Source organism: Aedes aegypti, chromosome 1 (genome assembly GCF_002204515.2).
Source record: "Aedes aegypti strain LVP_AGWG chromosome 1, AaegL5.0 Primary Assembly, whole genome shotgun sequence".
NCBI classification, from domain to species: domain Eukaryota; kingdom Metazoa; phylum Arthropoda; class Insecta; order Diptera; family Culicidae; genus Aedes; species Aedes aegypti.
The window spans coordinates 155772663-155840518 of record NC_035107.1 but is presented as its reverse complement, the minus strand read 5'-3'; the positions used below and the strand labels follow the sequence as shown (position 1 = coordinate 155840518).

At 36.3% G+C, this 67856-nt stretch overlaps 1 protein-coding gene across 2 annotated transcripts; it reads left to right on the top strand.

Annotated features, from left to right (window-relative positions):
- Positions 1 to 10339: 10339 nt before the first annotated feature.
- LOC110678633 lies at positions 10340 to 51452 on the top strand. 2 transcript variants are annotated; one of them, XM_021851762.1, is made up of 3 exons: positions 10340 to 11001; positions 35078 to 35301; positions 50191 to 51452. In XM_021851762.1, exons 1-3 carry the CDS (start codon positions 10770 to 10772, stop codon positions 50746 to 50748), a joined length of 1014 nt encoding a protein of 337 aa, XP_021707454.1. In that variant the 5' UTR covers positions 10340 to 10769; the 3' UTR covers positions 50749 to 51452. The 2 variants fall into 2 exon arrangements, 1 of the variants encoding a protein (XP_021707454.1); XR_002501797.1 differs by lacking the exon at positions 10340 to 11001 and adding an exon at positions 18325 to 18652.
- Positions 51453 to 67856: the final 16404 nt, after the last annotated feature.

Below are 67856 nucleotides of genomic sequence, written 5' to 3'. Positions count from 1 at the left end.
AGCACTAAAGCAGGAATCAAACTAAATACATGACAACACTAACATACTACCACGAAGCCAACAGTTATAGATATTGATCTGAATTGCAAATCTTTGGCTATAATAATTATAATAATTGAGCTCCTCTGGTTATATGCGCGAAAACATAGCCATGATTTGTGCGTGTTGTCTTTCACGCCAGTTGCAACAATGTTGCATGTTAGTACAAATGCAGTAAAGTTAAAGAGCACTGTTGAAGTTATTTTCGATTATTAAAAAAAACAATAACAATCGATTTAATGAATTATGTAGTCCGTGATAAGGAGTTGATGACCATTTCAAAAACTTCTAAGATAAGAAAGAAATAGAGGCAGCAGGGACAAAGTTTCAGGCAGTGATGCATTTCAAACTGAACGCGAGCCAAAAGTGAACTGGACGTGTTCTAATTTTGAACGAGAACACAGCAAACAGTGAACTTGCGTGCAAGATTCGAACGCTGCTCACGAACGGCCCGTTCACTTTAAAATGCACAGCGAAGCACAAAACCTTAAAACACTACTTTAAACAACATTGAATTCATATCACGCACAATGTTATGGAACCTTAAGGTGAAACATCTTGGAATACAAAGATGGCCGTCACAATGGCCGCCTTGTGCCCCTACTCACGTTTTCAAGGGCACTAAACTGGAGAAATAGTTGACAAACATTTCTGATCTTCCTATTTTAAGCTTTCTGCTAGTGCACAAAGCCAAAATAAAGAGTTCACTGATGTTGGATGCTTCCTTCGCGAGATTTGTGCCTTTGAAGTTTTAGTGCAATCTCAGAAATTGATTCCTAACTGTTTCACCTTAAGTGTGCCTTGATATCTGTTGCAAGTCGTTCTACTTTTAAACATGTTTTAAATCTGCCCATTGAAGGAATTTTCCTTTCGCGTTCATTTTTCGGCTCCCTTGGGTTCAAAATTTTGAACTGATCAATGTTCAAGCCTACTTGATCCCTCGTTCAAAAATTTGAACTGGAACGCAAACAGAACGCGTTCAAATGCAACACTGGTTTCAGGGCCCAATGAACCCTCACAATGACCTCTGTGAGTTGTGGAGTTGCTCAATGTGTGATGCGGCACTGATGAACTTCCATAAAAACTACACAAATCCGGATGCAACTCTGCCAAAACGACCAGTAGGTATCGGTACCGCTTAAGGTACCAAAGCACCCTGGCCCAAAGTAATAGAAACGCAAACCAGCACATCAGGATCAAGGGAGGTACTGGCGGCTGTTTATTGCTACCCCAACGTGTAGCTGGTTCTAAAATGTAAACAACCATACAAAATAACGACCAAACAATGGTGAAGGCGTAATCAATTTTCTCGAAAACATCTATTTTGGGAATTTGGCAGAATTTTCTGATTAAATTGCCAACAATGCACTGCAGTAGCACGTAGCAAATAACTGCTTGCAAACAATTTATTTTACGCGCATTGATTACCTATAATTTTGCGAATAACAATTTTTACTTTTCCGCGTTAAGCCTTAAAACTGGTTCTGGACTTAGGTTGGCGGCTTTACAATTTCCACTCCCAGTTGACAGCCGCCCTCCACCCTTGATCAGGATTGGTGCCAGTAAGATCCTGATTATGTTGTACTGGTTGCGACACAAACGGAAATACATATACGAGTAGGAGTGCACATTCGACATTCGATCACAATTCACATTGGTCCCAAAGCCATATCTAGGAAATGTTAGCGCCTAAACCGTCAATTTTAGATGTATGGTGTGTTCGGGAAAATTTCTCCAAGTTTCCGTCATTTTTAATAAGTGATGTGAAATTAGGGTGGTTTAGGTATGGTTTACGAGATCAGTATATAAACTTTTTTGCTGACGCATTTACAATGTTTTGCAAAGTTTTAGAGCAACCGATTTTGAGTAACTTTGCCGAAGAAGCATAATTTCTATCTCTTATAGTTTGCGAGTTATGATTAAAAAAAATAAGTTAGGGTGGACCTGAAAAATCTGTTTTTTATTTGGTAGGCGTGATAGCCATCATCATCAAGCACAACCGGCACCAAATATTTTTTCGAAAATAGTTCTCAATTTTGAGAAATAAATCGTTAGACGCATTTCGCCATACAAGGAGGACATGGAACACTTTAACTGCTTCAGTATATAATTTTCCTTCTTTCAATTCCTTAGAGTCCGCTTTCTGTGATCGATTTGATATTCATACAGTCAACTCTCCACTTCTCGATGGTCTATATCTCGATATCTCTCCTTATGTCGATGATTTCTTCGCTCCCTTCGTTCTGCAAACATTTTCTCTCTCCATATCTCGATATCCTCCTTATCTCGATATCTCCATATCTCGATGTGTTCCTGTTGATTTTTTGTTCCCAATTTTCTTTCCATATGTCGATATGACGATTATCGTTGGCTTTTTCTTATTCTTCTTCTTCTACTTGCCATTACCGTCCACACTGGGACAGAGCCTGCTACTCAGCTTAGTGTTCTTATGAGCAGTTCCACAGTTATTAACTGAGAGCTTTCTTTGCCAAAGTTGCCATTTTCGCATTTATATATCGTGTGGCAGGCACGATTATACTCGACGCCCAGGGAAGTCAAGCAAATTTCCATAACAGAAAGATCCTGGACCGACCGGGAATCGAACCCAGACACCTTCAGCATGGCTTTGCTCTGTAGCCGCGGACTCTAACCGCTCGGCTAAGGAAGGCTCCTCGTTGGCTACTAGATCATTTTTTTGGGATTCAAAACAAATTTAGAACGTGAAATGACGTCTGATTGTTTATTATTTTCTTGGCAACGGAGTGGTTTTCAATCTATTATTCATTAAAAATTTGTTCTTTGTCTCGATCTCTCCCTATCTCGATAGTCCCTTCGATATCAGAGGAGAGGTGACTGTATATGTATCAAGATATGTATATATAATTCTAATTATTTTACTTACAGTTATTTCAATTGTTCTAGCAAATAACTCTTTTTTGCTTTCTTTGACATATACATTTGGGTTTGTGGTGAATATATCCTGAAGCGTTGACTTTTTTTATGAATTCTTTGTATCAAACACTTTTAGAACTATTAAGATTATCTTTCTAATGGCGACAAAAGATAAAGGATCCATTTCTGCCTTTCAGAGATATTGGCATTTGAAAACAATCATTTTTTCAAAGCAAAATGCTGATAACTCTGCGACCATAAGTGATAGAATAGTAGTTTCTTCAGCAAAAAGTTGCACGTTTACTTGCGTATTTCTAGGAATCGTGTAAGTTCTTAGCAACAGCACACTAAAATCAATTCCGTCATTATGCGCCTTACCCAGCTTAAACCCACGTTAATAAGTAGTTATAAGTTAACGTGGACAACCCACAACTGTCAGATTTCCCAAAAGTGTCAGATTCCCAAAAATGTCAAAATCATGTTGGCCAAAGTTTATATATATGTGGTTGACAAGCTTGCAGGACCCTTGTCGATCACACATTACATTTTAAACAAGATCACCCATGAAAAGGTCCGTAGAAACAATAAGGTTGTCAGTAGGTAAAATCTGAGAAAGAGGAGACAGCTGGCTTAGATTGTGAGCTCCCAAAAGTCAACGGAACCTGTCACCAACTGTCACTGGAAAACCGGCATATTCGAAGGACAAAGCGTGATAAACCGTCAAAATTCAAGTAAACGTCATCAAAATTTCTAGGTGATTTTCGATGATTTCACGTTTTAAAAAGTTGAATACCTAAATATAGTTGCGTGTTGCCAAACTAATTTGATTTTTTGTATCTTCATATCCTTTTTTATTGTGAACAAGATAAAGTGAATGTGATTTTGACCAAAATAAGTTCATCTGACCGTTGTGCACAACCCAAGAATTACATAAAAAAGCCAAAGAAGGCAAGAAAACATGTCAACTGTCATTAAGCTGTCTCCTCTCTCTCAGGATAAAATCTGGCGAACAATTTCTTCGAAGAGAAGAAATTTTCGCCATTACTCATCAGCAAGAAAATTTTCTTTTCTTCAAAAAAAAAAAAAATACGCGCCGGAATTCGCCTATAGGAAAGATGACTGGCCCATGATCAAATGTTTTTGAATACCTATAATAATCCTAGTATGGGGCAACGGAGGAAAAACCGTCAAAATTGTTTTACGCTACTAATAAACGCACCCTTACTAGAATTGCACGATCCGAAGCAAACGGTGGGTTGAATCCAAATAGGATGAATCTGAAAGTGCAAGATAAACGATGGAGTAGTGTTCCAGGATGGATTGTTCGTAGCTGTGATTTTATCAATGAGAATAAAGATAACAGCAACTGCAGCACCTTTACTCATCATTAGGTAAATCGTTTGTGCTAAAAGAAAACATCAGCCCTTGCATTATCATCGAATGAATGTAGGAGCATTAGCGTAACTTACGTTTTATTTTATCAATGAACTGTGAGTCGTCATACAATTCCAATAGCGGCATCAATGAAACGAACCGCGTGAATGAGGAAAAGAGAGTATGTGTCACGATTATGTTCATACACTTGTCGTTGAAACCGTGAGTTCGCTCGCATGGGTTGAGGCAAGTGCATACACAGTGTGTTTGATGAAAAATATTATTTTGAAAATTACTTCTACACTTCCGCAAAAAGACTAAGTAAAAATACGGTTTGACGTTTATTTTCCATTTCAAAGCAACAAATTGTATTATAACAGAAAAAAATACAGTCAACTCTCCATAAATAGATATTGAAGTGACCATCGAGTTAGGGAGGTATCGAGTTACATAACACAAAACCAGTGCTAATGCGATTCAAGAGACCATCGAGGTAGCTATGAAAACCAACTTTTACTATGGTTCTCTAAATCGATATCGAGATACGGAATATCGAGTAAGGGAGAGTAGACTGTACGTTATATCAGTGAGAAAGTATATACTACCCCCGTTTCTTGCGCATTTATATTACATCACGGCTTTTGTTCTTATTCATTTAATTTATATTTATCATATTATGCTAGAGAGAAAATAAAACTCATTACAAATAAGTTGAAAAAAAAAATAAAATAAAACAATCAATAGCCATTATTGGTCAACTTTGTCGAAGACTGCTGTCCTTTATCTGTTCTTCAATGTTTTGAGACACAAACATGCAAATCGTGAAGCGGAGTATTTTTGATAATGCGGGTACTGTAAGCCGGGACAAATTGATCACTACTTTTCGTCGATGTACAATGCTTACACACTTAAAAACGACGACGTTGTTCGGTATATTATTTTACGGTCTTTGATCAGTAAATCATAAGAAGTACTGAGATTCCAGCTTTTCTTAATAAAAGTACTGGCTCTTCGGTAACATCTTTTTTATTTTAAAATTACAGATTACCGAGAAAGTGTGAAAATCCAATAAATTTTACCGAGTTTTCGTTAAACTGCAACGAAAACAATTACATAACCACGTTTGCTATCTGTCAACAGAAAATGTACTTTTAGTAAGAAGCTCCTGCAACAGAATGTTTGCAGCGATGAAGTTTAATCACTTTTCGGGAAAACGGGTCATTCGGAGAAATGGCTTTCGGGGGAACGGGTCATTCTGGGAACTGGTATTCGAGGAAATGACATTCGAAGAAACGACATTCGGGGAAAAGTAGCACAATCTTTTATTATACGTAGCTTTCTTTCCTTGTCATTACTAAAAATAATTTTTCGAATAGTTCGACATTTCGATTGTCGACGTATTTTCCTAAATATCTATTCACCACGAGACAAAATGCAAAAATAATTATTAGGTAAAGTCGTATTTTTCCTCTTTATCCATAGATCGCATCACCTACTAAAGATGACTCCTAGATCTTTCTCTCACCTCACTTATAAACACCCTTCCCGTGGTAGTTGTGGAGGTCTCTAAAAGCAACAATCATTACACCCTAACATTCCTTCCTCATCCCTACTGACTGTTAAGACTTGGCCGGCGCCTTCGAGAATAAGCGAAAAGTCCCATCCCTTATTCATTTTGGTCAAGCGCAATTTTTACCAGTTCCGATCAATCACGGAGTAGCAACCATTGAGCTCTCGCCGAGCGGTGTCACGAACATGCACAAATTTGCTGGTGGAAAATATTGCCGTTTGATTTTGCTGGGAACATCTTATTTTGCTGATCTTTGTTTTATTTTCCACCAGCACTCTTTAAGTAGTGTTGGTGACATGAAACATGTATGTACACGAGCAACCATTGACATGTAACGTCCTTTGCACTTTATGTGATTCATTCGGTTTGGTTTAAAATATTCATATTCCATAAATGATCGATTAACATTGAAATCAATATCCAAACATAAACACACTTATTAATGTATTTGAATCATCTGAGCAGAATCTCAATAGAGAATATTAAAAGTAGATGGAGTAGGGGGGCTGGGGGCAAGAAGGACACCTTAAGATATATAGGTTCAAATCATGGTTGATTAGCACAATTTTTGAAGATTATTCCAGTGTAGGGGCAAGCTCACCTCTTGTTCTAAATGATGTTATCGATAGATTTCAAAAATATAAGAAACACATGATGATTTGAGATTTTTAAAAAACGAGGCACGGGGCAAGAGTGCCACTCGTATGGGGCAAGAAGACCACCAGAGCAAAATGCCACAAATTTTGTATATTATTATTTCCCCGCCTAAACGATAAATTCTAGAATAAGTAAAGATAAAAACTGAGTGATAAAAGTTGACTTATAGTTGAAAAGTAATTTTACGAAATTAATTTAGTTCTCATCTTATTTGACTGTAACAATAATAGTAAAAATTTTCAGAAACCATTTTGAGTGTCCAAAATGGTTTATTTTGATTTTATTTAGTGGGAAACATTGATTTAATGCAATATTAAACAAGAAAAATAAAAGTTCATTTGATTTTATATGAGAAAATTGCGGTGTCCCTCTTGCCCCATAAGACATACTGTTTTTATATATGTAAAACTTAATGTCAAAAGAACTTTTTCAAAAAAATTTCCTCACAGCTATATTAAACAATAGAAAATCATCAATAATGTGCGGAAAAATCAATATGTTTTGTATTTATTGGGAGTCAAACCTTGTTTTCCAGTCTTACATTCTTATAATATTTCGCATTTTTCGCGTTGGTGAGTTAAAGACATTTTTCTATTTTTTTGTACTGAACATTTCTAACTGTAATATTTACACAACCCTCAATTAGTACTCAATTTATTCTCATCCTGAGTTTAAGATCAAAAAATTGATTAGAACTACGTGAAATTAGAGGTGGCACTATTGCCCCGGGTGTCGCTCTTGCCCCATGCCCCCCTACCTTGTAGCTTTTAATTCCGCCCCTAAATGCTTATCTTTCACAGATACGCGTATTTCGACTACCACTTGCAGTCTTCTTCAGTGTCAGTTACTCGTATCCACTCATCCGTAGTGGATCCGTAGCGGAATTAAAAGGTACAAGGTATTCCATCTGATTTTAATATTCTCCATAAAACACAGTTTGGCCATTCAGTAATCTGAGGTCACATTGATCTTTTTTTTTTGATAATTAAAAAAAAATATCTGAATGTACAAATATTACAAGTTTCACAACCTAACTTTATCTGTACTTTGTTTTTTTTTTAAAGTTCTAAGAATGTTTGAAACAATGTTTTATTTCACTTTTTTTTGTTCAGTTAATGTGAAATAACGTTGATGTCCCATGTTAAAAATGATCGGTTATATTGAAAAATTCATGACATACTAAAATCATTACCTTTGAAGCCGATTATTGAGGCCAAATGCTTACACATCTTCTACTTTTTAAGTTAACTCAGTGAGTGGAATGGTCTCACGAAAAAACTTGAGAACGAGTCAATGGATTTACCTGATTCTTTCAGTTAGGTTCTTGTGTAAGTACGTGTTATTGCGTACAAAACTTCGACTTCACGGGAAAATAAAGAAAAACAGGGGTAGGAAACTGACACTTTTTTAGTAGAATTTTGTTTCACATTATCAGGCAGCCTACTTCGGGGTAAAACAAGGATGGTCGGGTCAACTAGTTTTTAATAAAAGTGCATTTTCCTTGCATATCATTTGCAGAACTCATGCGAGAGACATGAATCTTGGATAGTGTCATGCATAATCATAAAAATCGTTTGAAACCATGTTTGAAAGTTGAAAAATTTACATTTCATTAGTTTACGCATTCACTCTTGTTGCTTCCGCGTTACAGGCGGGTGAACAAATCTGCCACCGTTTCAAATGTTCTCCCGATGATATCCATGTGGAACGCGAGGCAGACTAATTAGTCCGGACAATTGTCCGGATCTCGTGAAAATCGTGAGTCGAATGTTAGGTCCGACTCTCCGCATGACACCTTCAAGCGCAATGTTGAACAGCCAGCACGAAAGTCCACCCACCTAGTCGTACGAACCGGAGTGTTCGCCATAGATCTTCACGTAGTTTTGCACACCGTCCATCGTTGCTTTAATCAATCTTGTTAGCTTCCCGGGAAAGCTGTTACATTTGATTTTTGTTAACAAATGAATATAAGAAAGAGAAGCGCCATTAAATCTGTATCTTTAAAAACTTTTGAGGATTTATTGTCAGTACTGAAAACAAACAAAAAATGGTTAAATATAATTTGTTTAAGTTTTTTTCAATCATTTCATTTTATCTCTGTTATTTAATATACAATTATAATGAACCATTTTCCAAAATAGGCTTATGATTATTTATTCATATTTTGCAATGAACTGAACTGAATTCCAAGCGGGAAAAGATTGAATTTACCGTCTTTTTTCTCAGTTTTTTTTATAATGATGATCCCTTACGATGTCGCTATAACAAGTTTCGACTGTACATGCAAAATTATCGGTCCAATGCGATCTTTAAACTGTAATCGACACCAAACTGGCATCTTTGTACTTCTTTGAAAAATATAAAATAAAAATATTAACGACATGAAGCAGAAATATTCAAATTTGGTCACAATTTTTGTCGGGTCAAACCGTTTTATACGGTTAAAATGGGACGTAGTTGATCCCTTTAAACGATTTTGTTCACTCATATCTGGTGGAATGTAAATATTATTATATTTTTAATGTACAGTCTATAGTTAGATATTTATTATGTGTACGAAATGTTGACAAATATGTTACTATAGTGTTCAAGCATTTTCTGTTTGTAATCTACTTCACTGGACGATAAAAGATGGGTCCTATATCTGTGGATCCTGCAACGCGAATCGCGGTCTGCTCAGAGAAGATAAAACTCAACAGGAAATACCCAAAACTGCTGGTGTTTCTTTTCATTATGACAGAAACATAAGGGTCAAGCTAGATTCCGATACCACACGGTAGTTGGGCCTTTCGTGCAATGAGTGGTTCAACAATATATAAGGCGAAAAAGTCGATGCGATGGTTTCAACACCATAAATTTTAGGTTCTAGACTGGGCGCATACTAGCCCAGACCTCAACCCTACTGAATATGTTTGGAAGGCTATCAAACATTGGCTACAGAATCATCATAGAACTCGAGGACACGCATCATGGATATCTAGACAAAATATATAAAAAAACAATGCAAAAACTAGTGAGTTCGACGCCAAACCACATTAACAGAATATTGAAGGCTTGTGATGTCAGTATGTATTTCCAGGTATTAAGGCATAACAACAAAAATCCGTAAGGAGTTCCTATAATTTTGGCTAGATGGATGCAGAAAAAAAAACTAGAATTAAATTGACATACTTTCATTAAGTTTGATGTCATGCAAGAAGCTATTTATTTTTGTTTAATAATCATTAATCGTCGAAATGAAAACTAACGGATTTTGTTTTACTTAAATGAAAGAAAATAATCTACCTTTATCCGATACCATCGTTTATGCCTATATAATTTAGGCCAGTACTTTATTTCTGGTAGTATCGTAAAACCTAATAGAAAACAAAAAAAAATTAACGGTTAGAACAGTATTTTGCACCAAATATTTTTTTTAACGGATTAAAGTGGTTTCTTAAACGAATAACGCCGATATTATTTTCAAACACATTTGTAGTATATTTGATTGATCATGATTTTTTTGATCATATTATCCCATCGGCGACACTGTGGCAACACATATAAAACGTTCTGCTGGACATTACTTGATCAATCATGAATCAACACCGGCATGGCCTACTGTACAGATCTGCAGAGTAAATTCATCCTTCTTTACTCGCGCTTCTCTCTTATACACATGTTAGTAGCTTTAACTTTTCCACCGCATGGCTGTTTCATAGTGGGGAGTGTTGTGTTGGTATCCAGTGGATGGGACATAAAAGAACATGGTGCAAATATTCTAACAATCATTAACTGTTAAGGAAGAACAAGATACACACATCAATAAAAAAGTTAATCGTTTGGAGCATTACGTTGTATGAAAAATCGAACCAACGTATGGTGGATAGTACGAGAATGAAAATTCGTTGAACTGAAGATACACTGGTGTAGACTACCTATCGTAAGAAGTTATACACCAATAACATATTAGTGGTTGATGGTGCGAATTGGTTTAGTCTTAATCCGCTTGTCACCGAGTGCAGGTCAGCGTGTGAAAGTCCTCTAATGGCGTCTCATATCACGAGGATATTAATCATCGGTTGGAAACTAGCTATGTGAAACATAGTGGTCAATGTTAAGCTAGTAGTGAATGAATGTGTAATTTTTTTGGTTCAACTGCTGTGATATTTATCTGCAACAAAGTGCAACAATCTTATTAGTGCGAGTTCGTTTGCTTTTGTTAAATATATTATTGTGATTTGTTATTTTTAAAATAATGCATCGACACATGCAAACGTCTACTTATTGTCTGATCGGAAAACTTACGAGTGAAACAGTATACAGATTAATGGAAACTGACCAAAATAGTAACAAATTTATCAGAAAGTGCGATAGTATAGCAATTGAACAAATCGTGAGGCCGATGCAATCTCTTCAAAAGCACGCTGCAATGAATCACTTCAAGAAAAACCAAAACACGTTACGGCGAGTGACACGGATGTCTCGTGGTAAGCTCTGAAAAAAATATTAGTTACGACAAGATATTTGGTTACAGTGAAAACTGCTATGAGTTATCAAATATTACACATCGAACATATAATGTATATATTATTACTTAGAGAGATGACCATAGACTAACTTTTTAACAAAAAAAAATCAAAACGCTGCAAAATGAATTATTGTTCTTAACCTAAATTAATTACCATTATTATCATAAGAAGCATGTTTGAGCGTCGCATTGAGCTAGATGATTTTAATTCGTTTAATTCGTTGTTTATGATTGTAGGTTTTGAATTTTCTTTGATAGTTTCGAACCTGATTTTTCCTGCATTATGTTTTAAAGCAGGCCTGTCCAACCGTTTTGGCTCTTTTCGACATAAATGGTTGATGCGTTCGCAAGTATAGACCAATATGAACAAAATTAGTCTCAAATGAAAGCTTTGTAGTATATCTGTCTAGTCCATGCTGAAAAATTTAAATTTATATCAAACTCTTCGCTAGCGATGCAAGCAAAGGTAAAAATCAGTCCGGCCCGCGGGCCGGATCATTTCTTGGACTTGATTGCATCGGTAGCAAAAAGCTCGATATAAATTTTAAATTACCAGCATGGATTAGATAAATATACTACCAAGCTTTCATTTGAGACTAATTTTGTTCATATCGGTCTATTTTTGCGAACGCACTAACCATTTATGTTGAAAAAGAGCCAGAAAGGTTGGGCAGGCCTGTTTTAAAGTTTTTGATTTAATATTTTCAAAACAAGTATTAGTACATTTAAAAAAAAAGTAATGCGGTTATTTTGAAAATTTACCGTTCTGCGGTAGCCGCCGAGTTCTACCGCTGCTGTCAAAGTTCTACCGCAAGCTTGAAAATCATTGTATCCTTGAACGGAACCATCTAATCAAAGTATGCTAGTAGAGTCCAAAGCTTTGAAAAACTACAAAAAAAAAAAACAATAGTCATTGCCACGGTTTCCAAGGTATCAGCGCAGTCGATTGATGATGCCTCGTGAAAATCAGTAAAGTGACTACTGTGGTAGCTTTCTGTTTAACCGTAGAACGGAAATTTATTTCTAAAATTGCAATATTAGTACCTTAGTTACGGATTGCAGTTTTAAAGATTGTATTTATGTTTAGCGTTTCTTTAGAATGCACCTATTTTTTATGTTATCGAAAGTCTACAACCGAACTACAGTTTGACGTCATTGCAATTGGAACTGTATTTGATATTGTTAATAAAGAACATGCTCTATATTACATAACTTATAGAAAATATCACCAACAAAAGTGTACTATGTGGAAACACGCGTGATAAGCACTATTATAAGTCTATAAGCATTTGTAGAAAATTATATATCTGAATAGATATTGATTGACTCTTATGTTTCGACATTGAATTCAACACAAATCAGTCGTTTTCTGGAATATAGATAAGTAGGTGTTTCGAACAAAACTTAATGAACTATGTTAAGTCGGGAGGGCATTGCAAACCACTAAGCGTTTAACGTTATATGATATTCTCTTACTTAATAACAAAAATGGCCCCTTTGATTGCGGGTCCCCCACTAATCTGCAGTATCAAATATATCCCGTTTAACGGTACATATGGATGTCTCATGTGAAATTGTTAATCAAGACAGTTGGTAGAGGAGTGATTTGTTTCTGTCACAAGATCAACATTTCCAAACTCTCTTGGAAGTAAACAAAATGGTTGACTTTTCAAAACCACGTAACCCTGCAACGTCTTCGCTTTCACTACTAATAATTTCAGGGTCTGGTTAGGCTGCAAATACACATTGAACTGCACCGTACAACCATTCTGTCGTTTCCAGAATACACTAGATTGTGTTCTGGCTTCGAACCGAAAACACACATGCTGAAGATCCAACGGGTTTAGTACCAGAGAATACCAGTATCTTCGGTTCACAACGCTTAGTTTGGTCTGTTAGAGTGCTCGAACATGACCTACAAACTCATCTCATGATTGTGTACCATTATTGGTCAGCCCATCTTTGGTTAACACCTATCGTGGAACTACTTACACTTCATCAGTGCCCCTATATTATCTGATCTGTCCATGGATCAAGATATACATGGAATACCTTATCATCTACGTTCATATGATTGCAAGTACGGCATGTCAATGAGGACAGACAGTTTTCTACTGACGGATCTGTGGCTTTGTTGGCTACAACGTGTTCTATACTTACGGTTTAGGCTAAGGTCTGAGTGGCCTGATGTACTTGGGAGACGTCTCCATTCGGCTCGGCCCTGGCTGCGCGTCAATTTATATGGTCCATCCGCCATTCCATGTTTCTGTCTACACATCGCCTTGGATAGTTTGCAACACGTTCTGCTGGAAAACGTTTCTTCTCCGTACTCATAGAAAAGTAATTGTATTATCAGCGTTTTCCCTCGATCGAAGATTCTTCTGCTGGTGTTGTTGTTGGCGTTCAATAGTGAGACTTTGTGCACGAATGATTCAATCACTTTAATTTCATCACCATCGGTCTGAACTCTGGGTGAAGTATGCCTTGCCTATATTAGGAAGCCAAATCTCGACTTATTGTAACCGAGACTAGCACATCCGAATAGTCGGCAAGCAAATTGATGAGATCTCAGGAAATAAAAGGCGAAAATCAGTAAATCTTGCTGCTTGATTAACCTAGATTCACACAATTGAGCTTGTGAAAAAAATACTAAGTGTGTATCTTGAAAGATTTCGCATATTAACGTGCTTGTTGAACAATTGAATTGATTGGAGTTGGTCTTTCTGGTTCCATATAATGGTACTTGTAGCAATCCTATGACGAAATAGCGGCGATTTGTCTTCGAGGCGATGTGTGCCATAGACGAAAAACGCGTTGATTTGGGGAAGCATTCAAAAGATCACCAAGTTTTTGAGGGGCCGTCCATTAATTACGTAAGGGGTATGGGGGAGGGAGGTCAGAGATTTTTTACGAACCATAAAATTTATTTTTAGTTTTCATACAAAAAATCCTACCATGAGGATGGGGGGTGGTAACCTCGAAAATTGTTTTACATAATTAATGGACAGGCCCTAATCTCTTGAACAGTTTTGGACCTATAATGATTGGAACGTTCATCGGATTTCGGTCATGCAAAAACATGATCCAGATGTTTAGAAACAGAAGTTCAGCGAAACGTATAATCTCTTCTTCGAATCGACCAGAAACCAGAAGAGAGTATCGAGAAACTTGCTTCATTGACATTGTACACTAAGGAGGGGACCCACAAAAATCGATCATGTTATTTGTTTTACAATCCTGAACTGCAAAAAAGGGTGTTGGTAGGAAAAGGTGGCAGAATCTCCGAAAACATAATATTAGCAACGCTCTGGGAAACAGTTTCAGTTCTTCGCCTATCATTCAATGTCAGTATTCAGTATTTCAAAGTCTCATTTTTACACTGCTTGAGGGAAGTTTGTACAGCGTACAATTAATGTGATTTCTTTCGATTTCTGGTAGTTTATTAAGTCTTCTTTATGAGAATGGTTCCGCATTTCATGTAAGTTTCTCATTGCCTGTCAGGCATGAAATCAACTCTCTATAAAACATACAGTTTTAAAATAGTAGTTTACGCAACAAGGTGCAGAATGAAGATTTTTACAGCACGAGTCGTACGTTTATAATTACGACGAGTGCTGTAAAAATCGAGTTCTGCACCGAGTTGCGTACAACATTTTTTGCAATTTCATGAAAGGTTACTTGAGGAATAATGTTTCAATTATTTTTCGTTAATCTGCAGATGGCCGTCCGTAGCCATGTTCAAAAAAATCTGATCATAGTAGGTTGTTCTGAGCAATTGTCACAATTTTTCAAACCATCGTTCAGATCGCATTATTCCAAACAATGAGCGATTCCGAGTCGGCAGCGGAAGTGGCCCTGTCTGGTCCCTACCGGAGAACTCTGATATGAAATTTCTGAAGCTATCACCGTCACCAGCAGATTACACCGAACACTGCTCTCGTTGATCGTCTGCGTCTCTACTGCCAGATTCTGGGGTAGACATTTCTGTTCTGAAGAGACACCCTCCATGTACCTCGGCTGCAAGATCGTCTGTTCTGAGTCCAGTGTAAATATCGGAGGGAAAAGTGATGGAATTTCCACCTGAGCAGAAGAGGTAGGAGCGGAAAATATTCCACATCTCATCCAGTACTAGTCATGATAATTACACAAATCCTGAACAAAACTTAATAGACCTCTCCGTTTATCTACATAAGAACGATAGTTATATAAATCACATGTGCTGCATTACGTTACTGAAAAGCGTTGTGTAATGAACCATTACGCAACTCAAATGCGTTGCGTAATGAGTCATTACCAAACGCTTATCAGTTAGGTAATAGACTCATACGACAATGCGGGAAAGAAGGCCATTCCATGACGGGTCGGCGTGATGAAAAACAGCCTATTACGATGAGAAATTGCAAAAAGTAAGTTTTTGCAATTTCCCATCGTAATAGGCTGTTTTTCATCACGCCAATCTGTCATGGAACGGCCTACTTTCCTGCACTGAAGTATGCAGTGCGGGAATAGCCATTACGCAACTGAAACCAGTGCTGTAATGATTCATTACGCAACGCTTTCTCATTACGCAACTGTTTTGAGTTGCGTAATGTATTATAACAAAACAATTTTTCAGAAATTGTAAAATAATGGTGAATGCTGTCCGATATAATTTCTGATGCCCTCAAGTGGCCTTATACGAAATTGCAAAAAAAAGTTGTACGTAACTCGTTGCAGAACTCGATTTTTACAGCACACGTCATAATTATTTGCCGAGTAGGATAAATTTACGACTTGTGCTGTAAAAATCATCATTCTGCAACTTGTTCCGTAAACTACTATTTCAGCATGAATTTGTAGATGTGTTAAAAAACGTGGATAATATTCAAGTTTATATTTCCCTATAGTCAAAATGAATAATCTCTGCAGTTCTTATTATGCGCAGAGATAACAAAACGTTTTTTTAAACATATTTTCAACAGATAAACGTCAATAAATTGTTGTCATTGATTTGAAAGTAGGGATTATACCTTAGCTTGCCACGTTCCACTGGGGACGTAATGCTGTATTAACAAGAAAATTAAAAAAAATCTGAATTAAACCCGTATAGGCCCAAGTGAACGCAAAAATATAAAAAACTATCACCGCTCAGCGAATACTTAAAAAAACGTTTATTTTTTTGTCAGTTTATTCGTACATATATCTAGTTTCTAAAAGTGGCCAGCGAAACTCGGGAATGTTCCTGTGATCGAAGCTATTTCGGTGAGTCACTGGGTCAGGTCGGGTTAAAAATGGCCAATAATCTTTATTTATTTAAAATGAAAATCCTTTTCGTTTGCATAAATAAAAACTGTCAAGAACAGTTAAAAATCCAACTAATAATTCATCATGTATTATTTAAGTATTACATAACCTGATGTAATTATCAGTTTGGTGTCTTGAGAATTTGCTTGAAATATTATTTGAGGTATTTTCCCTCAAATTCATTCATACCTCATTCCAATACTTACAGGAAATTATTTGGTATGGGATGCCTTAGTTTGATATTAAAATATTTCCTTCTGTTGGAGCAGGAAAGGCATATTTAAATTAAGTTGTAGAGACTCAGTGTTATCAAAACTATAAATTAAAGGTAAAATGTTAAGCATTTATGTATAAATGAAGATCTTTGGACCATTTGGCTTAATGCCCGGAAGAACCGGCTATAGATTTGTTGAATTCTAAACGATTTTAATTATCGAAAACTAGATACCAAACATAATATTTCTCAAAAATGCGTTCTCATAAGCTTGGCGCAGATGTTTAGTACAAATTGGCCACGTTATAGTAAATTTGAGGTGTCCTGGAAAACTCAAAAATGGCCATTCGTAGAATAAATCAAATGCAGGAAACATGATTATGTAATTGAATCCATCCTCAAAAAGGTCCACACTGGTGCGTCATAAAATTCTTTGATACAGTGGCCACATTATAGCCGATCCCGGAAACTACTTGTCACATGAAATTTGCCTACTTACATGGGCACAAAACCACAGCGCCCTTTTCACCCGACCTGACCCAGTGACGCACCGGACTAACTCCGACAACAGGAACAATCCCGAGTTCCTCTTGACTAGTTTTAGAAACTAGATATGTTTACGAATATACTGACAAAATATATTGAAATTAGATAATTATTCGTTGAGCGGTGAGAGTTTTAGTTTCTTTTCTTTCACTCGGGCCTTTACGGGTTAAAGGCTCACGATGCTTTTACTAAAATACTTTAATTATACATAATTTATTGTTTGCGCAGAATTTGGAAAATTTGCGCAAGATCAAAAATGAATGCGTAGAAAAAAGAACACGGACCCCCTGTCGAGGATTTAATATTTTGCAATAAAAATCATTGCTTAGTGAAGATTTTATGTTTTCCCCTTATACATAAGACCAATAGGTATTTGCCTCAACAGTTCAGAGTATTATGATTTGTTATAATTAATTACAGCTGGTCGAAATTTAATAAACATATTGCATTCCAAATTCATTCAATTCATAGCCTTGCTGAATGTCTCATAATCCAAATGAGACTGTGCCGATTAGTTTGAAGACTTCTCTCGTTGAATGCGCAACGTGATGCTGTTTCACGATGACTCGTAAACGGTCAAGTACATACATATGACTCAAACTGTAGCACTTTTCGTCTGCAATCGACCGGAACTTTTCTAAATTCCAATCGATACTCGTTAATATGACGTGCAAAGTCATGGTTACAAAACTGTGCGGCATTTCGGTAAAGTTGAGAAAGCGCAAGGAGTCAGACGTATTCGTCGATAGACATGCCAAATTGAGTGATCCAATGATTCATACTTACTAACGAGCATGCCTTGTTGAGAAGCCGCTACCGACATGAATCATGCTTATCAAAGATGATGAAATTAAGAGAGGATTTTAGGGTATTTCGCTCCTAAATTATAATGTCCGAGCCGGTCGGTTGTGCGTGCCAGTCCACGAGTTTTTTGCATATATACTATTCTTCATGAACCATACTGCGGTGTTTCGTCATGTAGGTACCTTACCATTCTCAACACCTCCAAGATCCGTATAGGTTGTGTAGACATGGGAAACGTTAGTTCATATAATCGTTTGAAATTGGTGACTGCTTCTTTATTTTCGCTAACCTGTAAAGCTTCAACACCGACTGCCTGCCTCTGCCTACTATTCCCCAAAAAGTAGCGCGGGAAGCGGTCAGCTAAGGGAACATGATGGCAGTCGTTAAAGCAGGCCGGGAACCTTTTTTTTCCTCTTTCCTTGCATCGTAGTCTCCGTTGTTTATAGTGGTAAAGTTTTATTTATCTTTCAATCTTTGATCGTCGGTTTCGCGCTTTATCGGAAGAAGTTGTTTTGAGCGTTTGCCGTCCTGTGTTCCATTTTTCACTGGGAACGAAGCTTTTCCATCAGCGCACGAGCTTGCTCCCGCAAAATCGCGAAATATTTAATTTACAACAAGCTGCGATTTATCAATTAGCGCCGGAGTCTAGTGCGAGCAATATTAATTACACATAATTGATTTTCTTGTACCGGAATTACGCGAGAAAATTTCAAAACGAGCAAAATATCACATAGAAGAGTATATGCCCGGCTCCACAACTCAGGTAAACGACATTCAACACGACACAGACGACACGGGAGAAAAATCGCTCTTCATAGTTAATCTACCATAATTGCCTGATAAAGAGTAAATGGATATAAAACAAAACGAGACAAATTATCTGTAATGATGAACGGAGAGCGCGCGGGTTGTTGAGCGAGAAGAAAATACTTTGCCCCCCATGTCATAAAAATGTGAAGAAATGTCATTAAGTAAGAAAAATTCTTCGGTTTTTATTTACTTTGTTAGTTTTCCTAATTAATTTAATAAGAATCATAATAAGTAGCAAAACAGCTTATTCTACTGCTCTCAAAAGCTGAAGTATGAACTGAATGGTGGGATTAGGGTGGCTCATCATTGTACTAATAAACATGAAGAACACTTTATTGAGGATCTTGCTTGAGTACATTCATTCACATAGGGGTTGGTGAGGGGTAAAGTGAGCACCCGAGGAGGAACAAATAACTCGCAATAATCTATGCATACCATATTTTGGTATCATATCATAACTAGGTATTGTTCAGTAGTCAATACCTCATCTTGGTATTATAATGGTATTAAAAAAAACTGTCGAGAACAATTAAAAATACTTCGTTAAGGTATTCGACAGCTATTGAACTACTATTGAATATTTTCCCTTTTATATGAAAATCCATCATGTATTATTCAAGTATTACAATACCTGATCTAATTATCAGTTTGGTGTCTGTAGAATTTGCTTGAGATATTATTTGAGGTATTTTATACGTCGTTCAGGTTATAAGTATTCAGCATTATTTGGAATAGAATGCCTGAGTTTGGTATTCAGTAGTACAGGTCGGACTCGATTATCCGGAGACTCGATTATCCGGGGACTCGATTATCCGGGATTCGATTATACGGAATTTTAGACTCGATTATCCGGAATTTGATTTTTGATGTTCTTGTTTTTCAATTTTTATGCATAAATCTGAGATAATTTGGTATTGCAATATACAACATGAATGGTTTTGCAGTTTTGAACGTATTTAAGAGCAGGGGGCTTTGAAAAAGTGGTTTTTGTGTATGCTGGTAAAAAAAAATGTTTTTTCTTGTAATGATACTGCTCCTAGAAATAATTTCTGGCTACGCCACCGCATCATATTAATAAAACAAAAAAAAAAATATTTATGTTTTTCTATCGAAGATTTCGATTATCCGGAGGATTCGATTATCCGGAGTGAAAACATAATCGATACTCCGGATAATCGAGTCCGACCTGTAATTCCTTCTGCTCGAGCAGGAAAGGCATATTTAAATTAAGTTGTAGAGATTCAGTGTTACCAAAACTATAAATTAAAGGTAAAGTTCAAACAGAAGACGTGTTTACTTTCTAAAAAAAGGAAAATAGTGTTAGTTGGCAATATTCTGGCTCTATGCTATTGAATTGCTTGGCTCGCACAAAAACAAATTGTCTTCTGCACCTTGTTTTGAGTTTACTAACAATTAATGGGAGACGCACAATCAATAACACATGTTTTTTGCACAGCACTGAATTTTCAAACATTCCCTGAGTATTCATACATTCCCTGAGTTGATTTCTTACGGAGGGTGGCAAATTTAGGAACATCATGGCAAAAATAGGTGCAAAGGAGCACAAATTTCAGGGAATATGTTTCTTTCTAATATTTTCTGAGCAAATTTTAGAAGGGTAACTGAAATTCGGGTTTTCCCGAAGTTGAACTATACAGTTTTACAAGCCGCTCTAAACAAAACAAGGAAACGATCAAGCCAAAATAAAAATACAGGTCGCTCAATTTGAACGAAATTGAAGCATTTTTGAGAAATAACTTTTTCTGTGGAGCTGACGAAAACCCGAATTTCAAACCAAAGATGAAAGCAATGCATCGGTCGAAAATATACCGTTTTGTCTCAAATTCTGAACAGACTCATATTCCGAACACTTCGTTTTTGTATGGCGACTAGGATGAAATATTTCGCTGAAATATGTCATGAAAATACCAAGAAATGGCAGTCTATTACAATTCATTTTTAACGTCTTCCAATATATTTTATACCTCGGGAGTAGTGACGATTCTCTAGTTCGAGACTACTAGAACTAGCTTAGATAAATTTGTTTGCGAAATTATTCATTTGAATACCGTTTTGATTCATATTCCGAACACTTAAGGCCAACAGTGACTGCAAATGCATCTGATAGGCATAAATTAGCTGATATTTGTGAAAATTTCAATTTCTCCGCAAAGATTAACTGTTAACTGTTGGGTGTAACGATAAAATTGTTAGCTTAAACTTATTTTGTATTGTTTTTACGCAAAAGTATGATACAACAATTTGATTCAAATGCCGAACACTGTTCTCATTCTGTCTCATATTCCGAACACCTTGATTCAAATTCCGAACAGCGCGAATATATAGTATTCAATAAAAAATTTCGCAAATAAATTTATTTAAGCTAGTTTTACCGGACTCAAACTAGAATCATCACTACTTCCGAAGTATAAAATAGATTGGAAGACGTTAAAATTGAATTGCAATTGCTTGCCATTTCCTTGTAATTTGATGACATATTTCAGCGAAACATTTCAACCGAACCGCCATACAAAAACGGAGTGTTCGGAATATGAGTCTGTTCGGAATTTGAGACAAAACGGTACGATTTATTCGTGCTGTTCGGAATTTGAATCAAGGTGTTCGGAATATAAGACAGAATGAACACAGTGTTCGGCATTTGAATCAAAATGATGTTGCATACTTTTATGTGAAAACAATTCTAAACAAGTTTGAATAAACATTTTTATCGACACACTCAACAGATAACGGTTAGGGTTTATGAAGAAATTAAAATTTTCACAAATATCAGCTTATTTATGTCTATCAGATGCATAGAACCGTTTTTCTCACATATTTGGTTGATTTTCAGCATACAAACTTCAAGCTCTTTTAGAGTTGACGGATTCCGCTGAAACTTCCACAGTAGCTCTATATAGGCCCAATGAACAAATTCGGTGGGTGTAACTTAAGACTAAGTCATTCGGTTTGGCAGCCATGATGGAGTTGCAGGTTGGGACGCTCTGTTCTCATATTTAATAACGATCCGAGAAAGTACAGAGAATAAGCAAACAGATTGAGATAGGCAAAATTTTGCATATAAATTCAAATTCTTATAACTTTTTGAAAAATGGATGAATTCAGAAGAATTCAACGGTAAAATCTAGTTTCAGTAATTTGTATGGGCATGCATATTGGCCACCGGACACCAGATTTGTTCCGGATTTTTCGAGGTAATGTCCATATCACGTTTTTTTTTTCTGTCGCCGCCACACGCCGCTTCCCGAACGCCGCCAAAAATCGTCCTAAGCACCCCAAGAACTTGCAGTTCCCCCTCGAGCATAGTCCACGTTTCAAGCCCGTATAGAACTAGGATCAGTATTCCCTTAGTGGACGGTCCCCTATAGTCGCACTAGCGGCTTTTTACGGCCGTTTTACTATAAATCTTTTCAAAATATGACAAATTTTGACATGAAGGTCAGGAGCTATTTATCTAAGTACCATTGCACTATGGTCCAGGAATCAGTTTTACGCGGAAAGATGCATTTTGAACTTTAGAATCAAACATTAGACGAAAACGGTCTTCTACAAAGTTGTTTGTATTAGTAAGGTCCTTTGTTTGGTGTTATTGAAAATTAGGGTGGACCACATTTTCATAGAAATTGTGTAACTAACTTTCTTATTTGTAGAAATTATATTATACATGCTTCAGCAAAGTTGTAGAAGACCATTCAATTTCAAGCAACTTTGTCAAAAAAAGTTTTTTTGTATCTCTTAAATTGACCGATTTAGAGCTATTTTCCTACGGTGACATAGGGTGGTCCGAACAAAACTGGTTTTCTGGCTCTAGAGTTTTCAATTCAAATTTCTCATCAAAGTACTCTATGAAACACTTTTAGAGCTTGTAAAAATGCGTAATTTGGTGAGTGAAGAAACTCGCTATCTCCTTCCGTTTGGGAGTTATTGTTGTTTTTCTCTCAAAAACATGCCTACTTTGATTCAGAATATCTCTGATTGGGGCAAACATAAAAAATATCTTTTGACGGCATTCAAAAGACAAAATAAAATTGTATATTATATCAAAAAATTACAGATGTGTTATTTTTGTAACTCTAATGAAATGTCTTGAAAAACAAATATTTTTTATCACAAAAACTTTAATAACTTTTGAACTAAAATAGATATCAACGATCTTTTTGCATGAAAATTTGCGTTTTATTAAGTTCTAAAAGTCGTTCATAGACCACTTTGTCGAGAAATCTGAAATAAGATAGATAGAGCTCTAAAACTATTTTGAAGATTTTTAGGTTATGTATTTTTTTATTATTATGCATTTTGAGCATGTAAATAAAATTTTAGACGAAAACGATCTTCTACAAAATTGTTTCTAAAAATGTAAGCTTTCATACTGTGTCATTTAAAACTAGGGTGGTCCACAATATCACACAAATCATATAATCAACTTTTTTATTTGCAAAACTACTGGTATATACTCTTCAGCAAAGCGGTAGAACTTGAAATTTTGATCAACTTTGCCAAAAAAAGTTTTTCTGTAGCTCAAAATTTGACCAATCTAGAGCATTTTTTCGTAATCATCGCAGGGTGGTCCAACAAAAATAAGTTTTTCAACTCTAGTGTTTTATTAGTTTCTCATCAAAGTCGTCTATGAACGACTTTTAGAACTTAACAAAACGCAAATTTTTATGCAAAAAGATTGTTGATATCTATTTTAGTTCAAAAGTTATTAAAGTTTTTGTGATAAAAAATATTTGTTTTTCAAGACATTTCATTAGAGTTACAAAAATAACACATCTGTAATTTTTTGACATAATATACAATTTTATTTTGTCTTTTGAATGCCGTCAAAAGATATTTTTTATGTTTGCCCCAATCAGAGATATTCTCAATCAAAGTAGGCATGTTTTTGAAAGAAAAACAACAATAACTCCCAAACGGAAGGAGATAGCGAGTTTCTTCACTCACCAAATTACGCATTTTTACAAGCTCTAAAAGTGTTTCATAGAGTACTTTGATGAGAAATTTGAATTGAAAACTCTAGAGCCAGAAAACCAGTTTTGTTCGGACCACCCTATGTCACCGTAGGAAAATAGCTCTAAATCGGTCAATTTAAGAGATACAAAAAAACTTTTTTTGACAAAGTTGCTTGAAATTGAATGGTTTATAACTTTGCTGCAGCATGTATAATATAATTTCTACAAATAAGAAAGTTAGTTACACAATTTCTATGAAAATGTGGTCCACCCTAATTTTCAATAACACCAAATAAAGGACCTTACTAATACAAACAACTTTGTAGGAGACCGTTTTTGTCTAATGTTTAATTCTAAAGCTCAAAATGCATCTTTCCGCGTAAAACTGATTCCTGTACCACTGTGCATTGACACACAGCTTGATTTTGTTCAAAAAATGGTCGAAATAATTAGTTTTGCTTAAAATTTGAGCTCCCTTGCGCCTATAGTAAACCTATTGTTCCTATAGTAGCATGACTGAGAGAAACTATTTTTTATTATACGAAATAATTAATGAATTATGAACTTTTTTTTACATCAAACGAAAGATTTTGATCCACACTTTGAAGTAAAAATATAAAAGCTTTGCAAAAAACGGTTTTGATTAGTATTTTGCCAACGCCGTGATGCTAGTGCCATTATAGGAACAGGCACACACATTCCTATAGGGGCACAAGCGATAATAAATACAAACATATGAGTTTTCGTAGTTTTTATATTTTTCCCACAAAACCAAGATGAAAAGCTTTTAGATGATGTAAAAATAAAGATGCTAGCGTTATTTTTCGATTTTATACGAATATTTGTTCTTAGCTATGCGGCTATTGGTACATCGACCCTACCGGTCTAATTAGCGTTTTGTTCATCGTGCATTTGGTGCGGGCGTGAATCTTTCTTGACCGCATTTTTTTCTGGAGCCCATAACTAGTAGGTTGACCCGTTTTTTATTTAATAAACATACTTGGTAGTCCAATAACCCAGTCATTTTTTAGCGAACATATTAAGTGTGTATGATCACTATGCCCCGCTTCCCAGGTAACATTGGTCGCTGAATAATAGCTTATTCAGCTAATATAAAGGGCTACATCAATTACCCGGACACTTAAGCTGGCATAAATGCTGTTTTGAATAAGTTGCCTTCTGAATTATTCGATGTATTTTTATGCAACCAACAGTTCAATGGTAGATTTTATGGAAGCCCATATCCACCCAACAAATCGAAAACATTTTAAAACTCGGCCATTTCAACAATTCTTGACGGATTTCTTCGGTTCAGCTCCAATGAATTCTAGTTTTTCAAAGTCCATTGGATGTATTGGAATTGTTTACTGGTCCGAAGTTATTTCGGTTGGTCACTGACCCACTGAGCTTTCTAAGACCGGTTTTACGGAGTTCCGATTTTGAACCGAAAATTACTCAAGACCTCATTGTCTATTATTCAGGGTCCCATTGTCTATTTTTGTTCTCAAAATATATTCGTAGACGAAACTATAAAAATAAGTTGAGTTGGATTCTGATCTATATCAAGTTGTTTGGTTAGGACAAAAAAGGAAAGTAGGGTCATTTTTAGCCGATCTGACCTAATAACCTACTGGAATAACTCCATACCAGTAGAAATATCAAAAACTTCCAATAATCCTAGGAAAACTAGACATCCAAATGATTCCATTGAAGCTAAAACGAAGGAAATACGGCTGAAATTGTAAATATGGGGATCCCGCTAACAATTTTCCCCACTCTCACAATAGGCAGTTTTCATACAGACTAGCGGCCAAAATATTTTTGCCATCTCATGTTAAATATATGAGTTTAATGATACAAGTTTGATGTTTTGTATTCAAAAACAAATGTTTGAGACAAAATTTTGTAAATATATTTAGTGATTAGCCTATAGTGAAATAATGAATATTGTTACAAAGATGCATATAAGCCATTTGTGTGATAAACGTTGTGAAAACTTTTATAATTATTAGATCTTGCAAAGTTATGATGATAGGAATCATATTGCGATATTCAATTTTCTCCTGAAATAATAGGTGTTAAGTTGTTATTATAGGAAAGTTGTTAAACAATATTGCAAAAAGTGAAGAAGTACTAGATGAAGTGCAAATATGTGCAGCTAAATTGTTCACTATCGCTTAGTTTACTCCTTGGAAATAAATTTCAGCCTGGGACAACATGGGACAAAATACTGTGAGATATGTAAAATTTCGATGAAAAATCAAATATAATGTTTCCACATTGTACCGAAATAAAGTACGATTTTTTTATTTTATTTTATTTTATTTTTCTAAGATAGTTTTTTTTAAAAGCCTTCGAACAGTTTATAAAGATTTGTATAACCATTACGATTATGCAGTATATTTTATTCAAAATGTACCTTGTACATTGAATTATTTATTTTTCTTAAAAACTTTAACTTTGACATACTGTGTCAAAAAAACTACAAAATATCTTGCTCTTATATTCCAGGAATACATTAATAAAAGTGTTTAATACCTATCAGAAATAGTAAGTTTTACAATTATTGGCCACCTGTTTGCCCATAGTGCTTCTCACTCACCCAATCACATACAAGCTTGCGATTTTGTTGATTTCGTGGTTGAACGCATCTGACTCCAAGAACTTTTTAAACTATTTTTCTAAGATCTTTTCAGGGATATTTTTTTAACTTCACACTGTCAGCACGTGCCCGTGAATCTCTTCAAAACTATATCGTCAGACACTTTCACTGCAGGGATTCATATGAAATAAAGTGGTTCAAGAGTTTATATTTATGATTTCTAGCTCAAATAAAAAAAAAGTTATAAATATATTGGTGGTTCAGATGCTATTCAAGTATGAGACTTTCATTCCAAATGTTGTAGAAATCGATTGTGTTTTGGAAACGTTATGTCTATTTGTTGTTTTCAGACGTGATAATTGTAAACGAATTTTTTAATACATGAAACAAAATAAAAATAAAATCTTATTCATTTTTTTAATGCAAGGATGCTGTGAGGCATACAATGAGAATGCTTTAAGGTATATAAGTTTTTGCATAAATGCCTAGAAACCATTTTTGGCCCATTGTGGGACAGAAGTTAGAATCAGCAGGAAAAAGTTCGAGCATGATGTATCGCGGAAAAATTTGGAAACTGCTTACAATCTACAAATTATCTTCAAATTTAGTGTAATTTGCCTGATTGTGCGATAAAGACACCGAACGTTTATAAGTACCGTAAAACGGGGTAACTTTGATAATGCGGGTAACTTTGATAGTGCGAGACCCACAACATATTAAACAAAATAACGAAGTTTCTGTAAATCAGTTAAGCAAAACAAATGCAAAAGTAAAGAGTATTAGTATGACACTTCGCGTCAAAGCTATTTTCATTGAAATCAAGTGCATTTGAGGCTTTTTATAAGAATATTAAAAATTGACACAATTTTAGCATTTTCGAAACGCTTACAAACAATCTGTTCTACGATCACTATTTGATGTAATTTTGAATAGTTGGCCACTTATCTTTGACAGCCTAGTTATCATAGAACTTGAATACGGTCTCAAATCTCTTAGCGAATACCATTTTCACAAACTGGGACCATTTTTGTAATCTAAGTCAGAAATTTCCATATAACGTTAAACGCCTAGAGGTATGCAATGCCCTACAAATGTTCGTTATTCATTCAATTTTGTTCGATTCATACTCCATTATCAAAGTTACCCCAAAACAGAAAACCAACTTTCGATTATATGAAAAATTATATATCCATTCATAATAAATCTTTTGGAAATCTATCAACTGCAATCGATAGCTAGGATGCCAGTACTTGTTTCAAAAATATAAATTATTATTCTTTGAAACAGCATGCATAAATATTCAAGTTTTCTTCGAAAAAACTATCAAAGTTACCCCGTTTTACGGTACTTAGTTTTGCGAGAATTTTGCTTTGGGCAATGTTTTGGGGATCTTTTTATATATTTCTGCAAACTTAAGTTTTTGGCTAATTTTATGTATGCTTGTCTTAAAAGTATTGATATTTTGTGTTTTAGCCAGAGAACTTTTCCCGTGGCACTCAATTTTAAAATTGTTCTAACTTTAAAATGGGTAATGATTTTGGCACAAGTTTGTGCATGTTTAAGGTTCACTGTGTAATGTTTATTTCTTTTCAAAGAACAATCCTTACAATCCTTATGATGAAAATAAAGTTTAGTTAAATTTTAAGCCATTCAAGTGAGGTTTTAAAGGAACCCCAAAAACGTTGGAGGCGTATATGAAATAACCATGCAAAACAGACCCGGTACAAATCGGTTGTTCCGTTATGAAGTTATACTTAATCGCGCTTTCGGACACGAGTTTTCAAAAAGAGAAGTGCTCTGGTTAAAGGCTCAATTAAGACTGATTTATTGAACCTGTTCATTTACATCAAGTTGAATATAACTTATTGTAGCTGGGGGTGGTTCTCGATGCCTCAGCGGAACGTGTGCTGTCTAGGTGTCGCGTTGTCGTCGTTATCGCTGTTGCTAACTGTCAAGCCTGGGACGTGAGCAAAGGTATGCTGATGTTACACTTAGATTCTGCAACCGTGTTCTGGTTTTGGTGCCCGGTAGGCGGATATCAATGGCTGGGTCTGTTATGTCGTAACTTATATTTTAAATGATACTTTCAACACCGTTTAAGCTATCAAATCCAAGTTCATGCTATAATACTTTACAAAAGATTATTATTCAAGGTTTTGTGAAGAAAGTTGCTGAATATATGAATTTATTTCTTGCAAGTTTTGTACAACGAGAGATATTTTGGGTATCACTTTGTAGGCCACTTAGTCGCCTTTGTTTTTTTGCTCCCACTCTTGTGGGAGCTTTTCAGTCTACCAGAATGGAGACTAGTGGATGTCATCATTTACTTCTCTCAATGTGGGTGCAGGTATTTTATTTCATCCTCCGTGCTGACGTAGTTATTTCTTTCTCTTTTGTGACTCTCTGTGCCTGTGTCATCCGTGCCATTCAGGTGTTTTTTCGTAGTGCTACTTCCACCTTTCGGGCATGAGGTGAAAACATCCGTCCATCAATTTGTTTTCATTATTATCCCTACCTGCTTGCATTTGTAGCTAATGGGGCGATCCCAGCCCAGCACAGATGCGACACAGATTTGACTCCCCTTCACACTGCCCTTCGATTCCTTGACTTCAGGCCGTTCACAAAATGGCCGCGCCTTGGTGGCGTCTAACGGCTCACGATGGCCTTCTACGGAGTGGCGCACGGTACTACTCTGGATCAAGTCCTAGGTATGGCCAATCCGAGATGACCACGAAACCCTTCCAGCGACTTCAGCGAACACACGCTCCGGCCCAGGGCCAAACTCAGGATAAAGCTCCGGCGTAGATTACGGGTAAAACTACGGGTGAACTACGGGGTCCTGGATTTATATCTTTCTTCACTTGCACCACTTTACACTATCTTTAACAACCCTTTTTTAATTTTTGGACTTTAGCATTAAACTTATATGCACTTCTTTATCTTTTGATTGCTGCAGACTTAATGATCTTTGCGATGGCGGTTACTTATCGACGATCGCAACCGTTGAAGCATTTTTTCGCCCATCCATATTCGCCCCATCATGGCCCCCCTTACACCACCCTCAAGGTTATGCTCCTGTGACGCCTGGTGGTGAGTAGCGGAACTAATAATGCGGCTGCGTTCTTCACAGTGGGAGTTGGGAATTGTCCAGTTTTATATAATGTAATATTTTCTTGGTATTAGTTATTTGACAATCAAACGATACACAAAATCACGATAGTCTCACAAATCTTGGACACTTCAACACACCACTGGTTACACATTCTTTGGGGGTAGTTTGCCCACGTTAAGGAGAACAGTGATTTTAGATGTGAAAAACATTATTTCATGCTCTTTTTTAATTATGGTCGGATAGACAAACATGTTTTCTACCAAATAGTAGAAACAGCTATCCATTTTAACTTTCTGGGGTTTATAAATTAATTTTTAAAAAATGCTTGCTTAACTGCATATGTATTGTTTTGCGGGGTAAAACGCCCCGCTTGAGCTCGGCGTTAGCCATGCTGTAAACGAACGCACACAATCATGCATGTATATGTGTTGCATACATCCGGGCGTTTGTTCAGATGTTATTGTTCAATAATAGTATACATGCTGATGCGAAAAATGTACATTTGTAAGGTTCCAATTTTTGCGTAACTTCAAGGTGGCATTACGTTTGGTAGAATTTGAATTCAAACGGCTGTTTTGGTGTTATGAAAGAGGGGTGGGCGTTTTGCCCCCAGAGTTGATTAAAGTTTAGGTCCTTCAATAAGCTTTTTGAGGGCAAATTTAACATATGTTTTGCACGTAATACAAACTATGACAGTGCACAAGTTGGCTCTCGGCAATAGTTTCAGAAATTTGATTATTTATCGACCTAAAAAATGACATTGAAAATCGCACAAAATTGCAACGAAAACAGCGAAAAACGTTTTTATACGATTTTATTGAATCAGTTGAGAAAAATACATAAAAACATAGGGGCTCCTGGGGTAATATGCACTGCCGAGGCAAAACGCACCCTGTCAGTTTCTCTGAAATAAACGAGTTTTGAGAGAAAAACACTATGCGGATCGATGAAACGTTGCAAATTGTTGACACCCTGAGAATTTGATACATTTTGGAAAACTTAACAAGGAGATAGAGCAATAAATTCGAAAAGCACGATTCTGATGTAACTTTCCAGATCATTTCACTTGCTGTTTTGAAAGCGATGAATTGATAATTTTCACAACCTTTCACTATAAAACAGATGATTAGAGACTGGATAAGTTGTTGATTACATGATTTGGCGAAATAACACAACGATTTCTATTTTACATAACATTTTCTGTTAAGCGCCCGGTTGGGGCAACATGCACTCCATCGGTTGGGGCAGAACGATCCAGCCCAAAATAAACTACAATCACGAAAGTTAGGTTCTTTGAAGTCTTTACTAATGTATTTATGCACAATTATATCATCTTATACACGAAAACTATCAAAAAATCGTGTTTTTACGATAAATAAAATTACGTTTAAAACACGATGGTGCATCTTGCCTAATTGTTGTGGTGCATCATGCCCCTTTGTTTAGGTGCGTCTTGCCTCAATGTTGTGGTGCGTTCTGCCCCAAAAAGCGGTGCATCATGCCCCGCATAAATCCTAATTCACGCAAAAGTAGTGTTTGAAAAAAGTTAAATTTCCCAACAATCTAAATTAATTATGATGAAAATTCGCTCAACACCATGTAGGGTGAACCCAAACCAACTAGATTCGTGTATTAAAACACTACATGCATGTTGTTTAGTGTTCATTTCGGCACATTTTCCTTAAGTGGTGCATATTACCCCAGGAACCCCTATTAGGAAAAGCATTTTTATCCATTTTCTGTGATCTAGCGTCCAAAAAAGCATTCTAAAACACATCGTTCGTCCAAATCGATGGTGGCGCGTTTTGCCCCCTATGGGCATATTACCCCCAGTTCCCCTACCTCTCCTTCATTCCACGTACCCGATGATGCTCTCAACTGCGTCGTTGATGGTTGCTTTTATGGTACTCCAGGAGTCCTCAAGGCCATTTTCAGCAACGCTCCAGTTTGGCCATTTTCAGCAACGCTGCTTCGAGTTGCTGATCATATTTAGTGGCGACGTTTGGTTGTGCCAATCGTACTCGGTTATACTGAGGTGGGCTTCGATACTGCACATTTTTGATAACACAGTGTAACAAAAATGACATTTTTTGAAATTATGTGTTTCTAGTAGATTTGGGATCGCTGAATCTGATACCGTTCTCAGAAATGTTCCAGCACGTCACAATTATTAGTTGTATAAAACACTGGTTTTATTGAAGTTTACATGAAATTTAAAGTATGATTTATCAAACTTTGTTGTGTTTCAATCCACCAAGGATGCACGATAAAATTTAGATTAAATCGATTTTTTTCAAAATGCTTGCAGTTTCCATACAAAATTTTTCGTTTCTCTTATATGCTCTTATATACAACAATTTTCAAAACCATCAAAAAATAACTTTTGAGCATCGAAAACATTATGAACATTGTTGATAAGTATTGTTACAAACAGGGCCGTCCATTTTCAATTCATTGAAAGCATTTTCAGTCCCCAACTGACTGACTCAAGCTTCCCTTTCGATTGAAACTCTACTGTTTCGTTTCAATCCGACAAACATTTCCTTTCATCGCAGCAAGCGTAGTCTTTCATTTCTTTCGTGCTGCCTGTGTGTCGCGCGTCACTTATCAGAGCCTCACCGCAGCGAGCTGGTCTTTCAATCGGTAGTCTCTAACTTTAGGAGCAGATTAATTCAAATGAACGACTTGGTGGCCCGCATATTTTCTCTATCTTAATTTATTACCTAACAAGTTATATATATTACTATTCCAAAAAATAGGTAACATCCAATTTGAAAAATTTTGATAGATTTCAATGAAATCAAACGAAACGAAGTTCTTACTCTTTTATTTCACCTTCCTTGTTCGCTGCTTTCAATCAGGTAACGAAACGAATGAGTGGTGAAAGAAGAACGAAAGCGACGCAGTTGTTCGTCACCATCGAGACGACGCAACCAAACCTTCGTGTTTCACAAAATGCTTTCGAAGATGCACAGCCCTGGTTACAAACATATAGTTTGAATTCTGTGGCAAATTAAACAAATAAATTGTCATACAAGCTGGCAAACTTGCATACAAGTTGTCTGAAACAGTCAACTTATGCATTTTCAACAGCCATATCTCACAAACTAGACGTGCTATAATATTTCTGACAACGGCAATTGATTCGGCAACCCGTAATTAAGTAAATAGCGGTATTTTGGCGCTTGAGACAAAAACGTGTTCCGCAGTGTGGAATGTTAGTTTTGGGGCACTATTACATGATAGTGACCAGAATCAATGTTAGCGCCGTGATGAGCTCTGACGTCGGTTATATCGGAAGTACCGTCCATCGATCATAACGTGGTCAATTTGTGATTCTGTCTGCTGTACACAACAAAAAAAAAATATTATCGGACGACGTAATTTTAGGCTATGTAACAAGAACTAGTTGTAAGTGATTTTGATTACATCAATTTCACAACAATATTGCGTTTAAATTCGTAATCGGATTCGACCTATGATAGCGCTAAGAATTCCATTTCGAGTAGTAACACAAAACTTGTATGATATTGAACTTATTTTCCTCAGCGTGGTAAAATGACCAAGAGGTATCAGATGCTACTCTCACTCCAAGGTTCAAATCCCGGTCAAACTTTTTCATCTTTTATGTTATTTTCTCAAACTCGATTGCAAGACCCTAATATTCAGCTGCCGCCGACTGTTTTTGTACGTTTAAGAGATGTAAATGTACATCATATTTGCAACGGGTGTGATGTGCAGCTAAAATGACTGTACTGAAAATACTTGGAGTACCGAATGGCCGTATTCTTGGAGGCTACGAATTAATCACCGTTCTTGTTTGTCAGCCGGTGGACGCTGAGCTTTTCAATCGTTGGTCTGAGCTCCTCCTCGTGGCCAACCTGATTGTTCAAATCTTCTATGATGATCTTGACGTCGTAACGTCCTTGTATTAATCAGTATTTCCGGAGTGAGGGTTCTGCATGCTGATTTTGCTAAAATTGAGGAACCGGGCTATAATTCGCAACTTGTACATTCTCTCGTTGCCCGGTCATGTGCCTCTGCATATCGCTAATAACTATAAAAGCTGTACCCAGCTAACGTGTATTGCCGCATCTCTGATAGATGACATGATTACCTTTTAAAATTCGCACCATTGATCCTATCCAGCACATCTCCGACAACACTATGATGCCAAATCTGTGGATCTTCAGTACATCAATTCTACGTCCCGAGTTTCCAATTGCAAGTACTATTACATCTCGGTAGTCTTCGTCGATTGATCCGGTCCTTGTGAAAATCGTCAAATTGTTGAACAATATCGTAGTTAAAAAAAGCTGTTTAAATTGTTTAAAGCAGGTGAAGTAAAGTTTTTGAATTTGAATCAATCAAATTTAACACACTTAAAATGACACCAAAAATACAAAATAAAACCACATGAATTTAAAACTCTGGGGGAATAGTAGCCAACAGAAAAGAAATCCAGAAAAAACGGACAATTTTTGAGGATTTGCCTAGACACTAGCGATTGTGCTATGCACCTGGATTGGTGCGCTCCTGGACAAAATCTCTAATTTTTAACTTTTTTTTCCGCGCATGACTCGAATTCGTCTTGAAAGAAATAAGTGTTGATGATATAATTGACTCATTTCAGCCAGCAAAGTCTCGCGAGGGGCTTTTAAATTTTTAGTTATATTTCAACATTGGATTTTGCTTACCGTAATCCGGGGTATCTTTGATCAGCGGGGTAACATTGATTGGAATGACTCACCTGATCAAAAGTTAGTGTTATCATTTATTGATGAAACATTTCCAAATCATGAATGGTGCTTCTCTTTCTTATATGTCAACTTTTCGAAATAATGATTTTAATTGATAAGGATGACACTACCGAAGATGCATGTCTCACATAAGTTCTGCAAACCATATAAGCAAGCAAGTGGTTCTTACTAAAAATGACATCGACGAAAACGATTCCGTTGTCCAAACTTTTATAAGTATGCTCAAATAGGCAACATTATCGAATTACTGTTAGGAATGTAAAATTCCTTAGGAAATTGCCTACATTTAGGCGTATTTCGAGGATCGAGGTGTTTTTAATTTTCAAATAACTCAAAAAGTAAATAACTTGTAAGCGTTTGGCCGTCATATTCGGCTTCAGGGGCCATGATTTAAGTAAGTAACGACATTTTCAGTATTACCGAACGTTGTTTATATAGGTGATCAATGTTACCCCATATCAACTAAATCAAAAATCGCCTAAAACATTTTTTTAACATGCTTAAATCTTTCAATAAACAAAATACAGTATATAGTCTTGTGCTATGGGTGGCAGTACTTATTTTAAAAATATAAGACCTGCAGCATTTGCATTTTCAAACGAAATATTGAAGAAACATTCAGAAAAATGATCAATGTTACCCCGGATTACGGTATCAACAAATAAAAATTCATCATCGGCATTTTTTTTAGGCAAAATCTGTTTTGTTCTTTGACGCCAGGGAAGGGACCTTGACACACGGCATATACAATAGACCCTAAACTTGAATGGTTAATCTTCTTTATCATTGATTTTTTTGTCGTTATGCTTGTTAAAATAAGCGTATGATCATTTTGTGATTTTCAGAAGATGTTTTCTGACGTTGGTTTGAGTCTTATTTTTCTTTAATATGCAACTGGATGATTATGTATTTTTTTTCTTTTTATTTCCTGCAGGTATCTGCGATGTAGTAGCAGTTTTGATCTGCTTCGTTTCGATAGTACAAACTCGGCCAAACAGTGGTTCCTCACATACCTACTGGTATAACAATCCATGCCATCACAACAGCAACCAAAATTACGAGTTCACACGATACAGCGTCACCAAAGACGATATGACAAGAATAAAGGAGCAGCTTAACACATCACTTGGATCGGTGGAGGAATCCGTGAAAAACTTCGTAAGTGTTTTGGTTTGTACAACAATATTTCATTATAATTTTATCTATCATATTAATTATTGCTTCTGAAATATATAATTTAAATTTCTAATTTAATCCGGAAAGTTTTGACACACAAGCATTTAATATTTTGAAACGTGAAATCAGACATCTAAAAAAAAATATCTGTGTATATGGTTGCATCTTCATTGACACATTTTAAGGCCATTGTAAAAATTGAGCATTCTTGTATAAATTGAGCATTCTTGTATAAATTGAGCATTTGCCAACATGTTTAAACCATTTTTTCCGATAGATCAAAAATTACAAAAACTAAGAGCGCCCAATTATCGTAATTTTACTTGTTCTGGAATATTTGAGCTATAACAGGAAACGAATTGACCAACCCGGTTTTCAGTGTGTTTATTCGGATAGTTTAGCATATAAGCCAGGCTGCTATGACAGTGACCTGGAGTTTACGTCAATTCATTCATATAATCGTTCATAAAACTTACTGATTCTTCGGACAAAACGACGTATGCGTTTGAAGATGACAAAAGTTTAAAATTATTCAGAAAGTCTCCCCCAGTTAACTTTTGAAATTCAATCTTTAGCAAATGTACAGATTATTTGACCTAAATTGTTGAAAGATTCAAGAATGCATCAAGAAACACAAAATCGCATTTCACAGCAATAATATCTACTGATGGTATTTGCCTCGACCACGAAATATGGGCAGTATAACTATAACTTTGATGTACTTTATCTGATCAGTTATGTTAATCAAGGCCAAAAAGACATAAAGTTTCGATCAATTCACAATTGATGTTTTATTCAGGATAACCGAAAGTCTATATTGAGGATACTAACCCAAGTGTATCCTGAATTTTGTTTCGAAAACGACAATATTCGCGAACCCTGTATATAATAGGAAATCTTCTCTAATGTATGCAATCGAAAGAAATTAATTCCTCTAATAGCAACATCTTTTTGATCAAGAAAAAATATTTTTCAATATTTAGGCACCATTTTCCACAAGTTCACAAAAAACTTTTCTATTTTAAGAATCTGTGTAGTAGATTGGTCATCTGGATGTGGAGATATTCCGTAATTTTCATAAATTCTGTGGGGGAGTCGAGCACTCGACACTGAAGATACAGAAGATACAGTCGCAGACGAAATAGGCCTATCTGTCAAGATAAGCACCATATTAGAGTTTAAAGGTATTTGCTCGCCTTACTAGTGATTTTAGTATTTTATTTTGTGCAAAAAGTGAATTGTTAAAGTTCAATTAGTGGTTTTAAACATACTCTTATAATCCCTCCCATAAATTTAATAAAAAAAGTGTAGTTCTTTGGGGGACCGACGCGTAGCCAGAACCCATGTAACTATCTCAGGCCGCAGAATTTCATCGTGTTCGGATACTCACTCTTCGAAACAATTACATTAACGAGAGGCTGTTGTGAAAAATAAAGCAATTTAGTGCAGCCGTTTTTTGAGTAATAGGCATTTATGTTCCTGGTACCCGCGCTGGCCAAATAAAGATCTTGAAAACTTCAAAAACACCACATCTTAATTTCTGATTTCTCTAAGAGTACTGAACTGATTTGTACTATTTGTTTCAAGGAGCTCCTTATTGTAGTTTTGGGAACTTGTAATCAGAAGACACAGTGTGTTTATTTGACAAATTGAGACATGAATTTGCGAAAATATACGCGTTCTAGTGAGACTCGAACTCACGACTCCGTGTACGCTAGACCGGCGCTTTAACCAACTAAGCTACAGAACACCTTATGATTCTACGGAATAGAACGAAGACGACGAAATAGGCCTATCTGTCAAGATAAGCAACATATTAGAGTTTAAAGGTATTTGCTCGCCTTACTAGTGATTTTAGTATTTTATTTTGTGCAAAAAGTGAAGTGTTAAAGTTCAATTAGTGGTTTTAAACATACTCTTATAATCCCTCCCATAAATTTAATAAAAAAAAGTGTAGTTCTTTGGGGGACCGACGCGTAGCCAGAACCCATGTAACTATCTCAGGCCGCAGAATTTCATCGTGTTCGGATACTCACTCTTCGAAACAATTACATTAACGAGAGACTGTTGTGAAAAATAAAGCAATTTAGTGCAGCCGTTTTTTTGAGTAATGGGCATTTATGTTCCTGGTACCGCGCTGGCCAAATAAAGATCTTGAAAACTTCAAAAACACCACATCTTAATTTCTGATTTCTCTAAGAGTACTGAACTGATTTGTACTATTTGTTTCAAGGAGCTCCTTATTGTAGTTTTGGGAACTTGTAATCAGAAGACGCAGTGTGTTTATTTGACAAATTGAGACATGAATTTGCGAAAATATACGCGTTCTAGTGAGACTCGAACTCACGACTCCGTGTACGCTAGACCGGCGCTTTAACCAACTAAGCTACAGAACACCTTATGATTCTACGGAATAGAAAGCCAAACTGAATTCGAGTACTAACTATGAACACATTTCTTTTCGCAAATCCATGTCTCTTTCGGACTTAGATGCCAAACCCCCAACACGCTCACGTTTGTATCTCCCGATCGCAAGTGAGAGCGAATTGTTTATGGATGCTGAGTTCTTACGCTCAACAGCCTATATAGGGCGCAGAGCTACTTGGGCACTTCCATGATTCACTTTGGCATGGGGGGTTTTTCTCGGTCGAATCGTCTGAAACTTTGCAAAAATAACCATTTCAATACGACGCATATTGTAGCCAAATATGAGCTCAGTAGCTTTTAAAAAACCCCACTGCCGAAGTGAATCAGAAGTGCCAAGAATAGGATCCGGCTCCCTACCTATAAGCCGAACACTTGCCGGCACGAAATTCAATATGCGTTGAGCTCTCAGTGCGGTCGCACGCTCTACGACCAACTGCGCCAGCTCCTTATTACCTGGCATTTATAGCCCACATTTTATTCTATTATTTTGATAAATTGACGTAAACTAAATGGCCGCCAAATAATGTTTTTCGAGTCTAGTACACAACACTGAACGGCCTTACAGTTGAGGTCGAAATACGCGTATCTGTCAAAGGATACAAAATCTAGTGGAATTAAATAGAACACACTTAGATTTGTTTTCGTTGTTCGCTAAATATCCTAACCGAAATCGAATTGTAAATAAATAATTAACTGAAGCTTCGGTATTGCAAACGAACCGAAAAAACTTGAAAAAATAGGGAAATCAATAATATCTTCATCTTTTTTTTACCGAAATCGTCGCTTTATTGACCGAACAGCTCATGTCGATTAACCGTAGACTGTAACTTTTAACCGTACTTCAGTACATAGTGCTTATTGGTTTACCAAACAACAAGTAATTTGAAATTTTTGAGGCCAGCAAACATTTCGCCATATTTGTTTTGAAATGCAAATTGGTGCTTTTGGATTGTCCGCGATGCTTTTTAAATTCTGTGATTTTAACGATGGATACTAGACTGATGCAAATTTTGAAGTTTTTGCTCCCCTATGCTTAAACGATGTCAATTATGATGAAAATGATCCTCCCAAAATTTGAAGCGATTTGGAAGAAATTTGACTGTGCACACGCCATTTGAAGTTTATATGGAGATTACTATGGAAAACGCCAATCTTTTGTGTTCAGCCCTCTAACACGTCATCATAATATTTTAGGTAAAAGTGAACACACTCATCTTATGTGAAAACTTCCCAGCTACAACTTTCTCGAAGACCACATTTCGATGGGACGTAAGGATTATTTGTTATTATTGATAACAAAGTCCAAATCGTGCTGGGATGATCATTCAATTACTTTCAGAGCAACACTGCTTTTTTGCTGTAGAACATAGTAGCCTGGATTACTTTGATCTATGCTTCCCGCCAGGAGCACCGCTGTTGCCTGCCGAACAGTTGGTGAAGCATACTACATGCAAACCAACTTTATGATGAAGAATAACAATTTATCGTGAGGTCCAATCAAAAAGTGGTCTTTGGCAAAGTTGTAGCTGGGAAGTTTTCACATAAGATGAGTGTGTTCACTTTTACCTAAAATATTATGATAACGTGTTAGAGGGCTGAACACAAAAGATTGGCGTTTTCCATAGTAATCTCCATATAAACTTCAAATGGCGTGTGCACAGTCAAATTTCTTCCAAATCACTTCAAACTTTGGGAGGATGCTATTTACCATAATTAAAATCGTTTAAGCATAGGGGAGCAAACATTTCAAAATTTGCATCACTCTAATGGATACTGTTTTCGAAAAACTAATATAGCAAGATGTGCGTCTGGTTCTTATCCGTAAATATGACTAGCAGATTTCAATTGAAGAGCTTATTTTAAAGATTCAATCAAATGTTTTCGTTATAGGATACAAGAGCCAAATCACGATCCAATTTACAACCTCACATATATAAGGATGTTCGGAAAAATGAACTGATTCTGCTGTTCAAAAGCTGTGGTTGTGAAAATACACAGCAAATGTCTGTACATTTCAATAATCTGTTTTTAATTTAATTACTATCAAAATGAATTTCATCCTTTTTTTATGTTTTTCAATCATTCCGATTTCAGATCATTTCGACTGCCTGCTGATAATAACAATGCGTTCGGTAATAATTCTTACAATTTGCTCGGTAACCATTAACGAACCGTTTGTAATATTTTGACAGCTGCGTTTTGGTTCAAATTACTGATTGTTCGGTGATTCTTAACTTTACCGAAATGATTACTGAGCGCTCAGCGGTTTATATTTCGGTAAAATAATTACCGGAGTCGGTGATATTTTCTAAGTGTGAATAGTACTAAATACGGGTTTTCATTTACTTATAGCTATTCCACTAAAGAGCTCGAAGATTTATTATCATCATGGATTCTAAAACTAGAAAGGTGTTTTGATAATTTGTAAAAATGACGAAAAAATATCGAGAAACTTAAGAGGTTAAGGTTAAGAGCAGAGACATCGTGTGCTTGTTCACAAAACAAGCGTGCAATTATTTCCAAAGGCAATCTGGATATATTCAATACTTTGTTTTTCTATCGAAACTTTTCCCGCCAATCGCTAAGATATATTATTTTGTAGAGATCTCATCAACCATTATGTTCGTTTGCTCAAAATCGGGAAATATTTTTACAGAAAATAATTCATAAAAGTATATTGAAAAATTATGGACTTAAGCTTCGTATGTGTTAGATTTTAAAGGTAAGGGAAAGGTTTTGGATTCGACTATTAATTTACCACAAAGCCATTGGATTTTTACAACCACATTTTGTAGACTTCACGTGGCAAATAGAACTCCTGGATGTTTCCCTGAAAGCTTTATAGACATGTTACTGGAAATTCCAGAAAAATGTCCAATAGATTTCATGCGTATACTGTAATTTTAGGGAATATTTTCTGGTTTACGGTTCAACCACGGTTTATAATATTTATAAGGTTATATATTCCGAAAACTGACAGCTTCTTGACGACGTCGTTCCTATACATCTCAAACAAACTTGTTGAAAAAATTATCTAGAATGACGTCACATGTTTACAACCAATGTTGATGTTTACACAAGTAAAGAGACTGCCTTGTCTTGTTTATGTCGTCGGTTCAACTAAAAGCTTCCGCAATTGTCACATCACTGATTCTCACTGGTAAATCATCAGTAGGCTTCAATGGTACCTTGGTATGGTACTCTTTCAGGCATACTATGATTGAATTGTTTTCTTCAATGATAAAATGATTTCGACGCCAGCGAGAGAACTTTGACAGCTGCGGTAGAACTCTACGGCTACCGTAAACTGGAATTTTTTTTTATCAATCGTAATATTTATTGCAAATTTACTGGTGGAATTTCAAGAAACGTTCCTAAAACTTAGTATAAGTATAAGTATAAGAATTAAAAGTTGAAGATAAATGTTTAGCCAATTTATTTTCTAACGCATCGTTCTTGTACCCCAGTTTCATAACCATTGTTTGTTAGAGGTTTGTAAGATTGTTTCTGGGAAAATTCACGATAAAATCTGTCGCATTACATTGTGCATACCGTTTTGATTCATATTACGGAAAGCTTGAAATTTCGGACACTCTACTTTGTATGGGAAACATTTCACACGGAATGTTTCAATTTTGCGTTCAAAAATGTCATTTTCTAGGCTTGATTTTATAAGCATTTTCCATAGATATCTATGCAAATTTATAATACACAACTGCCTTAGGCCTCTCTTTAATGCGCAGATGATGATGGTGTAAACTGGACGATGGGCTTTAGGATTTTTTTATGTGTTACGCAAGGGGGTGGTCAATCTACACAGTGTGCCTTGCACGGCTTAGGCACATTTCGGCACACTGGACTGGCTCTATTTTCCATAATGGGTTGCTTTAAAAATCACATTGAACTGAAATTTCATTCTCAGCAATCATTCTTGGGCTGATTTTTGTTGAGTTCTTAACGAGATTCTTGGCCAAATTTTGGATATATTTGTTTGGAAGATGCTTTTGTACCAATATAATAGCTGAAAGCATCTTTCAAATTACTGCAAAATTGATGAAATACCACCAAAACCGCTTAAATTTTTCTCACTTGTACTAATATCGGTAAAGTGTTTCAATAATGGAGGATCCCATAAGAAAACAACGGATACCGCAACTATAGGAACACAAAATAAAAATTTACCTCAGCTAAAGGAACAGTGTACCAATAGTGGAGGTATTATTTTTAACTGATATGCCGATGGTTACTGCGATGAAATCAATTTTTTCATTAAGTGAATGGTCGTTACTTCCCGTTGTACCAGTGGTATGTACATTTATTGCACTACTTGATTTTTGAGGGGTTGAATGAAGTTGAATCGTGTGTAGTACCTCCACTATTGGAACATTTACCCTATTTTGTTTTCCGTGTTTCTTCCGAAATGTCAGATAGGAACAACCCCAGTGTTACAGCTAAAACCCCTGTGGTGTTTTTGTCGACTAAGCGAACGTCAAACATGATCAAAAGTGTTAAGGTTCATTTATGGACCCAATTTTCAAATTAAGGTTTAAATATGTAAATACCTGAAGGTCGTAGACACAAAAGTCAATTTGGACAAATTGAGATGTAAAATTGTGAAAAATAATAGAACCGTTCTGGTGGGTTTCGATCCCACGACTCCCAATACGCTAGACTGGGCGCGTTAAAAAACCTGAAATCAAAGTTTCAGGTCGGCCGATTGCGCTGCAGAATCGTTACCCGTTCTGTGGCGTAGTTGGTTAACGCGCCCAGTCTGGCGTAATGGGAGTCGTGGGATCGAAGCCCACCAGAACGATTCTATTATTTTTCACAATTTTACATCTCAATTTGTCCATATGCACTTTTGTGTCTACGACTTTCAGGTGTTTTCAAAACACCGTCGGCTGGTTTAAGCCGTATTAGACATGATAACCCTAGTTGAGTTTAAATATGTTATAGACGTTCTTTGAGCGGGAAAAATTGTTAAAGTAGTTGTCAGTAACATGCTCATTCGTGTTATTACATAAAAACAAGATTTCATTTAACATTTTAGGACCCTTTTCCAAGATCTTTTTTAAGATATTTCAACAAATAGGAAGTTTGTATATTTTCGCCCAAACTCTTTCGAAATTCAAACCGTTTTGAGCTTATAGTATTTTAGAAATTTAATCAAAAATAATTTATAAATAAGTTAAATCAAGCCAAATTTGACAATTGTGTATGAAAAAAATAAACAAAACAAAAATATCAAGTCGCAGGATCATTTTGTCATCAGTTTTTAATTATTTGGACATCCGGGAATCGGAAAACTGATTTTGAATGAACACCCTGTGCTTATAGATATGCCATTTTTTGGCCAATTTGCTATATATGATTGTTTTCATAGTTATTTTTTGTTTTTACTCAGGTTCAATAAAACATTTTTTTTATATTTTTGAAATTGCATATGAAACATTTTCCAAATTCCATCCTAAAACTGAGGCTAAACTTGGGAAGACTTATTTTGGAGATGGGACCAGTAATTGAACCTATTTTCAATCTCCTTTCAAATTTTCTTCTACAAAACTTCAAAAAAAATATTCTTGAGACGCTTATTTATATAATCAACCATAACTGAAGCTGGCCCGTCCTACTCGAATACAGATTGAGCACCACTTGAAGTACTGCATTTGGTCCCTTGGTACTGCAAAAGGTACCCAAATTTGACAGATCTCAGTACACTTTTTTAAAAATAAAAAGACACCGACTGAAAAATCACGAACATTAGGCAACGGACAGCACAGAACACCCATTGGCCCAGTGATGAATTTTTCGTTTGACGAAAAGTTTCCACCGACTGGTGCGGGAATCGAACCCACGCTTCGTGGCACAATACGCCTAAACGACTGACGCCGCTAACCGCAAGGCCACGAAGCCCACTTTTCACTGCATTTTAGATTATGCTCTTTCAACTTATGTGCCATAAAATTTTTGGCAACTGTAAGGAACATGAAGGTCATTATTTCATCTTTGACTGGAGGTCATTCATCGATAATGTTTCAAATGAACCTAAAAGAGTAAAAAAGTGAAGTTTTCTGTATTTGATACATATTTCAAATCAATTTTCTAAGGCCCACAGGTATAAAATCTAAGAACAATTGTAAAATTATATTAAACAACAGGTATATCTTTTTGGCAATTGATTAGATTATCTTTAAAATAGATTAAATTAAAAAAAACTTAAAGTTTAAGAAAAACAACGTTTAATGATTTGATATCAACATGACAAAAACATTTTTGTTCTACAAATGTCTTTGATTTTTGTTTTGTTTTTGTTCTTCATTTGTCCCGTTTTTATCCGAGTATCTTAGCTAAAGCCTTGAATGACACTAAATGCTTTAGATGTTTTAAAACAAATTTTACACATTTTATGATATTTGAGGTACCCCGGGGAACCTGAAAAATCATATTAGTTCATATTGAAGGCATTTTTCTAATAGTTCTTGGTTCTTGGTGACCGCATTATAGCCAATTCCGGGAAACAACTGTATTTGTATGCCTGCCTACGAGGTATGCCTGCCTACGAGGGAAAAGAGCATTAACAAAATGTCACTCTAGGGATGATCACGGTAAAAAGAAGCAAGGTATTATACTTAAAATGACATTTGGCAGTGACGTCATTCCTATCGCAAACTCGAACGAGTGCAAAAGAAAGCAAGGCCTGCTCTCCTTTACTATCCTCAAGGCCTCATGCTTGACGATAGGAATGACGACACATGTTTTGATGGAAAATCGTTGTTTACACGTGGGAATAGCCTACCTTGTGTATACCGTGGGGATGATTACAAACTGACGTCCATTATTTTTCGAGATTTCTGGGCCCTCCCCATCTGTCTCGCCTTTTCCAGTGCCTACCACTACCATGCATTTGTAAACCACCATTTCTTTCCTAAACGATTAACGTAATTTTGGAATGTTCTCCCAATTCGGCAAAATTTGATTTTCATTTGATATATGCAGTAGAGTGGTTCAAAAAATCGTTTTTGCTCCACACCACTCATTCGATTCTAGATCAAATTCTGAGTGTCCTCCCAAAATTTGAGCTCATTTAGATGAAAACTGAGACTGCTCAAGCCCTTCAATGTTTACATGAGAATTACTATGGGAAAAGCAAGCAATTCATTCAATCGGTCATAGTGTTTGCCCATGTGCTCTTGGGGATTAGAACTACGATGATACTGTGAGATATATTCATCAGTTACAACTTTGCCGAAGACGCCTCAGTAATTGGTTATTGATTTATATCCAGTCACAAATTTTTCAGCAGTGCTCATTCAACTTCTGAACAGGCAACATTGCTGCAACTGGCGCGAAAGATAGCACGCACAAATCATGGCTACTATGTTTTACTGCATATATCCAGTGATGCCTGCAGATCACCCAAATTATTATAGCCAAAGTTTTACAACTCACAAAAAAATCAATAACCTAAAACGCTCTTCGGCAAAGTTGTAACTGATGAATATATCTCACAGTATCAACGTTGCTCTAATCCCCAAGAGTATATGGGCAAACGCTATGACCGATTGAATGAATTGCTTGCTTTTCCCATAGTAATGCCCATATAAACTTTAAAGGGCTTGTGCAGTCTCAGTTTTCATCCAAATGAGCTCAAATTTTGAGAGAGCACTCAGAATTTGATGAGCGGTGTGGAGCAAAAACGATTTTTTGAACCACTCTAATATGCAGTAAATCTAGTAGCCATGATTCGTGTTTGTTATGTTTTGTGAAATATGTAGCAGGCAGCTTATAAAATAAATGAGCACTGAGGAACAATTTCCAATTGGATATAAATCTGGTTATTGAAATGTCCAATTTGAATAAGATCTTCGGCAAAGCTGTAGCTGAGGAATGTATCTAATAGTATTAGCATAGCTCTTACTCTAAGAGCACGTGGGCAATTACTATGACTGATTGAATGAATTGTTTGTTTTTGCCATAGTATTTCCCATACTCAGTTTTCAACAGAATGTGCTCCTAATTTTGGGTGGACGCTCAAAATTTGATCTAGAATCAATTAAGCGGTGTGGAGCAAAAACGATTTTTTGAACCACTTCAATGTATATATCCTCGACTGGCGGGATTCGGACCCACGACCCTCAGCATGATCTTGTTGAAAAGTTGCGCGTTTACCGCTACGAGTATCTGGGCCCAAATTCCATAGTTAAAGTGTATCCACAACGATGTTTGCAAAGCCTGATAAACCTTGCATAATGAATCATAACGCAAATCAAATGAGTTACATAATAAACTCATATTACAAAACGAAAAATTATGCTGTTTCATAACAATGCCAGTTATGATAAGAAATTGCAAAAAATAACATTATGCCTTAAAATGAGCGTATTGTAGATAACATTTGAAAATGTGTTCATGCCTGTCGCTTGACCAACGCTGTTCTCTAGATGAATGTTTCTCGATGGATGATAAAATCTATTTCCGACATAGTGCAACTCATAAATAATGTTCAAATCAAAGCACTGGTGCCGAATCATGAGACGTGACTTGCCTACAAAAATGTAAACCAAAAATCAATTTGCCGAATTCCGAATGATTATTCTTTCACTTCAACTTCGGTGCTGCCGATCGATAGAGCAAGACACTACCTACGTAAAGTTGCTTATTATGGGTGATTGACATGTCAGTCATATCCGACATGCAACTGCAATGATCATCCACGTGGCTCTATGGTTCATTGAATGTTGAACATCATTACACTTTTCACGTCAATAGATCAAGCTACAATTGTCACATAACCTACTCAAGAAGAATGTGCGTCAATGAAAAACAAACTGTCTAAGAATTTGAATGTTGCAATACTTTTACTGCATTGCCGATCGTATAAAATAACTATCGATACCAACCGATGGAGCTCATACACTGTATGAATGACGCTGAAGTAATTGAAATTCCAGAAGGTACAGGCAAATAATGGGTGTGAGTGTAAAGCGGGAACATCGTTGAATAACTTCGCGCAAAATCCGTCGGATGTCTGTTTTGCTTCCGAAAGGAAGTTCACGATCTTAATTTATGTATAAAACGCAAACACAAAGACCACAAATTTAGAACGATTGTTTTGTATAGAGCAAAGTGGGGCGAAAGTTCGAGTGGATCTGGATTTGTTTTCGAGTTTTCAAGCGCGTTTAACATGTTCTTAACAATATGAATGACGTCAGATTAGACTAAAATTTTCAATTTCCAAAATTATGTTCTTCAGTCGAAATCCCGTGAAATTTTTAGTATTAATCGCAGAATTCTTCTAGGGATTGAAACACCTCCCTCCCTCCCTAAAAAAGCCGAAATCGAGTCTAAAACTTGACTTGATGATGACTTGAAGTGACAACTATATTTACGGTTATTATACCTAAATTGTGACATGCCGAGTTTGTCCCGATTGGCCGGTTCCTCAGGGGAAGTGATCATTATATCAGCGGTTCTGAAACATAGCTTGCAATTATCCAACTTCATGACTTTACAAATCAAGCCTAATCAAAATGATTTTAGCCTATACCTTGAAACAGAAATTGGTTGTGACTTTAAATCCATTTCGAGACGGACGATTGCTAAGTGGTAACGCTCCAGGATGAATTTTACTCTTCATAGTGAGTTAATGCAACTTATTGGCCATGAAGAATTGAGGACGGAGAGAGTAGAGTAAGATGGGGCGATAGTTTGACCTGAGTAAAATATTCAATATTTTCTGAACAAATCTTTACCGGTTGAAAAGAAACAAATAGCACAAAATGGACCTCTATCATATTGGCTACAATTTTGCTTGGAAAAACTTATGTCAAAATATTTACTAGGTAATTTGATTGGCATTCGAGCCGCCATGACATTTTTAATATTTGCCAAGACAATATTTGGTAATTTTACATACAAAGGTATTACGCGTTGCAAGAAAAATTTTGATTCCGGGAAAATCCATAGTTGTTGATCGCTAAATTTTCCGGTAAAATCATCATAGTTACCGCTGACTAAGAAAAGTAATAATTTTGTTTATGCTGTTACAGCTGTCAAGATAAATTTGATGGCTTCAACGGGCTTTGCTTGAAACATTCCAGGCATCGGATTGATTTAACAATCTCTACAATTATAGTAGCATTTGGGAAAACTAGAAAACCATATACCATGTACCCGCAGCATGTTGGATTTCGAATTAGTGGCTCAAAATCATGGAACTCCTACCTTTATTACTACTATCAATGAAATGTAAATGATGGGGATACCAGATTGCCCGCAATTTAACAAGTGGAACAGTTTTAATGCCATAAACCACGGGAAACAATGAGGACCGTCTAACATAGAAACCTAGAATGGCTATGTTCAACTCACGATTGAATCACATGCATAGAGCCCACAGCTAAAAATAGGATATATATTTTGGATTTTAATATTTCGTACCTGATAGTTTAACCAATTGCGAGTTGTTACAGTTATAAATACGATCAACGTTCAAATGGAAACATATTGGCCTAAATGATGGTGCGCACTTTAGCTATCGTTATATTGCAAACCTAAATCAAAAAAGCATGTCCAGAACTGCAATGCTTACTGTGGTTCATTTGCTCTGTGCGGAGATTGCTTGCTGCGCGTTATTTCCGCGAGCCAATCCAAATTTTTAAATTTCCCCGCAATATCGACCGTGATAATTATATTTTGAATTTGTTTATCGGCATATCGGTCTATTTTGCTCGAAGTAAGGGGGAGCATGGAGAAGAAAGCAATGAATACTAGATGGATAGGTACCGTAAGGGAACGGCGAGAGAAATTTGATTAGATGTTGAAGAGGGCATACCATATGAAACAGTATGACTTGAAACGTCCTTCCTTGTGGCTAACGTCCCCTATGAGAACGGCTTGGGTGTGTTTTGAGAATGACACTACCAAGACAGCCAGTCAGGCAGGCTACAGTACAGTAAATTTTCATTATCAATCTGATTTCAACATACCATTGTATGGAGGGCCAAAATGGGGTGTGCCGGACCCGCAGAGACACTTGCGTGAAACCCACGGGAAATAGAGAATCTCCTTCAAATAATATGATCCAACGGAAAGCATAATGAAATTCGCAATACCTGTCAAGTTATCCACGGGATGGTTTGTTGTATGAAGGGCGCGTCAAATCCATTACAACTGTTGTGATAGAAGAACCCATCTACAAGGATGTTACGGTTACTTCAACCCTTGGCTCCGGCTGGCACTCAACTCCATTGTTCAGCAGTAACTTCAATGATGCCCTGATTTAGCCTTCCAATATCACCTCATGCAATAACTCGATGATTTGACCTAGAATCGTTGAATGAAAGATGATTAATATTAAATACATAATAACAGATTGTTCCAACAAGCCTGCAAAAAAAAACAAAATGACAATGTTGTTTATACTGAATGTTTACGACGACTTCCTGCAATTATATATTGCTGATATATCCTGAAAATAAAATACATTAATTATAAATATCGTTTGCAGGTCCTTTTCGATGATCATAGCAAATGGTGCAGACAGTTTGTAATCAATTTTTGAATTTATGGTTATAATTAGCAAGTTAGCCAATGACTGTCATTCTCACATATAATTATGATGTGCAATCGAACTATAAAATTAAAGTAAAGTGCGAATTCTATTTTGACAGTTCGGTTTTGTTTATTTTAATTTTAAATTGCTGTGCTATAATCTGAACTGTTCGGGGTAATGGCTCATTCTGGGTAATGGCCCATTCGGAGTAATAGCTTTCGGGGTAGTGACTCATTTCAAATGTTTATTTGATGGCCCATTTCAAATATTTATTTGATCAAGCAAAACGTGTTGAGCGGTCTTAGAGAGAGCCATTTTCGAGCTTTATGACGAAAGAGAAATGTCCATAAAACACACTGGATTATTTTTGTGTCCAGCCTTGAACCCAATGGCCTGCAAATTACTTCAAACATTTGGACTCATCTTTTTTAGATCTAAGATCTCAGGAATAACATCTCCGAAAAAATTAAATTGGCCTATCTAAGTAAAAAGGAGTTATTTGAAATTCTTGTTTGTGTCAGCTTATAAATGTATTAAAAAAAGGTACATGGACTTTCTATTGTTTTCAATGTGAGGTCATCTATCCCGTAGTGTAGTTCGGATAATTTACAGACAGGGTTTCTACTAGCTTTTGTTGTTTGCGGCACTCAGCACGCATTGGTCGTTTTTCACTCAAAATTGGAGGCCTGAATCAAGAAGAGTTTACGCATCGCTTTTTCAGTACGCAACTCTTTTCAGTTACGTAATGAAACATTTCACAAATATTTTCAGAATGATGATTTATAATACCCTCAAGTGGCCTTTTACGAAATTGCAAAAAATGTCGTACTTACCCAACGTGTTAACTACTATTGCATCATAGAAACTAAAATGTTTTCCCCTTATTTCAGACTACTACAATATTCGGCAGCTCAATCAAGGATTTTCTCGATGAATGGCACAACACTGGTTACAGTTACGTACAATCGCTACACAAAGGATTGGTCTCTCCGAGAAAACTTTCCAACAATTCAATGGACGAAATTCTAAAGGACCTTGAGATGAAAGAGTTAACGTCAGTACACGAAGAGTTTTATAAACTGATGAAAGACTATTTGAAATATTATCGTCGCGTAGCAAAAGCTATTGATATAATGAAAAACGAAATTCAAGAAAACCGTATAAAATATGATCAGGAACGCCTTATGTTGTTGAATTATATCAGGGAAGATGTGCGAATAAATCTCAAACAAGTGTTGTGTGAAATATATGAATGCGTACTTAAAATAGATCAAGATTTTGTATTGAATATTATAAAAGAAGATGAAGTACTAGAATGGAAAGAAGATTATTCCGATGAGATGAACCGACATCTTCGCGACGGTTTCATTTACGGAGATGTTGTCAACACGCTGGAGCACATTTTACAATTTATGCGAGCATACGAAAAAATTTGGAACGGTGTATGAAAATCTAGAACTGGTGCCTAGCGTTCCTATCTTGCTTTATATTGTAAACATAGAAAAACATTAAATTTTACACGAAGTTTTTGCTTTTATATTATTTATTTTTCCTTGCGACGCTTAAAGCTTTTATGTGATCCACCCAGTTTTTAAAAAACTTTTTAAGTAGTTTGTAATTTCTAGACCAAATATACAAATTATCATGTTAGGGAACATTGTAAATATAGCGATTATTGAAACTCATAAGCTTAAAAAGCCATGACAAGGTAGCATTTAGTAACTAGATATAAGCTCCAAAATCCCTCGCTAACCTATGTGTACACTGTTTCTCCTTAAGTTAGAGATAGGTTTCATTATTTATTATATTTTAATTATTTAATTTATTCGAAACTATTTATGTACAAAGTGAGGAAACAGAATTTACAAAGCTGCTTGCAGCTTATAGTGCATTGAAGTCTCTAGTTTAATTTAGTCGTCTGAAAGTGAAAATGCGAACATCTCTATTTTACAGAATTCCAATTGTATACTATCGACGAAGAGGCTTTTAATGATATTTAAAAGTAATGTTGAAAGCATGATTTGAAAGGATCAAACGGACTTAGTGTAAATTTGTACAAAACAAATTGGAAGCCAAAGAATAAACCATTTGAAAAACGATTGAATGCAGAACCTGAAATATACACACTGGATGAGTCTCTAATGAAAACAAATTGCAAACTAGCTTATTTTCCGAAAATCATTTAACTGATCACATCAAACGAAAGTTTTTAATGGGCATGTACGGCGCTATTCATAGAATTAACCAATATAAATTTGAAGCAAGTTCATTTGCAGGAGGAAATTAAGGTTTTACAATATGGTAGTGGACACTAAAAGTTGTTCAGCATTCGCTTCACAATTGAGCGAAGAAATACGGTTGGCTGAGTTTTTTTTTATTAAGTAGTCATATACTATTGAGAAAATTATTGAAAACTAAGCTCATTAGAGTTCAATCAGATTTTCCATTCTTTTAATTATAAACTGTTGTATCGAGTTGTTTGGTATTATTTCGAAAAGTAACCTCATTCGGCTATACCACATAATGCTAAACGTCAATTCAGCCATACTTATATGTGTCAAATGGGGTATCATGAATAGTACTAGGTATTCACAATTATGCATGATAAAGTGAGCATTTTCATGATCCACTCTGGCATGGTATTTTTGTTTCTCAAATGAATTGTCTGAAACTTTACAATAAGATGCATCCATGTGTTAGTCAATATTGAGGACAATAGTTTAAAGACAGAGTACAGCTCCCTATTCTCTATATACAGGGGGAAGTGGAGCCTAGTGTGCATACTAATCATTTAGTCATGAATAACAGCTACGTAAGCAATATTAATGTATTTTTTTATTGTACGATTATTGTACAATCGTGAGAAATTCAAATATAGCGTTCTATCAAACGCTAGTTATATGTCAGAAGGATAGTTTATTTTATAGATTGAAGACCTTTTCGCAATCGGTTCTCTGGTACATTGATTGACTCCGTAGAAAAAATTCTAAAGTACTCGTTATTGTTCGTTCACATAATGAAAATGTGCTGAAAACGTCAGTAGCGCTTACGTCGAGTATGCGAACATAGCCTGTAATATTTAACGATGTTGTGTGAATAAAATAATCACCAAATCAATTAACTGTCATAAATATAATTAAAATGATCCAGGCAAAACTACATTCACAGTCTGGCGACGGAAAAATCCCAAGAACTGGTAACGTAAGAATTTCACCAAAATCACTAGCTACTGAACAACAAGTTTAAGCCGTCAAATGACCATCTTGTTTGAATAATTAAAAAAGATTTTATCTGGATCAATCTGAGTTCCAATAATGGTCAAATCCCTCGAATATTACTGCCCACCGATTCAAACAACTGTCATATTCGATTTGCTCCGCTCTAGGTATATTGACAACTATAGAAGGTATGCTATTCACGACTGTGCATTAGTATTATATGATTTTTTAAGTTCAAGTTATATTTAAAAAGAGACAATTTACACCGTCTTCAGCTAAAGGCTGCACAAACTGAACGATCACTAACATTAGGCAACGGACAACATAGAACACCCAGTAGCCCAGTGATGAATTTTTCGTTTGACGAAAAGTTTCAACTGATTGGAGCGGGAATCGAACCCACGCCTCATGGCACAATACGCCTGAACGATTGACGCAGCTAACCGCACGGCCACGAAGCCCACAATTTATTTTTTTAATGCAATTTAAGTAAATTTAGGTATTTATGATAACAAAATATCGAAAGCTTTGCAGAATAATTTGTTACGTATCCGATGGGGAGGTCATTTAATGCATTTCTTCTATTTATGAGGAGTATTTTTCATATTTCTCATCACAACCCATTACCTCCCTCAGAAATAACTAGCCGTGCAAGTTGGTTTTTATTTTATATACAAGAATATATTTACTATATTGCTCATAGGAAGGACTTATTGTATGGAATGCAGGAATTGAATCTGTCGACCGAATGTCTAGAATTTTCAGCGTGAAAATCATAAGTAGATGAAAAAACCGAATTTAGTACTACACAGCAAAAAAATCTTAAATTTGCATGGCACGTAAACTTTCATGATTTTCATGTGAATCGAATTATCATTTGATATTTTTATTTATTTATTTGGTTCTACATCTTCAACACTTATGGTTGCACAGATTGTGACTTAATCTAGATTCCTTATCCTACTAGCAAAAACATTTTTAGAGATATTCAGGTCAAATTTATCGGAAACATCATTAAATAATCTACAACTATCGTCAAAAGGGTCAAAAAAAGCGTATTGAGTGCGTCTAGTAGGAATCCACAAAATAGAACGATTACGAAGAGTGCGTACAGGAGCATAAAAACAAATATTACCTAACAAATAATTACAGTCAATACGATTCATAATCAGGTCAAACACGAATAATCTGCGCAATTTTTTCCTCCGGTTCGCTAGCGTTTCTATGTCAATTAGTTGGCAACGGTCTTCATAGGCCGGTAATTCGATGGGATTGGACCACGGTAGACGACGTAAGGCGTATCTAAGAAACGATTTCTGGACGCTCTCTATTCGATGGCACTGTTCGTTATGATACGGTGCCCAGACTTGGACAGCATATTCCAAAGTGCTACGCACTAAGGAGCAAAAAAGAGTTTTTAATGCATACACGTCGTCGAAGGCAGCTGTGTTGCGCCGGATGAAACCCAATAGTGCATACGATTTGGCTGTGACGATTGAGATATGCTCGTTAAACCTAACTTTAGAGTCAATAACGACGCCAAGATCCCGAATTTTGTCAACACGTTCCAATTGTTCACTGTCGAGTCTGTACGGGAAGAAGAATGGAGAGCGCTGACGACTGTAGGATATCACCTTGCATTTCGAGATGTTCACTTGCATTCCATTCCTTCCGCACCAGTCCAAAACAATGTTCAGATCTTCCTGAAGAGCACAGCAGTCCAACGGTGACAATACGGTGCGGTAGATTTTTAAGTCATCCGCGAACATCAAACAATCACAGCGAAGAAGACTACAGATGTCGTTGACGAAAATTATAAAAATTAACGGGCCAAGGTGGCTGCCTTGTGGGACTCCGGAGGGAACGGAGAAGGTATCGGAAAGTGCGTCGCTAATTTTTACGTAACTCTTACGATTAGTTAAGTACGATGACGTCCAGTTGATGATCCAGTCGGGCAAACCAATGTGCCGCATTTTCTCCACAGCTAATATTAAACGATAAATAATGTAAACTGCCTCATTGCATTCAGGAATGCTTGCAAACTTGAGTGAAACTGAAACATTTCATGATCTTGCATCCAACATTCGCCAATGTTGCATGCTTTCTTGCATCTTGGAAGTGAAATTGAAAACAAGATCCCTCAGTTTACATGATTCCACGTTGAATATTCTGCCAAAAATAATGCACATGGATGGATCGACGGCGTGTCATTCCATGTGCATTATTTATGATTGAATTTTCAGCGGGAAAATCATGTAAATCGAGCCGTTTTGCAAGCAACATTCTTTGAGAGAAGGCGTTTCGCGTTCAATATTAAGGAATTTGGTAACAATGTTGTATATAATAGATGTGTTTATAGGTTTTATCATTGAATAATACATGAGAGATGGCTTTACATGATTGAAACTAAAATAACGTTACGTGTAAATCTAAGATTTTTTTGGTGTGTATACCATTTAATTCCACTAGAGTTTGTATCCTTTGACAGATACGCGTATTTCGACCTCAACTATAAGGCCGTATTCAGTGTCGTGTACTAGACTCGACCAAAAAAATCTTAGATTTACACGTAACGTAATTTTAGCCTCAATCTCGCAAAGCCATTTCTCTTGTATTATTCAATGATCAACCCCATAAACACATTTAGGGGCCAATTTTGTAAATCGAGCAGATTCATGTGACTCGTCTATATTCATTGTCGATCAAAGCAAGCCTGCATATTTCAGATGTCACCCGTCGACTCCCATAGTAATCCAGTCACATAGAGTGACAACTGTCGAGAAACTCGAGTGACAGAGCCGTGTCGAGTGAATTTTTTGGTCGACAGTGACTCCAGTCGAATCATTTTGTTCGACTCAACTTATAAAATAGGCCCCTTATTCTATCCAACATTGTTATCAAAATCTTTAATATTGAACGCGAAACGTTTTCTCTCAAAGAATGTTGCATGCAAAACGGCTCGGTTTACATGATTTTCACGCTGAAAATTCAATCATAAATAATACACATGACATGACAAGCCGTCGATCCATCCATGTGCATTGTTTTTGACAGAATATTCAGCGTAGAATCATGTCAACTGAGCATTCTTGTTTGAAATTCCACTTTCAAGATACAAGATAGCATGCAACATTGGCGATTGTTGGATGTAAGATCATGAAATGTTTCAGTTTCACTCAAGATTGCAAGCATTTTCGAATGCAATGAGACAGTTACCATTATTTATCGTTGAATATTCAGTTATAATTCGTTTTACATGATTATCATAGAAAAATACGAGCCATGTAAATGTGGTATGGTATTTGTTTTCAAGTTTTAGCCCAACAATGTTAGCCAATGCACATTGATCGTTGGTTGGTGGGAACCGGTGAACACGGTTCTGTTTTAGGATTCTTCAAATATAATTTTCCCCTGCATGTCGGAACATGACAATTCGACATTTTGATGGGGAAATTTAGGCAATTTTCTAGTACCAAACCGGTGATAACTGGCACTGAAAAAGTTTTTGTAGCTTGACCTAAAGAGTACATTTTTTAAGTGTAATACAATTTGATAGCGCTTCAATATCTTAATTTTGACGTTATAAATGATTAATGAAGATTAAAATCTGTAAACTCAATGACATTTCAATTTACATAATGACAGGGGCCCAAATAGCCGTAGCGGTAAACGTGCAGCTATTCAGCAAGACCAAGCTGAGGGTCGTGGGTTCGAATCCCACTGGTCGAGGATCTTTTCGGGTTGGAAATTTTCTCGACTTCCCAGGGCATAGAGTATCTTCGTACCTGCCACACGATATACGCATGCAAAAATGGACATCGGCACAGTAAGCTCTCAGTTAATAACTGTGGAAGTGCTCATAAGAACACTAAGCTGAGAAGCAGGCTCTGTCCCAGTGAGGACGTAATGCCAGAAAGAAGAAGAATGACAGCTCGTCCCGTAGTAACATTTGCCGAACAATGATTCAAAAGCGATTTCCATACTAACTTCAAATGTGTTTTAAAAATAGTTCCAGGGCACGGAATATTATGAAACTTTGGATTCTGGCTCAATTTTTAACGTAGAATCATGATGTGTAAAAAACTAGATACCTCTAACCAAGCCAATTGAATAAATTTAATTTATATTCCGATTTCAGTACAAATCTAACGGATTTTCATAACTATTTTATCTGTGTGAGTATTTTCTTGTAAGATAAATAAAAATGCAGCGTACCTTTAGTAACTGCCAAAATACGTTGGGTTTCGATAGTCTAAAAGTTCTATCCTGAGAGAATACTGATGAGAATTCTGAGAGAATCCTGCTGTGACGATTCAACAGAAACTGTCTTTGATTCTCATTCTTCCAGGATTTTCAATGGAAATCAAATTTAATAAATAAATCATTGACACTTTGTAACCAAACCTGAGTACATCTTAATGTTGTAACGGGAAGTAACGACCATTGACTTAATGAGAGAAATCATGTCATCGCAGTAATCCACGGCATGTCAGTGAAAAATAATACCTCAATTATTGGTACACTATTCCTCTAGTCGCGGTATATTTTTAATGTGTGTTCCTATAGTTGCGGTATCCGTTGTTTTCTTATGGGATCCTCCACTATAGGAACAGTTTACCGCAACTATTGGTACAATTAAGAAAAGTTTTAGCAATTTTAGTGATATTTCATCAGTTTTTAAGCAATTTGAACGCTCTTTTCAACTATTCCGTGTACACACCAAAAAAATCTTAGATTTACACGTAACGTAATATTAGCCTCAATCATGCAAAGCCATTTCTCATGTATTATTCAATGATAAAACCTATAAACACATCTATTATATACAACATTGTTACCAAAATCCTTAATATTGAACGCGAAACGTCTTCTCTCGAAGAATGTTGCATGCAGAACGGCACGGTTTACATGATTTTCACGCTGAAAATTCAATCATAAATAATGCACATCAAATGACAAGCCGTCGATCCAACCATGTGCATTATTTTTGACAGAATATTCATCGTAGAATCATGTAAACCGAGAATTCTTGTTTGCAATTTCACTTTTAAGATGCAAGAAAGCATGCCACATTGGCGAATGTTGGATAGAAGATGATGAAATGTTTCAGTTTCACTCAAGTTTGCAAGCATTATCGAACGCAATGAGACAGTTTACATTAATTATCGTTGAATGTTCAGTTGCAACTCGTTTTACATGATTATCATAAAGAATTACGTGCCATGTAAATTTGAGAATTTTTTGCTGTGTATAAACAAGCCAATACGTCGATTAGCAGTGACGGTTCTGTGGCTAATAAATCAGTGAAAACGGCTCTACCGCAATTATAGGAACACCCACAACTAAGGGAACACTTACCCTACACATTCGTGTTGCTGGGAGCAAAAGAATTAACAAATACCTACTGGATTAGAAAACAGATTGCTACAGATTTTTTAATAAAATGATTGAAAAGAATATTCTCAGCCTATAATTGGTTTTAGAATGTGTCCCAATAAGTTTGGTGTCCTGGAAAATGCTGTCGTCATATAATGATTTTTTAGATGTCTACAAATTGTGATCTCTAGTAACTTTTTTGGTTTTTTGAATGGGCTGTGCTGGGGGAGGGGAATTGGTTGTTTGATGATACACAACCGATGATTGACTAAAAACACTACTGCAGAAGCTTGACATCGGTATCGGGCTAAACTTGAAATGTATTGTAAGCGACCCACTTAATTTTATTTTGTAAAACAAAAAAAAAACAAAAACAAAAAAAAACAAAAACAAAATGTATGATTGAATTTTCAGGGTGAAAATCATGTAAACCTAGCCGTTTTGCATGCAACGTTCTTCGAGAGAAGACGTTTCGCGTTCAATATTATAGTAAGGTGGGGAAAAAGTTCGACCTTAGTGGTATAATCAATGTTTCCAGGAAAAACAATAGCAGTTAAAACAAAACAAATACCATACAGTGAACCTTCAACATATTGGCTATAATTTTGCTGAACAAACTTGTGTCAAAATATTTACCCATTTTTAGTTATAACAGTTTCAAAATTGATTGTCTTATTCGAACTTTTGCCCCACCAGTGGGGCAAGAGTTCGAATCTAGTATGGGGCAAAAGTTCGCTGGCTAAAACACAAAATATCGATCCTTTTATGACAGGCATACTTTACACCAGCCGTAAACTTAAGTTTGACGAAAAATACACACTAAATTTTCATCAAAAAATTGCCCAAAACCGGGTTAATTGTAATATACTCAAAAATAGCAGTTTTTCGCAAAACTAAGTGGAAATGTAAAATTTTGGTGGCAATTTTCACACGATCAGACAAATTTAACTAAATTTGAAGATAATATGTGGATTTTAGGTAATTTGAAATTTTTCCCGTGATTTTATACATGGGTCGAACTTTTACCCCGCTGATTCGAACTTTTGCCCCACTATGGGCCAAAAATTGTTTTCAAGCATTTATGCAAAAACTAATACACCTCAAAGCAACCTTATGATAGGCCTAGAAACGCCCCTACATAAAATATTGAAAAAGATTTTATTTTCAATTGGTTCCATGCATCGAAAGTTTGACCAAAAATTACAATATTCACGTCGAAAAACAACAAATAGCCATATCTTTTCCAAATCTCAATCGATTTTTATGATATTTGGATTGAAAGTCTCTTACTTGAATACCATTCGAACCACCATGACATTTAAAAGATTTGTTTTGAATTGAGCTAGAAATCTTAAAAAGAAACTTTTACCCCACTCGAGCTTTTGCCCCACTTTACTCTAAGGGTTTTGGTAACAATGTTGGATATAGTAGATGTGTTTATAGGTTTTATCATTGAATGATACATGAGAAATGGCTTTGCAAGATTGAGGCTAAAATTACGTTACGTGTAAATCTAAGATTTTTTGGTGTGTGTACAGACTGAACCATCACGAGAATTAGGCAACGAACAACACAAATACCCAGTAGCCCAGTGATGAAGTTTTCGTTCAACGAAAAGTTTCCACCGACTGAAGCGGGAATCGAACCCACGCTTCGTGGCATTCACAATACGCCTAAAAGACTGACGCCGCTAACCACACGGCCACGAAGCCCATTAATCGATTGTGCAATTCATATGTAGAAATATATGATAAACTTTTCATATCGATGTATGGAGTGGTGCTTGAGATTTGCTTCTTCTAATGTATAACGTGATTATAATGACGTCCCGTGCGGCCTTAAGGTGTATTCCAAAAAACAACTTTGCTCTGCAATGCTTCTGTAATGGGGGTGAAGCTTGCAGAGAAACCAACCGAACATTACAAGTGTATGACAACTAATGGTATATTTTCTGCTATAAATTATATATCGCTTGGCATAATAATCGTTTGGCATAATCAGTCTGAAACCACGTTTCTGTTGAAACCTATTTGACGACATCAGGTTTGATACAAAAATGGCATTTTTTTAAACAATCATAAGCTCTTGAATAAACTAAAGCATATTAGAAAAGTTATTGGCAATATTATATTATCATTTATCTAGAAATTACAATTCTCTAAAACAATGATTCTCCTTGTGAGTTGCGCTATGGGATTAAATTTTTGCACTGAAGAATTTGATATATTTAGCACAAATGTACCCTTATTTCAAACATCGGATGTTCTTTATAAATATGATGTAATCATAAAGCTGATGTAAATATTAATTTTCGTTTATGTCCGAGACCACTTGGAAGGTACGAGGGGGATAAAAATTAATAAGGTACAATAAATTAAATGCAAAATAGTTAATTCCACTTTTTTTTTGTTTAATCACCTTTTAAAAAAGTGACAATTAATAAGCCTCATGCTTGACATTCACTTATGTTTACCATAGGGTAGTTGTTTCAACGGCTTCTTTAACTCCTTATAAAGCCAAACAAAAGCAAAATAACTTTTTTTTCTCCTCTTCAATATTTTCGACTTTTTGAGGGGGGTGGTGACATAGAATTAAATTAATATTTGTATCAGCCTAACTATAGGTATAAAAATAGTTGCCTAAAATTTAAAAGAATTTCACCTTCTTTTATACTAGACTGTACTTTGACGCATTTTGACGTTAACTACGTCAATTGAAAATCTAAAATGTTGCGACCGTCACACAGTGGCCCAAAGCTGGCCAAAAGTCAAAAAAATGAAGTTTGCAAATTCCTTCTCGAATATTTTTTCTTGATTTCTTCAGCATTGAATAACAATTCCCCAAAGTTTCAGATCGATCGGTGTATATTTCGATTTTTCACAGCATGTGACCTGGAGAGATGTCCGCTGAAATTGACCCTTTTAAATTTACCAAACTCCGTGAAGGTTGTTCTATAGAAATTGCAGTTTCTATACTAAATCATGATCAAACCTTTCTCAACCGGTCTCATTCGAAAGAATATACCTTAGGCTTTGTTTTGAAGATATTTTAAACCATATTTGTCATGTTTACCATTTGAGAATGTCAAGAAGTGTATAACATAGAGCTCCTTCAAAAATAAGGCATTTTTTCAAAGGTAGTGCAAGATATCTGGGAAACGCTCTAGAATGATCATTTACCCCTCAATGCGTGGCAAATATTCCATAGTATTCGATGTACTATGGCTTACCTTGCGCTTGTTTGCGCCAAGATAAGAAAAAATATTGTTTAGTTACACTAAGAATCTGCCCATTAGACCATCATACTTGATATAAATATCACATTATCTACCTTTATAAGCTCCCGAATAGATTCAAAAACCATCTCGAGCTTGCTCACGATATTTAACTTCAAATTGGCATCAAAATAATGACGTTTCATTTGATTTTGATCTGGATACGGATTTCATTTATAGAATTACAAAAATGTGCTATTTTAAACTAATTCTGTCAAATATACCGGAAATATCGATTTTCTGTTTCAGCGACTATTTCTATTAAATTACCTCTAAAAATTATGTTTTGTCAAATAATTGGCATTTTTAAACGTTTTGAATGAGAATTGTACTTTTGGCCAGCATTTGTATGGGATGCGGCCACTGTGCGTCACGAAATTATGTAAGATTTTGAATACTAATAACTCAGCCATTTATCGGTAGATTTTCAATATTTTCCCATCAATTTCTGCTTCTTTGCTCATTCTTCTTTTGACGTTACCTACGACTTACGGCAATATACTGGGTGTCAATCGAAAATCTAAAATGTTGCGGTCGTCACGATATTATGTTAGATTTTGAACTAAAGGAAGGCTGCAACTATGACAATCGACTAAAATTCAAATGCAGAAAATCACTTGGCGAACTTAACGTCATGCGGTCGTGTCTTGTACACAACCACCTCTGATTTTCAGATATTTTTTTGATTCAGTGGCAATCGATAACATTAATATGCTCAAGTTATCAGCGAAAAGAGAAATCGAATACTGCAGTTACTTGTAACATGGTCATTTTATGTAAATATTATTTTAAGATTTATTATAGTGATAGTAAAAATGTAGATACATATTGTTGCGTATACAGTTATTTATTTCCTTCAATGTAATTTGTTGGTTCCGTGTTTACTTTATTTTCCTATTTCAAACGTCATATTTCAATATATTTCAAACGGTCATATAAAAAGAGAGAATGGCTCGGATTTGAACTTTGAACCTCGAGCTAATTCGGATTCTACGGCGGCGTGTGAACGATAGTTATCCTGCTATAATTTTGAAGGCAACTTGCATGCAAGTTATGCGGATTTGAGAATAATACACCTCAAAGCAACCTTATGATAGGCCTAGAAACGCCCCTACATAAAATATTGAAAAAGATTTTATTTTCAATTGGTTCCATGCATCGAAAGTTTGACCAAAAATTACAATATTCACGTCGAAAAACAACAAATAGCCATATCTTTTCCAAATCTCAATCGATTTTTATGATATTTGGATTGAAAGTCTCTTACTTGAATACCATTCGAACCACCATGACATTTAAAAGATTTGTTTTGAATTGAGCTAGAAATCTTAAAAAGAAACTTTTACCCCACTCGAGCTTTTGCCCCACTTTACTCTAAGGGTTTTGGTAACAATGTTGGATATAGTAGATGTGTTTATAGGTTTTATCATTGAATGATACATGAGAAATGGCTTTGCAAGATTGAGGCTAAAATTACGTTACGTGTAAATCTAAGATTTTTTTGGTGTGTGTACAGACTGAACCATCACGAGAATTAGGCAACGAACAACACAAAACACCCAGTAGCCCAGTGATGAAGTTTTCGTTCAACGAAAAGTTTCCACCGACTGAAGCGGGAATCGAACCCACGCTTCGTGGCATTCACAATACGCCTAAAAGACTGACGCCGCTAACCACACGGCCACGAAGCCCATTAATCGATTGTGCAATTCATATGTAGAAATATATGATAAACTTTTCATATCGATGTATGGAGTGGTGCTTGAGATTTGCTTCTTCTAATGTATAACGTGATTATAATGACGTCCCGTGCGGCCTTAAGGTGTATTCCAAAAAACAACTTTGCTCTGCAATGCTTCTGTAATGGGGGTGAAGCTTGCAGAGAAACCAACCGAACATTACAAGTGTATGACAACTAATGGTATATTTTCTGCTATAAATTATATATCGCTTGGCATAATAATCGTTTGGCATAATCAGTCTGAAACCACGTTTCTGTTGAAACCTATTTGACGACATCAGGTTTGATACAAAAATGGCATTTTTTTAAACAATCATAAGCTCTTGAATAAACTAAAGCATATTAGAAAAGTTATTGGCAATATTATATTATCATTTATCTAGAAATTACAATTCTCTAAAACATTGATTCTCCTTGTGAGTTGCGCTATGGGATTAAATTTTTGCACTGAAGAATTTGATATATTTAGCACAAATGTACCCTTATTTCAAACATCGGATGTTCTTTATAAATATGATGTAATCATAAAGCTGATGTAAATATTAATTTTCGTTTATGTCCGAGACCACTTGGAAGGTACGAGGGGGATAAAAATTAATAAGGTACAATAAATTAAATGCAAAATAGTTAATTCCACTTTTTTTTTGTTTAATCACCTTTTAAAAAAGTGACAATTAATAAGCCTCATGCTTGACATTCACTTATGTTTACCATAGGGTAGTTGTTTCAACGGCTTCTTTAACTCCTTATAAAGCCAAACAAAAGCAAAATAACTTTTTTTTCTCCTCTTCAATATTTTCGACTTTTTGAGGGGGGTGGTGACATAGAATTAAATTAATATTTGTATCAGCCTAACTATAGGTATAAAAATAGTTGCCTAAAATTTAAAAGAATTTCACCTTCTTTTATACTAGACTGTACTTTGACGCATTTTGACGTTAACTACGTCAATTGAAAATCTAAAATGTTGCGACCGTCACACAGTGGCCCAAAGCTGGCCAAAAGTCAAAAAAATGAAGTTTGCAAATTCCTTCTCGAATATTTTTTCTTGATTTCTTCAGCATTGAATAACAATTCCCCAAAGTTTCAGATCGATCGGTGTATATTTCGATTTTTCACAGCATGGGACCTGGAGAGATGTCCGCTGAAATTGACCCTTTTAAATTTACCAAACTCCGTGAAGGTTGTTCTATAGAAATTGCAGTTTCTATACTAAATCATGATCAAACCTTTCTCAACCGGTCTCATTCGAAAGAATATACCTTAGGCTTTGTTTTGAAGATATTTTAAACCATATTTGTCATGTTTACCATTTGAGAATGTCAAGAAGTGTATAACATAGAGCTCCTTCAAAAATAAGGCATTTTTTCAAAGGTAGTGCAAGATATCTGGGAAACGCTCTAGAATGATCATTTACCCCTCAATGCGTGGCAAATATTCCATAGTATTCGATGTACTATGGCTTACCTTGCGCTTGTTTGCGCCAAGATAAGAAAAAATATTGTTTAGTTACACTAAGAATCTGCCCATTAGACCATCATACTTGATATAAATATCACATTATCTACCTTTATAAGCTCCCGAATAGATTCAAAAACCATCTCGAGCTTGCTCACGATATTTAACTTCAAATTGGCATCAAAATAATGACGTTTCATTTGATTTTGATCTGGATACGGATTTCATTTATAGAATTACAAAAATGTGCTATTTTAAACTAATTCTGTCAAATATACCGGAAATATCGATTTTCTGTTTCAGCGACTATTTCTATTAAATTACCTCTAAAAATTATGTTTTGTCAAATAATTGGCATTTTTAAACGTTTTGAATGAGAATTGTACTTTTGGCCAGCATTTGTATGGGATGCGGCCACTGTGCGTCACGAAATTATGTAAGATTTTGAATACTAATAACTCAGCCATTTATCGGTAGATTTTCAATATTTTCCCATCAATTTCTGCTTCTTTGCTCATTCTTCTTTTGACGTTACCTACGACTTACGGCAATATACTGGGTGTCAATCGAAAATCTAAAATGTTGCGGTCGTCACGATATTATGTTAGATTTTGAACTAAAGGAAGGCTGCAACTATGACAATCGACTAAAATTCAAATGCAGAAAATCACTTGGCGAACTTAACGTCATGCGGTCGTGTCTTGTACACAACCACCTCTGATTTTCAGATATTTTTTTGATTCAGTGGCAATCGATAACATCAATATGCTCAAGTTATCAGCGAAAAGAGAAATCGAATACTGCAGTTACTTGTAACATGGTCATTTTATGTAAATATTATTTTAAGATTTATTATAGTGATAGTAAAAATGTAGATACATATTGTTGCGTATACAGTTATTTATTTCCTTCAATGTAATTTGTTGGTTCCGTGTTTACTTTATTTTCCTATTTCAAACGTCATATTTCAATATATTTCAAACGGTCATATAAAAAGAGAGAATGGTTCGGATTTGAACTTTGAACCTCGAGCTAATTCGGATTCTACGGCGGCGTGTGAACGATAGTTATCCTGCTATAATTTTGAAGGCAACTTGCATGCAAGTTATGCGGATTTGAGAATAATGCATGTCATTTAGAAGTGGTGATACTGAATTTGCATATATTTAGTGAACTTATTGGATTTAGTAAATTATCAATGAACTTACTTACTTACTTATTTGGCTTTACATCAATTATCTTGATAAAGCCTCGCCAACAATATTACGCCAATTCACTCGGTTCATGGCCGCTTCTCTCCATCCTCGACTGTGACCCACGCTCTCCAGGTCCTGGTGTACCTGGTCAATCCACCTAGCTCGCTGCGCCCCACGCCTTCTTGTTCCGACCGGATTCGTAGCGAACACCATCTTTACAGGGTTGTTGTCCGGCATTCTTGCAACATGCCCTGCCCAGCGTATCCTTCCAGCTTTAGCTACCTTCACTATACTGGGTTCGCCGTAGAGTTGAGCAAGCTCGTGGTTCGTCCTTCGCCGCCACACGCCGTTCTCCTGCACGCCGCCGAAGATCGTCCTTAGCACTCGGCGTTCGAAAACCCCAAGAGCTTGCAAGTCCTCCTCGAGCATAGTCCACGCCTCATGCCCATAGAGGACCACCGGTCTTATGAGCGTTTTGTACATCAGGCGGTGCGGGGGTGAATCTTTCTTGACCGCAGTTTCTTCTGGAGCCCATAGTAGGCACGACTTCCGCTGATGATGCGCCTTCGTATTTCCCGACTAACATTGTTGTCAGCCGTCAACAAGGATCCGAGATAGACGAACTCGTCCACCACCTCGAAGGTATCCCCGTCTATCGTAACACTGCTTCCTAGGTGGGCCCTGTCGCGCTCAGTTCCGCCAACCAACATGTACTTTGTTTACGACGCATTCACCATTAGCCCGACTCTTGTTGCTTCGGTTATGTCGGAGAAGTGCTGTCCATCGATCAAAACGTGGTCGATTTGCGATTCTGTCTGCTGAGGTGATCTCCAGGTGTACCGATACGGGAGGCTGTGCTAGAAATAGGTGCTACGAATGGCCATGTTCTTGGAGGCGGCAAAATCTATCAGTCGTAGGCCGTTCTCGTTCGTCAGCCGGTGGGCGCTGAACTTTCCAATCGTCGGGCTGAACTCCTCCTCCTGGCCAACCTGAGCGTTCAAATCTCCTATGATGATCTTGACGTCGTGGCTTGGGCAGCGGTCGTACTCGCGTTCGAGCTGCGCGTAAAATGCGTCCTTGTCATCATCAGTGCTTCCGGAGTGTGGGCTATGCACGTTGATTATGCTGAAGTTAAAGAATCGGCCTTTGATTCTTAACTTGCACATTCGTTCATTGATCGGCCACCACCCGATCACGCGCCTTTGCATATCACCCATCACTATGAAAGCTGTTCCCAGCTCGCGTGTGTTGCCGCAGCTCTGGTAGATGGTATGATTACCTCTAAACGTTCGCACCAATGCTCCTGTCCAGCACACCTCCTGCAGCGCTACGATGTCGAAACCGCGGATCTTCAGTACATCGGAGAGTATGCGAGTACTTCCAATGAAGTTGAGAGATTTGCAGTTCCACGTACCGAGTTTCCAATCGCTAGTCCATTTTCGTCGCTGTGGTCTTTGTCGATTGTTCCGGTCCGTATTCTCTCGTTGACGTTCCTGTGCTGATGTGTTTTTACGGTTGGCTTGCAGGGCCTGACACCAACCCCCTAGATTTCCGGAGGACCATTCCCCCTAAATGTTCGGAGGGCCATAGTGCGCAGTTTAGCTTAGAGTCCTTCTCTGGCACTCGGACGATGATCAGCCCCCCTCTGACATGGGGAACAGGCGCTGTTGTGAGCCGCTCCTAACATGGAGTACAGACGCTCCAGGTTTGCAGGAGCAAACCCCCCCTTCCCTGTCAGCATACGACCAAAGTTCCCACCGGGGGTTGGTTACCCGATCTTCCCCAAGGTTACTCGTACCACGGCCAGTACCACGAGGAGGTAGGGATAGGAGTTGCTGGGCAAGAGGCTAAGGACCGCACAAAGGGGTCTATTTTATTCCTGCAGGTACGCGAGGTACCAATGGTACGCCATGCCCAGCCATTTACCGCGCCAATTATCAATGAAACATCGTTTGAAATAGGAAAATAAATTAAACACGGAAACAACAAATTACATTGAAGAAAATAAAGAACTGTATACGCAACAATATGTATCTACATTTCTACTATCACTATAATAAATCTTAAAATAATATTTACATAAAATGATAATGTTACAAACTCCGACTTTTCTTCGTTTTATTATTCCGCAATCAATTTTGGCCTCCAATCTTCTATAGTTTTCATAATAAAGTTTGCCTTCTTTTAAAAATAGGCTGTTCTTTATATTTATACTGTTATAAAAAAATAAAGCTAAATGTTATAAATTTTTCTATTTTGCTGTTAGAATGATCGTGACTTTAGAAGCTGCTAG

What these genes read in the sequence shown, in the direction of transcription:
- LOC110678633 (XM_021851762.1), top strand. Translation starts at nt 10,770, where the DNA reads ATGCATCGACACATGCAAACGTCTACTTATTGTCTGATCGGAAAACTT. An exon ending in AGTGACACGGATGTCTCGTG is followed by an intron (nt 11,002 to 35,077) that starts GTAAGCTCTGAA and finishes TATTTCCTGCAG; the next exon opens with GTATCTGCGATGTAGTAGCA. An exon ending in AGGAATCCGTGAAAAACTTC is followed by an intron (nt 35,302 to 50,190) that starts GTAAGTGTTTTG and finishes CCCTTATTTCAG; the next exon opens with ACTACTACAATATTCGGCAG.